The sequence below is a fragment of the Neomonachus schauinslandi genome, chromosome 7 (genome assembly GCF_002201575.2).
Source record: "Neomonachus schauinslandi chromosome 7, ASM220157v2, whole genome shotgun sequence".
Taxonomy (NCBI): Eukaryota; Metazoa; Chordata; class Mammalia; order Carnivora; family Phocidae; genus Neomonachus; species Neomonachus schauinslandi.
This window is the reverse complement of record NC_058409.1, coordinates 29330200-29401555: the sequence shown is the minus strand read 5'-3', so window position 1 is coordinate 29401555 and position 71356 is coordinate 29330200. Positions and strand designations below refer to the sequence as shown.

The 71356-nt window shown below is 42.5% G+C and overlaps 3 protein-coding genes across 3 annotated transcripts in view; 1 reads left to right on the top strand and 2 right to left on the bottom strand.

Annotated features, from left to right (window-relative positions):
* The window catches only part of KDM3B (lysine demethylase 3B), a 67195-nt gene extending 45576 nt beyond the window's left edge, over positions 1 to 21619 (bottom strand). The window contains exons 1-3 of the mRNA XM_021701761.2: positions 21309 to 21619; positions 6543 to 6710; positions 1789 to 1902 (exon numbers count right to left, since the gene is read on the bottom strand). Coding sequence (XP_021557436.1) covers positions 1789 to 1902; positions 6543 to 6710; positions 21309 to 21506 — 480 coding nt within the window. The 5' untranslated portion in view covers positions 21507 to 21619. The remainder of the gene's footprint in view (positions 1 to 1788; positions 1903 to 6542; positions 6711 to 21308) is intronic.
* A 3009-nt stretch (positions 21620 to 24628) lies between these two features.
* On the bottom strand, positions 24629 to 34540 carry FAM53C (family with sequence similarity 53 member C). The gene is made up of 5 exons (XM_021701855.1): positions 34499 to 34540; positions 31371 to 31600; positions 30705 to 30762; positions 28751 to 29535; positions 24629 to 27683 (listed from the first exon to the last, which is right to left on the bottom strand). Exons 2-5 carry the CDS (start codon positions 31446 to 31448, stop codon positions 27426 to 27428), a joined length of 1179 nt encoding a protein of 392 aa, XP_021557530.1. The 5' UTR covers positions 31449 to 31600; positions 34499 to 34540; the 3' UTR covers positions 24629 to 27425.
* On the top strand, positions 34017 to 69169 carry CDC25C (cell division cycle 25C). Its single transcript, XM_021702097.1, has 17 exons — positions 34017 to 34024; positions 34722 to 34850; positions 38346 to 38348; positions 40111 to 40129; positions 40573 to 40778; positions 42136 to 42233; positions 42899 to 42944; positions 44525 to 44558; positions 44674 to 44763; positions 48359 to 48519; positions 63248 to 63383; positions 64288 to 64389; positions 65796 to 65858; positions 67569 to 67667; positions 68205 to 68338; positions 68709 to 68820; positions 69020 to 69169. The coding sequence occupies exons 1-17, from the start codon at positions 34017 to 34019 to the stop codon at positions 69167 to 69169; spliced, it is 1590 nt and encodes a 529-aa protein (XP_021557772.1).
* The last annotated feature ends 2187 nt before the right edge of the window (positions 69170 to 71356 follow it).

The window sequence follows — 71356 nt, the reverse complement described above, 5'->3', positions numbered from 1 at the left end:
GGAGAAAGAGAGAGCACGAGAGAGGGTAGGGTCAGAGGGAGAAGCAGACTACCCGATGAGCAGGGAGCCCGATGTGGGACTCGACCCCGGGACTCCAGGGAGTCGCTTAACCAACTGAGCCACCCAGGCGCCCTAAGCTCTTCAATAGTTAATGCTGCTTGGAATCAGCCCAAACTTCCAGCTTCTCTGCCACTGACCTCAGTATATAGGCACCCTTTAGTTATACAAGGAGCCACCTCTGGGAAGCCACCTTCTGAGAAGACCCTTAGAATTGTGATCTTAAGTCTTTTTTTTAAAAAGATTTTATTTATTTATTTGACAGGGGTACCTGGGTGGCTCAGTCGTTAGGCGTCTGCCTTAGGCTCAGGTCATGATCCCAGAGTCCTGGGACTGAGCCCCACATCCAGCTCCCTACTCTGTGGGAAGCCTGCTTCTCCCTCTCCCACTCCCTCTGCTTGTGTTCCCTCTCTCGCTGTGTCTCTGTCAAATAAATAAATAAAATCTTTTTTAAAAAAATGCCTTTTTATTTATTTGATAGAGAGAGAGCACAAGCAGGGGGAGTAGCAGAGGGAGAGGGGGAAGCAGGCTCTCCACCAAGGAGGGAGCCTCACATGGGGCTCGATCCCAGGACCCCGAGATCATGACAGGAGCTGAAGGCAGGCGCCCCTGTGCTCCTAGGTCTTAAGTGGTTTCAGGGTAGGGTGGGGTGTGCAGGAGAGGAAACAAGCCTCAGCTAGTGAATAAACTTCCAAGGTAGCAGAGAAACTTTTTTTTTTTTTAAAGATTTTATTTATTTATTTGAGAGAGAGAGAATGAGAGAGCACATGAGAGGGGGGAGGGTCAGAGGGAGAAGCAGGCTCCCCGCCGAGCAGGGAGCCCGATGCGGGACTCGATCCCGGGACTCCAGGATCATGACCTGAGCCGAAGGCAGTCGCTTAACCAACTGAGCCACCCAGGCGCCCGTAGCAGAGAAACTTTAAAAGGCACAGGGAGGGATGCCTGGGTGGCTCAGTCGGTTAAGCGTCTGCCTTTGGCTTAGGTCATGATCTCAGGGTTCTGGGATTGAGCCCCACATCATGCTCCCTGCTCAGCGGGGAGTCTGCTTCTCCCTCTGGCTGATGCTCCCCCTGCCTGTGCTCTCTCTCTCCCTCAATATATAAATAAATAGGGCGCCTGGGTGGCTCAGTTGGTTGAGCGACTGCCTTCGGCTCAGGTCATGATCCTGGAGTCCCGGGATCGAGTCCCGCATCGGGCTCCCTGCTCGGCGGGGGGTCTGCTTCTCCCTCTGCCCTCTTCCCTCTCGTGCTCTCTGTCTCTCATTCTCTCTCTCAAATAAATAAATAAAATCTTTAAAAAAAAAAAAAAAAAAAATATATATATATATAAATAAATAACATCTTTAAAAAAAATTATAATAAAAGGCACAGGGAATTATTGGGAGGAAGTACTTCTTTCAATGCTAAAAGGGGGAACATATTTATATTCAACAAAAAACTAGCAAGGAGAAAAATAAGTTTAGAACTAGAACAAGTTTTGGGGCGCCTGCGTGGCTCAGTTGTTAAGCGTCTGCCTTCGGCTCAGGTCACGATCCCAGGGTCCTGGGATCGAGCCCCACATCGGGCTCCCTGCCCCGCGGGAAGCCTGCTTCTCCCTCTCCCACTTCCTGCTTGTGTTCCCTCTCTCCCTGTGTCTCTCTGTCAGATGAATAAACAGAATCTTTAAAAAATAAATAAATTAAATTAAATTTAATTTAATTTAAAAAAAAGAAGTAGAACAAGTGTTAAGTACCTGAAACAGATGTAATCCATTAGCATCTGACAGGAAACGCAGCTCTCGATCCAGAAGATATTCAACTGGAACCACAGAACCCAAACCAAGTTTATCTACCAGGGGAGTGAAAGTCTGTGAAAGAGAAAGGACAAATTGATTGGAACTTGGAAAAGAAAATAGATAACAATTCAACCACATCTCTAACTTTAGAGAAAATATCCATTATTAATATATTTCACTCCAGTAAATACAGATAAGCTAAAGTGTAAGTTCTTAAAAACATTCCCAACCCAGCATCTACCCCACAAATAATACTAGGAAGCAAACTAGACCAGAAAGTCAGCTCAATAGTCTTATTTACAGCTAAAAAGGACACAAAGAATGAGAAATTCCTCAATCCCTCTAGGGATCTGACAAATCTTGTCAGGCTTCAAGAGGGCTAAATTACAGTAAATTCCCAGAATAAAGACTTATACCATTATTGTCTTTAGAACTCCTGAAATCTTTGTTAGATTTGTAAAATAATCACTGGTATAAATGTTCATGGGTAAATTCATATTGCTGTTTGATAAACAGCCTACAAAAGTCACCCAGGGGCCCATGTCCATTTGAGCTTCTTCTAAAAGTTCAATTGGAAGTGGCCTTAAAAACAAACAAAAAGGGGCGCCTGGATGGCTCAGTCTTTAAGCGTCTGCCTTCAGCTCAGGTCATGATCCCAGCGTCCTGGGATTGAGCCCTGCATTGCCCGCACATCAGGCTCCCTGCTCAGAGCCTGCTTCTCCTCTCTCTCTGTGTGCTTGTGTTCCCTCTCTTGTTCTCTCTGTCAAATAAATAAATAAAAATTTAAAAAACAAACAAAGAAAAAGACAGTCCAGTAAATGATGCTGTGTATAATCAATAGGTAAAAAATATTTGGTTTGAGTATTATTTATTTACTCTGGTTAGCCACAGGAGAATTAGATTTTTTTTTAAAAAGTAGACATTTATGCTTTACTTTGCTAACAGGATATAAACAATGGATACTCTCAAAATTAAACTTATACCACTATTCTGTCAGACTTCAGAAAACAAAACTTACTAAAAAAAAAACTAAGCACAAACAACAAAAGCAAAAATAAACAAACTAAATAGCTTACGCATAGCAAAAGAAATGACCAACAAAATGAAAAGGCAATATAAGGAATGGGAGAAATCATATATTAGGTAAAGGGTTAATATCTAAAATATATAAGGACCTCATACAATTCAAAAGCAAAAACAATCTAATTTAAAAACTGGGCAAATCACCCAAACAGACATTTATCCAAAGAAAATACACAAATGGCCCATAGGTACATAAAAAGGGGCTGAACAGGGGCGCCTGAGTGGCTCAGTCAGTTAAGTGTCTGACTCTTGATTTTGGCTCAAGTCATGATCTCAGGGTTGTTGAGATCAAGCACTGCACTGGGCTCTGTGCTGAGCCCGGAGTGGTGTGTGCTTGAGATTCTCTCTCCCTCTCCCCCCTCTGCACTTCCATGTGCACTCTCTCTCTAAAAAAGTGGGGAGGGGGACTGAACATCACTAATCATTAGGGAAATGCAAATAAATACCACAAGGAGACATCACTTCACACCTGTTACAAGAGCTATCATCAAAGACAAAAAATAAAAAGGGCTGGCAAGGAGGCAGAGAAAAGGGAACCCTTGTGCACAGTTGAGGGTAAACTGGTGCAGTCACTACGGAAAACAGCATGGAGGATCCTCAAAAAATTAAAAATAGAACTACCATATGATGCTGCAATACCAATTCTGGGAATATATCTGAAGAAAATGAAATCACCATCTCAAAAGAAAATCTGCACCCCATTCACGGCATCATTATTCACAACAGCCAAGATATGGAAATGACCTAAGCATCCAGTGACGGATGACGGATAAGGAAAATGATGTGGTATGTGCACACACAGGAATACCATTCAGCCATAAAAAAGGAAGAAAGCCCACCACTTACAACAACACAGATGAAACTTAAGAGCATTTTACCAAGTGAAATCAGTCAGACAGAGAACAACAAATAAGATATAATCTCGGGGCGCCTGGGTGGCTCAGCTGGTTAAGTGTCTGCCTTCGGCTCAGGTCATGATCCCAGGGTCCTGGGATCGAGCCCCGCATCGGGCTCCCTGCTCAGTGGGGAGTCTGCTTCTCCCTCTGCCTCTGCCTGCTGCTACCCCTGCTTGTGCTCGCTCGCTCTCTGACAAAAAAAAAAAAAAAAGATAGAATCTCATTTACAAATGGAAGCTACAAAAAAAAAAAAAAGAACTGAGAGATACAGTGGAGACTGGTGATTCCCATGGGTCAGAGGGAATGTGAAATGGGTAAAGGTGGTCAAAGGGTACAAACTTCAGTTATAAGTTGTGAGGGGCCTAATGTAAAGCATAGTGACTGAAGTTAACAATAATGTATATTTGAAAGTTGCTAAGAAAGTAAATCTTAAAAGTTCTGATCACACATACACCAAATATTAACTATGTGAACCAGTGGATATATTACCTAACCTTACTGTGTGGCAATCATTTCACAGTATATACGGTGTGGCAATCATTTCACAGTATATACGTATATCAAATTATCATGTTGTTCACAAACTTGCACAAGGTTGTATGTCAATTTTATCTAGCTGGGGGGGGAAAATAATGAGTTCTTCTGGAAAGAAAAGACTTTAAGGATTACACTGTTTCATAACCTTACTATGAGAAGACACTAAAGGTGAAAAATTCTTTAGAAACAAAAGTATCAAATATTACCTAATATAAAAAGTTTCAGTACTGGCACAAAATTAGACACAAAGATCAACTGAACTGAATAAAGAGTCCAGAAATAAACCCATGCTTGTAGCTTATATGGTCAATTAATCTATGACAAAGGACACAAGAATATACAATGAGGAAAAGATAGTTTCTTCAACAAATATTGTTGGGAAAACTGTACAGCTACATGCAAAAGAATAAAACTAGATCATTCTCTTACACCCATATAAAAATAAACTCAAAATGGATTAAACACCTAGGGTGCCTGGGTGGCTCAGTTGGTTGAGCAACTGCCTTCGGCTCAGGTCATGATCCTGGAGTCCCTGGATCGAGTCCCACATCGGGCTGCCTGCTGGGCAGGGAGTCAGCTTTGCCCTCTGACCCTCCCCCATCTCATATGCTCTCTCTCATTCTCTCTCTCTCAAATAAATAAATAAAATCTTAAAAAAAAAAATGGATTAAACACCTAAATGTTAAAACCTGAAACCATAAAATAAAACATAGGCAGTAATTTCGTTGACTGGCCATAAAAACATTTTTCTTGATATGTCTCCTCAGGCAAGGAAAAACAAAAGCAAAAATAAACTATCAGGACTATGCCAAAATAAAAAGCCTTTGCACAGCAAAGGAAACTATCAGCAAAATGACACGGCAATGTACTCCATGGGAAAAGGTATTTGGAGAATGATACATCCCATAAGGGGTTAATATAAAAAACACATAACACCATAAAAATGCCCAAATAATCCAATTAAAAATGGGTAGAGGACCTGAACAGACCTTCTTCCAAAGAAGACATAGAGATGGCCAACAGATACATGAGAAGATGCTCAACAGCACTCCTCATCAGGGAAATGCACAAAACCACAATCAGATACCACCTCACACCCGTCAGAATGGATAGTATCAGTAAGACTAGAAATAACAAGTGTTGGTGAGGATGTGGAGAAAAAGGAATCCTCCTGCCCTGTTGGTGGGAATGTAAATTGGTGCAGCTACTGTGGGAAATGGAAACGTCCTCAAAAAATTAAAAATACAATTACCAGATGATTCATTAATTCTACTACTAGGTATTTACCCAGAAACCATAAACACTAATTTGAAAAGATACATGCACTCCTGTTTCTTGCAGGGTCATGTACAATAGGCAAGATATAGAAGCAATAAGTGTCCATTCACAGATAAATGGATAAAGAAAACACACACACACACACACACACACAATGGAGTATTATTCATCCATAAAAAAGAATGAGATCTTGCCATTTTCAACCGCATGAATGGACTCAGTGGGTATAATGCTAAGTGAAATAAGTCAAACAAAGGAAAACAAATACCGTATGATTTCACACATATGTGGAATTTAAGAAACAAAATGAACAAAGAAAAAAGAGACAAAAAAACCCTTTATAAATTTTTTTTTTTAAGATTTTATTTATTTATTTGACAGAGAGAAACACAGCGAGAAAGGGTACACAGCAGGAGGAGTGGGAGAGGGAGAGGCAGGCTTCCCGCGGAGCAGGGTCCATGATCCCAGGACCCAGGGATCATGACCTGAGCCAAAGGCAGACGCTTAACGACTGAGCCACCCAGGCACCCCTAAAAAACCCTTTAATACAGAGAACAAACTGGTGGTCGCCAGAGGGGAGGTAGGTGGGGGCAGGGATGAAATAAAGACGATTGAGAGTATACTTATCACGATGGGCACTGAGTAATATATAGGATTGTTGAATCATTATATTGTACAGCTAAAACTAATATAAACACTGTATGTTAATTATACTTCAATAAAACAAAGTAAGTTTCAGAAGACACAGGAGAAAAGATCTCCCAATTTTTGCTTTAGTAACTTCAGAACAAAGGTATATTAGGGATAAGCGCGGAGTTTTGGGAGTTCTAAAGAGTTCAGCTATTGGGTAAATACCATAGTTACAGTTATAATATAGGAGTAAAGCCCAAATATGTTCCTAGCCAATAAATCACTCACCAGGGCTGGCCACTGTGTGATCGAGACTCGAGTGCCCTGGACAAGGACTGGGTCCTTCCGGGGTGCCCATACCAGAGACCCTTCCAGCAGAAGCACAATAACTTCTTCAGCATGAACTTTAACCCAGGAGTGTTGCTTCCAGTTACAGCCATCAAATTCTACAAAGATCTGCAAAAAGAGATGAAAAGGAGTTTGGAGGTCACATCTGGAAAAATCCACACTGTAATAATTGAACAAACATAATCCGTGACTAGGAAAAATTCTACTTTTCTTTTAAGTTCTTTTAATGAATTTCAATAAAAATCAGTCTTACTTCAGAGCAAGGGAGCTGTGCTCAGCTTCACTCTGAAAAGGGTAGCAGAGTTAAGGGGGCACATCCACAGTCAAGAATTTTTAGCTGTGATCTTATTGAAATTTGTAACTCTTGGTTTCCAATTTACATCTATGCACACCAGCTGGGGACTTACTATGTATAAAGAACTGGACTAGGTTCAGAAATAACAGAGAGAAATCTAGCACATTTCCTGGTCTCAAAGAGCTCATAGTCTATTAGGCTGGAGAGAAATTTTTTACAATTCTACTGAAAAGGACTATGAACTTCTTTGATAAATTTTTTTGAATAGGTGATATACGCACATGGCACAAAATTCAAAAGGATAAACACTGAAAAAAGAAGTTGCCCTCCCAGTCCTGCGTGTGGATTTTATTTAATTTAAAAATTTATTTAATTAAAAAAAAATTACCCCTGCCAGGAGTGATCTCAAATCTGTTAGGAGAGGCATGCTATCATCATCAACAAGGCTTTGCTTCCTCCCACAAGAGACATTCTACTTTTTGAGACATGGTTTAGTAGACAGTGTAAGAAGTTTTTGAAAGTGATTCCTATTAAATGAAACTACATTTTTCTAATAGTATGCTTAGGTTTGGCTTTTCCATATAAATTCTGACTTCTGAGCATGTTTCACATGCAGCATAAAGAGTAAGACATATGCAAATAGGTATCAGTACTTAGAATAGATAGACCCAGGACCTAAAATAAAGCTGGTCATAGAAGGGCTAGAGTGTTTATTCATTTTCACAGAATTTTAGTTTGCTTTTGGGAAACACATGCAATAAAATGATAAAATATAAATGAAAAAAAATCAAGACCAAGCAAACTACAACACTAAGTCACTATCGAAGTATAAGATGGAAAACTTAAGCTGGCCCTAAGGATGTATACAGCTATATGACTGACTGATGTTTTTGGCTCTAAGCTTATTAAAGGCCAATTTGAAAATGGGAAGTCAGCTGCATAGGTCCCACCATCTACATCTTTTTTTTTTTTTTTAATTAAACTCTACCCCCAACGTGGGGGCTCAAACCCACGACCTGGAGATCAAGAGTCACATGTTCTACCCATGAAACCAGCCAGGTGCCCCTTCCACTGTCTGAAAGGAAAACAAAGCCATTACGCAGGGAAGCAATGCTTTTCCAACCCGTTGGCAGTGTAGGAAATTTCTCACAAGAAACTTCCTAAGGCAACAATGAGTGATGTAGGACAAAGCCAGAATCCCTGAGTGACTCCCAACTAGGAACCATGGAGTTACCAAGATTTTTAAGTACTAGGGGCACCAAGCATTTCCTATAGAGTGAGTACTACACGTGTTGTATATGTATGTACTATTATTTTTAAAATATGTGTTGATGAGGGCAACTGGGTGGCTCAGTCGGTTAAGTGTCTGCCTTCAGCTCAGGTCATGATCTCAGGGTCCTGGGATCAAATCCCACACCAGGCTCTCACTCTCCCTCTGTGCTCTCCCTATCTATCTCAAATAATGAATAAATAAATAAATAAATAATAAATAAAATCTTCAAAAAATATGTTGATGATATAATGAATAAAATTTAAATCCATTAAAATTGTTACTGAATTCGCATCAGCTTTTGTTGGTATACATGTTCTCATCCAGTCAACATACAAAATTATAGGTACAATTGTATGAAATTTCAGGACACTTATACTTGAAAAGTGTGAAATCACTTCTCAGTAGTCTAGCATTAGGCTTAATCTCTTCACAGACAATATACACTTGTGGATGTGTAGTGCATTGCTGAAAAGTTATCCCAGAAATTAAATTCATTATATAAAGCTCCAGTTTTATTATAACAAGTAAGCTTCACTTCTACTTACACACACACAAACAAAGGGGAAACGAGGCTCAGAAAGCAGAAGCATGATTTTTTTATAGAGAAAGAGAACACTGAACTGCAATATATTTAATATATGAATGGGCTCACTCATATACATATATGTTCCAAGGGAATAAAACACAACTTCAAATAACTTGCAGACAACTGGGAAGAGATAATCAAACTTACACTTACATGCAGACTCAGGCACCAAGGAAGGTAGTAACAGCATAAATAAACAAAGGTTGGAGTTTATGTTCTAGGAGGCTTGGATTTGAGCATTAGCTCCACTCTATGAACTGCAACACTGGACAAGTCACTCTTCCCTCCTCAAGCATTGGCTTCCTCCCTTGTGATATGACACACCTGTCTTACTTCCCTCATACAGAGGTTGTAAAATTTAAATAAAGTAATGGATTCAAAAGCACTTTGGTCAATTGCAAAGCACTACTTAGGCAATAATATGCCACAAAACAAAGAGAAATAAAGTAAAATAAAGAGGCAGGAGAGATCACCTCAGGGGTCCAGAGGGACTTACATGGGCTGAGGCAAAAAAAAAAAAAAAAAAGTCCCAATCAAGTTCTAGGATGGCCAGGAGCTATATAAGCAGACTGTGGAGAAAGGAGGAGATGAGGCTAAAAAAACTAAGAGTCAAGATGGAAGACCTTGCATACTGGGATAAAAATTGGGGCTTCATCCAGCTGCCAATGGGAGGGGTGACTGTGCTTGTGTGTGCATGCATGTACACAAGTGCCATTAAAAGGTTTCTAGGGTGCCTGGGTGGCTCAGTCGGTTGAGCGACTGCCTTCAGCTCAGGTCATGATCCTGGAGTTCCGGGATCAAGTCCCGCATCGGGCTCCCTGCTCAGTGGGGAGTCTGCTTCTCCCTCTGACCCTCCTCCCTCTTATGCTCTCTGTCTCTCATTCTCTCTCTCACAAATAAATAAATAAAATCTTTAAAAAAAAAAAAAAAAAAAAAAAAAGGTTTCTAACTGAGGTCAAGCTATGAACAGAGCAGTTGGCTTTAAGGATATTCGCCTACCTACCAGTGGATATAGATGGACTGGAGTTGGGGAAGGTAACAGGGGGTGTTCTTCGATGACTTAGAGTGGGAGCAGTGAGACCAGGAAAAAAAATAACTTGTGTTTAGGAGAATCCATGAGTTCTATCACCAAGCTTGATGACTGGCTGGATAAAAGGGCAAAGGAAAATGCAACAATGGCTTGGATTTTGAACCAGAGTGGTACCATTACATAACTGATGTCAGGAGGAGGAGGTGGCTAAAAGACACACAAGACCTTACATGGCATGTAAAGAAGCATGAAGTATTTAATGCCCTGGCTGAGTCTGACCCTGAGTGACAGTCCTGTACTGGGCATCACTCAGAAAACCAGAGGTTGAGGCTCCATGGCAAACGACAGCCAGGTGCCATGCTGCAGTTCTAATCTGCCAACCACATTAAAAATCAACCCATGAGTCACAAAATTATAAGTTATAGTAACACACAAATACAAGAACAACACTAAAAGAAATAATTGTACTACAGCTGTAACAATTTTTACTCTTTGTACAAAAGAACTTCAACATTCAAAAAGTTAATATTCAGGAATCCTATTATCACGTATCTGAAAACATCAAGGAAAAGTTCAATTATTGGAAAGCCAGATCTTACTTAATTTAAGGGAAATTATCTCTCAACCCACCTGGGCAAAGGACATATATGGAATAAAGTGTTTACTTTGACAACAACAGTGCTGTATGTTCTGGGATCAAGCTATATACCTCAAGGCTGACAATATGAATTTGTTTTAAGAGCAATACGGAGGGGCGCCTGGGTGGCGCAGTCGGTTAAGCGTCCAACTCTTGGTTTCACCTCAGATCCTGATCTCAGAGTCCTGAGATTGAGCCCCCGGTGGTGAGATAGGGCTCTGTGGTCAGTGTGGAGTCTGTTTGGGATTCCCTCTCCCTCTGCCCCTCCCCACCACTCACTCGCTCACTTGCTCTCTCTCCAAAATAAGTAAGTCTTTATGGAATGTGGATATATGTAAACATATTCTCTGAACAGTGAGGCTTATTTCTGGCCCTAGCACTGTGCTTTACTTCCTAGCTAGAGTAATGGAAAAAGGTAGAACATATAAAGAATCATTTCAGACTCAAGTACCTAGAACATGAACTCTTAAAATGGTAGTGGCCAGGTCACAGAACAGGAGGAAGGGATATAAACTAACAAAAATCAATGATTGTGGTTGGACTGAGTCAGAGATGACCAAGGCAGGTTGAATATCTGAACAGAACAAGACTAAAACAGTTTTGAGTTGATTATTTAAAATCTTTTTAAATTTTCTATTATTAGAATAGAAGCAGCAAGTAGAACTACACATGCTACAGCTAAAATCCAAGGACTGGATGTAAAATATTTCGTTAGTTAAGTTAGTGGCAATACTCTTGCTTTTATTTCAAAATTCCTTTTACAGTATCTAAGTGATTTACATTTATTTTAGTGACATTAAAATCAAAGAAATTCTTTAATAAAATCAATTTCTCTTAAGTTTGATAACATCAGTAGTAATCTGAGTAATATAAGCTTTCATGTTTATTATTTTTATTTATTTATTTATTTTTTAAGATTTTATTTATTATTCATGAGAGACAGAGAGGCAGAGGGAGAAGCAGGCTCCCAAGGAGCAGGGAGCCTGACGCGGGACTCGATCCCAGGACCCTGGGATCATGACCTGAGCTGAAGGCAGACGCTTAACCATCTGAGCCACCCAGGCGCCCTCATGTTTATTGTTTAATCATCAGTTTGGATTCTGGTTCTCCCTAAGGCCATTCTTCCTACAATTAATAAAATTATTCATTTATTCACTCTCAACAAAAACAGAACACCTCTTATGTTAATGTATAGCATTTACTGGGGTCAAGAATATCAAGGTGAATAAAGCTAGCAATTGACAGCAGGGACTCACACCCCAGATAAGTCAACAGAGGTATAGGAATGATTACAGAGCTATGTAATAAGGGCAGTAACAAAGATGTGAACATGCTATATTAGGCCAGAAAAGGCATCTGCCGTGAGAAACTAGAACAGTTTCACAGAAGAGATAGTAGTACCCATGCTGGGTCTTAAAAGATAAGCATTCTGGTAGGGAAAGGAGAGAAGACTTTCTAGCAGGTACAAAGGAAGAGAAACATAAAAGCAGACTGAGTGTTCCAGGCAGCAGCCAGAGCTACCAGTCAGTAAGTAAGCTGTAAGGGCTCTGATTGGCATGTTAATGCATGATGAATTGAAATCTGGTGGCAAAGGTGTCTTGTTTGGCCAGCAGAATGTTTTGTTGTTGGTGGTGGTTTGTTTTTAATGTGCATCGAACATCTTTAGGCAGTGTCTGCAGTCTCCAGGTGCCAATCTCCACTATACCCTTTGGTCTTTCACCTAGCTATTTTCATAAGCCTGGTACCCTGGACCCATGTGGGTTTATGTTCCCTGATACAGGCATTGGGGGAGCCACTGATAGTTTTAAAGGGGGAGGGGGAAGACATCGTAAAATGTTTTTGTTTTTTTTTTTAAAGATTTTATTTATTTATTTGAGACAGAATGAGAGAGAGCATGAGAGGGAGGAGGGTCAGAGGGAGAAGCAGACTCCCTGCCGAGCAGGGAGCCCGATGCGGGACTTGATCCCGGGACTCCAGGATCATGACCTGAGCCGAAGGCAGTCGCTTAACCAACTGAGCCACCCAGGCGCCCCATCGTAAAATGTTTTATAAAGATAGTGCCATCTGGGGAAAAACTTCTCAATGCTCGGTTTAAAATAGAAATCAAAATAGAAATTACAAAGTATTTATAATTAGATGAATGTCTAAACACACTTTACTCATACCATGAAATAGTATTGAGAAGTTTTTAAAAAATGAGATACATCTAGGGGCACCTGGGTGGCTCAGTTGGTTAAGCGGCTGCCTTCGGCTCAGGTCATGGTTCCGGGGTCCTGGGATCGAGCCCCACATGGGGCTCCCTGCTTGGCAGGAAGCCTGCTTCTCCCTCTCCCACTCTTCCTGCTTGTGTTCCCTTTCTTGCTGTCTCTCTCTGTCAAATAAATAAACAAAATCTTCAAAAAAAAGAGATACATCTAAAACACTTAACAAGGAAAAATCTCCAAGGTGTATTATACGCAAAAAAGCTGGCTTCAGGGGCGTCTGGGTGTCTCAGTTGGTTGAGTGTCTGACTTCAGCGTGGGTAGTGGCCTTGGGGTCCTGGGATCAAGCCCTGCGTCAGGCTCCCCGCTCAGCAGGAGTCTGCTTGTCCCTCTGCCCCTCCCCCTGACTGTTCCCTCTCTCAAATAAATAATATCTTAAAAAAAAAAAAAAAAAAAGCTGGTTGCAGATTTTGGGGGGGCAGTGAGGGAATAGAAGGATTGAGACAATAGAGGTAATAGTATTTTAGCCTTAATCAGTAAATGTTCCTTCTTCTTCAAAAAAAAAAGTATTCATAAAAATGCTTAAATAATTAATACTTTTTAAAAACGAAAGTATTAACTTTGGGAACAGGGTGGAAGATTAATTACAGAGAGAAGAAACTGAAGGCAGGGAGACCTATTACAAAGCCATGATAATCCAGGAAAGAGATGAAAAAGGCCTAACCCCAAAGGCTGTATGAAGGGAAAAGTTTGAGAAACTACAGAGATAATAGTAACAGGATATGGTGATGACTGAGAGTAAGGGAAATGGAAGACTAACTCAACTCCCAAGGTCCCTAAATTTTCTTTTCCAATTTTCCTACCTACATTCTGTTCAAAAAGGACAACAGGTCCAAGATGGAGTCACTTGTGCTAAGCCCAAGTCATCAAATCACAAATCTCCCAGGAATGGAATCTTAAACCAGTAAATCTGGAATTACCTGGTCACTACTAGTGATGTAATCAGCCTGATAGACCCCTACTATCCCCCAAGGAAAGTGGCCTTGTCTGAAACAATCAGCTCTTTACTAGAATAATCTCTTTGTCCCACGTCCTTTTGCCTATAAATGTCTTTCATTTTGCACAGCTCTCTGGAGTTCCTTTCTATCAGCCACAAGGGTTTGGTGCCTGATTCAGGTATTGCTGAAAAAAGCCAATAAGATCTATAAAATCTACCAGCTGAATTTTGTTTTTTTTAATGATTCTAAACAAAATGTAAAGTCTATTTCAAATGATTTTACAAAACTGTGGGATATCTCGATAGCCAAGATGGGGAATGATGCATATCCAGAAGACAGCAGTTTTAAAACAAAAAACAATTTTCTCTATGTGGTTCCTCTGATCAAGAGATAGCTTTCTAACAATTAACCTTATTCACCACCTCACCGCCCCCCTTATAACATCCACAATAAGTTAAATGTTAAGTACTTGAGTACCATAGGGATAACCTGAATAAAAACTCAAGCATATACATATATAGCGCTTTTAGGGGCTGTGGAATCACAAAGATCTGGATTTGCATCCCAACTTCCTCATTTCTTAGCAGTGTAGCCCAGGGCAAGTCACTTTAGCCTCTTTGCGACTCACTTCCTTTGCCTATAAATAGGGACAGTAAGTATCTCAAAGGATTGTGAGGATTAAATGAAATAAAAGCATAAAAGGCCTAGCAGACTTTGGGCTCCTGATAAACTTGCATTCCTTAAGAAACTCACACTACTGGTCTGATTATAAATTGGTATGATATTTAAAAAAGAAAAAAAAATGTTATCTATCAAGAATCTTAAATATGTGCACACTCTGTGTCTCCATAATAACACTCCTGGCAATAATCCAGGATAGGCTTTATTCACAAAAATGCTCATCACGGCATAATTGATAAAGCCTAAAATCTGAAACAATTTCAATATTCAATGAAAGAGGAACAGTTAAATAAATTATCCAGCCAGTAAAAATTGTAAGATTTTTCTTAGAGAGCATTTTATTGTCTTCCTTTCAGTTATGAGAACAATACATGTTACCAGTGGAAAATAAAGAAAAGCACCAAGAAAATTAAAATAGCCCATACACAAAAGTTTTCAGTAACACAGGAAAATTGCTACATTAAGTAAAAAAGCAAAACACAAAACTGAAAATACAGTATGAATTCGACTTTTAACAATTCTAAAAAAGAGGTTAGATGAATATGTATCAAAACATAAAGAGCAGTTTCTAATCGGCTGTGATATACAGGGGCTACTTTTAAAATTATCATCAAAATAATTTCTTCATTCTGTATCACAGGCATGCATTACCTGAGAATCACAAAAATAAAACATCTAATGCTTCTAATCTAATAAGCCAGATGTAAGTCACAAAAACCAGTGGACAGTGGACTTCGGACTGGAGTCCCAAGTAAGATTCCATTAATCTCAAGACCAAAAAATTAGTACTGAGTCCATGTCAACAGAAATATGTAACAAAAAAATTCAAGATCAATTATAAACACCTTATAACAGGAGGCCACAGAGTAGAAATTCCATAATAAATCAGATGTGAAAGTTAACAATCTAATACCGGCTCTAAATATTCTTTTTAAGATATGGTAGTCAGAGAAGGCCTCTTAAAATAACAACAGAAAAAGGCATGTTCTGTTCTTGAGGGAACTTACAATTTAGTAGGGGAGATAAGCTATACATCTTGTTATATATCTATAAGAAGAAAAACTGTGATTAATATTCCAAAAGAGGCATATAACAAAGTACTAAAGTAGCAAAGAAAAAAAAAATAACATGCTGGGGATTCAGAAAGGCTTTACAGAGGTGGTAGAACCTGGAATGCACAGGCTTTCTCTTCTCTTTATAGGATTTCAATGGTTAACATTAAAAGCAAAGGGGTTAAGGGGAAACAAAGCAGAAGCCAGAAAGTATTAAGAAAGTGCAAGATCACTGAATCAGGGATACTTGCTATAAATACCCTTTTGGCAACACCCACTTTCCCTCATTCGATTCTTTGCACACCAAGGGTCCGTCTTATCTGTAATTTGGTCTTGAGTAGACCAGGAGGGGGCTCTGTGCAGATCTCTGGATAGGTATTATCTCCCACTGTAAATTAATAACCTTATATGACGACTTACAAATCAGTCTCCAGAGAGTTTGATTAGTGAGAATCAGTTCCCTAGAGCCTGATTACTCCTGAACACACACACACAAATGGAGTTTTTGCTCTTGCAAAACTGAGAGAGGTCATACTAGATGAGTCACTACTTAACAATCAGTCAGGTTTTACCCATCTGTAGAACAAGGGTAAAAGACACTCTGGCAGTTAGGGGAGACGGGTAGGGAGGGCTTAAAAACCACCAACCTGTCAAAGGCAGTGGAAAATTGAGAAGCAGCAACAGGTGTTGTGTCCCCCAGGCCTGTGGAAGCAAAGCCTACAGGAATCAACTCCAGCTGTTGAGAAAATCACTAACAACAGAAAAGGCCATGATACTTACCCACCATTTAGGGGAAGGGAAGTGGGGAACTGAATCAACCATAACAAGTTGGAAATGAGAACTCGGCAAGTGAGCACTGAAGGAGGGAATGAGCCCTTGGCAGGTGGGGAATTAGTGAAGGAACTCTTAGAAACAAATGGGTAATTAAGAGGAAAGATCTGATTGTGTAGTAAAGTAGGAGAGGATGCTGGATGGACAAAATGACCAGTGTATGTGATCACTGGTGGATATACTACACAGCTCTAAAATAAATAATGCAAACACAAAGAGGCAACTATTAACAATTATACACATACATACAAGACAAACTTAAAAAAAAAAAGAATATGAAGCACCTGAGTGCCTGAAAAACTCAAGGATGGCTCACTGTCTCAAAAACAGACCTCCTGCTCTAAGAGAATTAAAATGAAAAGTGCGGTTAGAGGGGCTCACACTTAAACATTACATATTTGTACAATCTCACTTTTATTTAAAGTTCTCTAAACCTTACATCGATCCACAAAACCATATTCTATTTACTTTAATAAACCGTGTATCATGTATCATGCAGATTTTTATTGAACTTCTGGAATTATAAGAGAAGGACACTTAAGGATAGTCATTAAAATCCATAAACTCCCATTTCGATTAGGACTGAAGTTCTAGGTTTGTGTGAACACAGGTTGAGATTGTGGACTGGAAATATGGTACTGTCCTGGACCTGATTATAATCATTACATTACCTACAAACAAAGTAGGGAGGTATTTTAAAGTCCACCTAACCTGAGACAAGGAGGAAAGGTGGGAGGAGGACGTAAAAAAAATAAGGCAGATACAGATATGCTTTCATTCCTCTTGGAAGACTCCCAGATAGAAGAAACATGGTACTAGCCTGGACACTGCTACAATTATTACATTATCTGGAATCAAAGGAAAGGAGCACTTTAGAGTCCACCTTTCCGCCAGATAAAGATGAAAGATCAAGGGATAAAAAAAATAAGGCAGATATGCTTTCACTCCTCTTCCAAGTTCTGGATAGCTGTGATAGCTACGATACACATTCAAAACAAATCAATGCTACTAAAGGCATCATTTAATTATAAGAAACAGCAAGAAAAGGGCAGTTTACTTAATAAAATTGGTGCTGCCACCATTGATCACTCAGTAGGAAGCAAGTTAGATCCCCCACCTCACATGCCATTTGCAAAAATATTCCAGGTGGATCAAAGATCTCAAGGTAAAAATAAAGAAAAACTGAACAACATTTATATAGGCTCAAGACAGGGGAGCTATCCCCAAGCAACCCAGAAGCCATGAGGAAAAGTCCAAGAGATCTGATGATATAAACATTTTTGTTTTTCTGTATGGCAAAACAACTCATCAAGTCAAAAGACAAGAGAAAATAACTGCAACACACTTGTGAAGTAAAAGGGTTTATACCCTGAAAATGCACAGAACTTGTACAGAGCGATAAGACAACTCCTTTTTTCAAATGGGCAAAAAATAGGCATAAAACTCATTAAAAAAATACAAAGAGCCAATAAACATAGAAAAAAAGCCAGCAGTCATGAAAATGCTATATTATTTTTCACCCATTGGATTGCCAAAAATGACAAAGACCAATGACACCATGATGGCAAAGGTAAAAAGGGAAAGCACCGCATGCACGCACTGCTGGTGGGAGTATGAAATGCTATCACCTCACTGGAAAACAACCTGGCATTACCTAATAAAATAAAAGATGCATATACTCCTGTAGCTCCTAACCCACTCCTGAATGTCTAAACTACAGAAATAAAACCATGATTACACAAGATATATGCCCAGGTTTATTAACCACAGCATTATTTGTAGTACCAAAATTTTTTTTCAATAACTTTAACAGCATAAGGAGGAATGATTGAACAAATGATGGTACATCCATTCTATGAAATACAATGTAGTTACCTAAAAGGATGAGTAAGATCTATAGGTATCGATGCCTATGGTATAATGTTGAATGGAAATAAAGAGAGGGGCAGCTGGCTGGCTCAGTGGGTAGAGCCTGCAACTCTTGATCTCGGGGTTCTAAGTTTGAGCCCCAGGTTGGGTATAGAGATTACTTAAAAATAAAATCTTAAAAAAACAGAGTCCTTACTTAATAAGGGGGGGGAGCAGGCTGCAGATATTGTGCAGTGTGATACATGTGATTAAGAAAAAGGCAACCCTTTGTATATAGATGAATGTTTTTACATTTTTTGTACTAGTATTAAGAAAGATGAGCAAAGCCTTCTTTTGCAAGTGGAGGCCTGTGAAAGATTGTTGGCTTTTCCTGTGTACTTTTGGTTATTTGACATTTCACAAAACAGAAGTCTTGCTTTTTAGCAATAAAAAAAAAAACAAAAACAAAAAAAGGGAAGGAAAACCCATGTTTTTTTTGGTCTGTGTGTCTTACCTACTGTCCCTACATATATGAAGGTCCCAAGGTCTCTGCAACTCATATGAACCAATAATGATTTAGAACACAAAGAGGACAGACTTAAGAGTCAGAAAGAAATGCATAAAAATCCATTAAAGTAATCTTTCAACAAGACTTTTTTTTTAAACAAGCCTATTTAGAAATACAAATAAAGCTACTATTCCATGGGGGGCGGGGAGGTTTTTTCCCTATTACATCTAAAAATCTCAGTAGTTATTTGTTAGCATAGCTTTGATGAAGATGCCCACTATCAAACCCTTATCAACAAAACTCCCAATCAACAGGATCCTGACTTTTCTTTTTTCATATTTCATTTAAGGTAGTACATGGCTTTGGTATTGTTTTCCAGAAAAGGGTTCATTAAATGGAGCAGGGCTACATTTTGAAACATTCAGGATTAAAAAGTATTTAGAAAGAGGGTATTAATGGAGCCTAAAACTGAGAAGTGTTTTCAATCACTTCAAAAACTCATTCATCCAACCCTCAATTACTCATCCTTAACAGGGGGCGCCCTGCTATGCATTACTCAAAACCAAGCATGCCTGAAAACATCTTAAACCAACTGAATGAAAATCTGCCCAATCACAGGCCAGCTGCTTGAAAACTCCACCCTTGAATACAGGAAGAACACTTTTGATTGGAAGACGGTTGTGTTTACTACGGTGTGTGGTGCAAATTGGTAAGGCCCACATGTCTAGGGTCCAAAGGAAATCTCTTTAATGAAAAAGAAAAACAAACGGCCAGTTCTCATCCTAGACTAGTCATTGTCATTAATAGAACCTCAACACAGCAACTGCAATTCTTGAGCAATTTTGCAAACTGGTGAAAAATTCTAAAGGCTCTGAGTTTTGTTGTGGTTGTTTCTCATCTATGTCCCTTGATAAACACACAGGACAAGCTTGTTTATTCTCAAAACCCTAATCCGCCTTTGCTTTTTATGTATACAGCTCCATGCAAGACCTCAACACAGTTCTAATGTACGCTTGGCTTTAATTTCCAAGAATCACTGCAACTTTTTACTTGGTCTGAGAAACCAATTCAATGAGCCCAGTGGTAAAATTATTCAGTATTTAGCTTAGTAGGTGTCCAGCATTTCAGTGAGCTTCAAAAACCTCTGCCCTTAGGGAGCCCAGCAAACAACAAAGTGAATGGGTAGCCATTTCAGGTGCAGAGTTCATTAGCAATTCATCTGATGGAGGAAACAACTAGAATATAAAATTCCGACTGAAAAGCTAGGGCAGGCTAGGCCTTAGGTCAAAGTATGCATATAATGATGGATCTTCATTATGTTTTGCATTTCGGGGGTAAATTATGGGCTCTGAGAGAGACACCTCTCCCCCACCCCAACCTAGAAAGCAGTCTTTTGAAGAAAGCACAGAAGAATTTAAATCCAAATCCCCTCCTTAATCATCATCCTCGTCCCCTTGTATTCCTGGTATCTTTTTACAAATTCGCCCCACTGAAGCCTCATAAATGCCCAAGCAGCCTTTTCTTATTTAGCATGGAGAAAGATCAAAGAATGTGAACTCAAATAGCAGAAGCAAAGGCTAAGCCAACCGCAAGCCAAACAACCCATAAAGCTTGATAAGGGGGAGGGGGGAAAAGCTTACACCACCAATCAATAGATAGAAAAATGAGTATCAGAAACCTACAATATCAAATCCGAAAAAATCATTCCAATTTATAGCAAATAAAATACCTGCAGGAGCAAGTTCATCACGAAAATTTGCCTTCTGCCTGCTGATGTATTACATTCCGAATCTCCCTATTTTCATAGTATCTTAACAGAGAAGCTAGGGCCGCTATCAGAATGAGGAACTAAAGAGGCTTGCAAAGCTCAAAGACAGTATTTTGCCGCCACATTAACAAAAATAACACAACATGATCCCAAATAGTAGTTAAGTTCTATTTTACCGAACAACTTTAATCACAAAATATACCAAGGCAAGTATTCCAAAAGCGCCCAAGCTCCAACACAAAGTTTCAAAACAAAACCTCTCCCAGGGTTGAGGGAGTAGCCGAGCTGGGAGCAAAAAAGCACCACCTAGCAGCAGCCCCATTAGCCCGCAAAGACACATCTCAAACTTAGCAAAAACAGCCACAACTGCAGCTCCTGTCACCCAGAAGCTCAAAGAGAAAGGAGCCCGAAGAGAGTCCCGAGAGCTGGCCTTTCTGGAGACCGCCAGGCCGAGCCGGGCTCAGACAAGGAGGAAGTAACTGCCAGATAAAAAAGCCCCGAGCAGCTCCAACTGCAGCCTCTGTGCCTCCCACAATTGCCCACATTCCCGCCCCACTCGGGGCTCCGGGAGGAAGGGAGCAGGGCGCAGGTTTCCAGGGAGGCTGGGAACTACAGGTCCGCGTCTTTCAGGAGGCAGCGACAGCACCAGCCGAACTCTGAGGGGCCCAGGAACCCAGGGTTCGGGAGCCTGCTCCCAAGGCGTGTTGGGGGGGGGACGCTGAGAAAGGGGTCTCTCAGGAGGCGGGGCCTCCAGGGTGGAAGCGGCAGCTCCTGGCGCCCTGGCTGCCCCCCGGGGGAAACCGGGGCGCGCACCCCGACGCGGAAGCCATGCCGGCCAGAGCTCGGGGTGCTGAGGAGCCAGTGGGGGGCGCTAAGGAGATCTGGGGGCGCGGAACGGGGTCACCCCCACCCCACCGCCCCCTCACAAAGGCCCCCGGGGAGGCCGCCCGCAGGCCCCGCAGCCCCGGCCTCAAGTGCCCGCCTCGGCCGCCACTCACCGCTAGGTCCTGGGGCACCGCCCCGCTCATGGCCCGCACCGTGCCGGCCCGCCAGGCCCGAGTGCGCAGCGCAGGCCCCGGATCTCCGCCCGCCGCCGCCGCCGCCGCCGCGGGGACCGAGGACGAGGAGGAGGCCGCGGTATCCGCGAACAGAAGCAGCAGCCGCTTGCCCACCGGGGAGGCCGCCGCGTCCGCCATCGCCAGGGCCGGCCAGACCCGCGCTCCCGCCGGCCGCCTCCCACCACCTCTGCCGCTGAGCGCCCGATCCGCCCGCAAGGCCTCCCTCCGCACCACCCGCGGCCGCGGCTCCCCCCCACCCCCCCCAACAGCCACCACCAACCACCGGCGCCGCGCAGCGCCCCCCGTGGCCGGGAGCGGAGCCGCAGCCCGGGCCCCGCACAGCGCCCCCCGCGCTCTGGAGCGGGGCGACAGCTCCGGGCCCCTTGCAGCGCTCCGCCCCAACCTCCCCGGGGCCTGCAGTGCCCCCTGCGGCAGGGAGGGGAATTGCAGTTTCGGCTGGGGTGGGGAAGTGGGCGGGTCCTTCAGTCTTCACGGCACCATCCTGGTCCCAACCTTCCTTCTGGGGGGGTCCCATATGTGAGAAGGCTTTAGCTTACCTGCCTCAGACACCAAAGACTTTTACTGGGGTGGGCGGGGCTTGAGGGGCAAGGTACCTAGAGTTGGTGTTTTGAGCTAAGCAGTTAGCGCCCCAATATCTATTGATTTCCTGTCCTGAAAACATGCCCTTACCATTCCTGTCACTATCTTTTAGGAAACTCTCCCCATTGGCCCATGGGACACAATATCTTTCTTCTCACTGGCCCATTAACATAGTACCATCCTATTCTATACTACCAGTACGTCATAGGTTCCTTTCCAATTGACCAATGTGCTACATCCAGTGGATGTTACAATACCATTCTTTCCACTGGGTGAAGGCCCATGTGCTTCCAAAATCCTGGTATTTTGACTTAAACCCATGGAACTTCTTCCCTTTCCAAGTCTGCCAATGTTTTAAGTACAGGTGTTTCTCAGTTAAACTTTGAGGGGAATTGGGATGAGACCAGCAATAAAGAGATTCTCTTCTCTGGTTCAATAGCACCTCATCTTACCATGGAAGTAGTGCGAGTGGGGGCAAAGAAAACCCCACCACTCTTATCTCAATTCATTTAATATAGGTGTGAGAGATTGATAACTCCTGATGGAAAAGGGACCGTAGAGAAGGGGAGATACTGAAATTTTGGCCTAGATGGTCTTGCACACCAGGCACTGGGAAACCTCAATCATTAACATCGATAGTATCAGATTAGCACAGGTTGCATGGTCTTACGGATGCAGAATGAGTATATATAGAAGTAGACACAAACCACATAGACAAAGGGTCTAGAAATAATCCCTGATTGTTATCCTAAAAGTGAGCATTTCTTTCAATGATCTGCCCTATAGACAGAGCAGTAGCCGGTTCTTTCTCTAAGACTTATGTGTCTACCCAGTTAACTCCTGTCCATACCTTTTCTTTACCCTTGACATACTTTTCTTGCAGCAAACGTCTAAGGCTCCAAGGGGGAGCAGGCAGCAACTACTGACTTTAGACAAAGTATGAAACCTTTGGGAAGTCATTCTAGAACTAACCTTGTGGAGCACCAAAGAAACATTTCCTTGAACTTTTTCTCTCTTTATTCCTTGGAACTTCCATCTCACATAAGCCAACCTGAGGCCTGAATAAGAATGCTTTCCTGGGCCAAGAGACATCTCTTAAAGCACACGGCCCACAAACTGTCAGTTGTTAAGAGGAGAACAAGGGTGAATTCCTAAAACCTGGCTGGCTGCCTTGCAGGTTTTCTACCAAAATTCACTGTTGGGATTTTCTCCTGAATGGAGCTCTAATTATTGCCCTAGTGTTCCAAAGCTGGCTTCTCAGCACCAGAGACAAATGTGCCTAAGTTCAGGGATGGGAAGGCAAAGATGAGAAATTCATTCAACAAATATGGCAGGCCCTTTCCATGTGCCAGTAACTTTTCAATGTGCTGGGGATGCAACACTGAACAAAACCCTTGTCCTCATGGAGTTTACATTCTTTCCTGTACTAGCACACTTCATGAACGGAAAATGAAATCTCACTTTGCCTCACAGAAAATAAACAGTACAAAAATCTAATAGCAACAACAGAATGAACATAAAGGAAAAAAAGGAAAGTCAATTTGGATGTTCAAACTTTACCCTTGCTCAAACAGTAGGTGAAATGAAACAGCAGCAGTTTTAAAGAAAGAAAAAACTTCTGATACTGAGCCTTCTTTAACCACATGCCAAAGCCCCACCCTCCTCAAAGCCCCTCCTTTGTTTGTGGGGCAGGTGACAACCCCCACTCTTTTTGGAGTATATTTCCATCCCCTCAAAGGTTCCTGCTCCAGGTTATCAAACCAATCCTGTCCTCCTACACACTTCATTGGTATTCAAAGATGAGTGCCACAAATTTGAAGCAGGAAACTGGGACGGAGGCTAAGCAACTTGACTCTTCTTGCGCCTGGCAAGTCAGCACCACAACTGGTAAAGAAAGGCTATGCCTTAGGGACAGAGGCTCCTTCCTGCCTGGATCTCTAAGCAACTACATTTCACCCACACAAACTGGAAGAATGCTAACATAGGGAAAAGGGTGGAATAGCAATGTCTAAAGAGAGTGAACCACAAAGCTTCCCTGAACACACGAACATCCCAAATTGAAGCATTATGGAAAACACCAACTTCTAGGGCAAAAGAGAAGCTCTGCTGTTAGGATAATTTTCCAAAAGCGGTATTTTTAGAATGGAGAAATTGCCTAGGTCTTTGGAATCTGAATTCTGATGACTAAATCTCCATCTCTCCAGGGTATAAAATGTGAAAACTCTTAAAAAAGGAAAAGATTCCCAGTCAAATCTCTCGGCCTGCTTTCTCCCCACTTCCTAAAGCCTACAAACCAATCTAGACAAGTTCCTGACTGGGTCATCAAACATTTCTCAGGGAGCTAGAATGTATAAATACTTGACTTCAACTTGCTGGAAGAGTGACTGTAGGAGGAGGACATAGGTACCAGGGCAACAAAGACCAAATCAGACTGCCAGAAATAACCAAGGCCTTAACACAAGCCTGGGCCACAGGATATGACTGCCATGGCTGTGAAGGGCCTAGGGACCAGATACCGCCCTCAAAGGGTGAAGGCCCAGCCATGCCCTAGAGGAAGGGGCTATTGGACATAGGTGGCCTTCTCCCTGCTTCTTCCTTGCCTTTCTTTGTGGAGAAGGGAAGAAGACACTAGAGTACACAAGATTGCTTGGGAAAAGGAATTATTCTAATAAAACTTTATTTTTTCAAACACAGCCACAGAGGCAGGACCTCATGTTTAACACACACAGACTTATGGATTTCTTTAATATAAAACAAAGTTTACGAAAAATTTTTTTTCCACTTTTTGTATTTGTAATCCCATTAGCACAGGGACTTTGGCAGCAGGTGGGAGTGAAGGGCAGCTGGAGCTGCCACTGGGCAGTCACCGGGCACAGGAGGAGAGCACCAGCCTGGGAGTGGCTTCACTCACACACGCAGGAATACTCACCTACTGGTCAGCCACACCACACACACAACACAGATGCAGATGTCTACCCAGCGTCAACCACAGCCCTGTAAAGGTGTGCTCCACTCTGGGTAAGCCCAATATGTGAAAATCCGAATAGTCAAAACAGCTAAAGTAGAGGGAGGTTGCTTGCTTTACAAAAGAAGCAATCACACAGGCTGCTTTTAAATGGTCAGCAGTCCAAATGCATCGCAAAATAGCATTTGGCTTACACAGAACTGTTGGAACAGATCTACTGTGTAAAGCAAAATGAACCATTTCTTGAAAAGGCTTGTCCCAGGGTCATGGGTGCTTAGATTGGGAAGCAAGATGACAGTTTCAACTAGTTTAACTTTCCAGATCTTAAAGTAATAGAATTCAAATATGGTATCGGTAGACCCTCTCCCCTAAGGATCGCACCCCCAGGGGCTTTGGGGAAGCCACGGCAGAGGCAGGATTACTGCCCTCACTTCTTCAGCTTAGGGCTTGCAGAGACCCCACTGGCCTTGCCAGTGGCCTACTGGAAGCTGGCACAGCCAATATGCAGCAGAGAGCCCAGGGATAAGGATGCCCCAGGGGAAAAAAAAGCTGGCACCAGGGAAATTATGGCCTAAAGAAAGATTAGAGCCAAGGGAGGGATGAAACCAAGGATGGGCAACTGCTGGGCTCACAGTTTCCCTGGATTCTCCAGAGAGCCTCTTTCAGACCCCTACAGACCTGGTAGCTCACTGATAATACCTGGTAACTAGCAGGAGAAGGGGAAGAGCCTCGGAAAGGTAGAACCTTTAGAGCCAGAGGCTCAAGTATAAATGGCCACCTCCTCAGGAGTGGAGGGGAGGAGACTGCAGCCTCGGTGACACTCCTATCCAACATGTGGGAAGCCAAGAAAATAACAGGTTCAATTCCATGAGGAAGAAAACGTGTGGGCTTTGGTCTTCTTCCCTAACATGAGGAATTGGATCCTAAGACACCCTGGAAATTGAAGAGAATGCCCTTCCTCCAATAAACCAGAATGGCAGGTCCAATTCAGTTGTGCAGGGTCAACCAAAGCTGGATAAAGCCTCACAAGCTATTTGGCAGCTGCTTCAGTATGTATCTCCATTGGTGCCAGGCCTAAGGGTCCGGCAGCCGTTAAACCCACCACTGCAGCCACTGGGACCTGCTGCCCTGGCTCAAGTTATGGGTGAGAAACAAACAAACAAACAAAAAAAACAGGGAAATTCAATCCAACAACAACAAACTCCCAGCTGCTTCTCATAGCCTTTGCTTTACACATCCTCAGCCAACCCCTCAGTGAGCCCCAACCTCCCTGAGGTCTCTCAGGTCCAATTAGAGGCAAATAAACATTTCCTGGCAGGAATGGAAGACAAGCAAACTGGTAAATGCTGACATCCCTTTCCACTTTCTCAAGCAGGTCAGAAAAGAGGTTAGGACTGGATCTTTTAACAACAGGTTTCCCTATAGTCTGCTTCCAAAGGGCAGCGCTGGGATGAGCTTACCCATGCTTACTGGGCACCGAATGCCACTTCTGCAGCAGGTGGGCCTCAGATAATGGGGACCAATACACGGCCTTCCCTCCATGTTCTTGACCCTTGAAGCTCAGAGAGTGTGTGTGTGGGGGGAAGTCCCATCAGTAGAGAGGGAAAGAGAAAGATGGACCCCCTCCAACTCTGCCTCAGTTGCCCACATGCGCTTATATCTACTTAGAGACAAAGGCAAGTTGTATACAGCCTAGGCAATCTAATGAGGAAAAAAGGCCAGCTCAGAATCAATGTAAAGAGCCCTCTCCAGTCCCAATATTAGATCTACCTAGGGGAGGGGATGGGCCTAAGAAAAAGACCATTAGCTGGGGTCACAGCACTTAAAAGACCCTGCCATGCCCCAAAGAGAATCCTCTGGAGAACCAGAGGGGCTTATGGATTATAAGCCTGGTTCCAGAGCTACTTAGAAAAAAGAAAAACTTGATGCCCACCTCTTGACTCTTTGAATAAGCCTGCGATCCCATGAAAATTCAAGATCCTGGGGGTATCATGATGCTCTGCTGTTAAGGAGCAACTGCCTTCCTTCCCTAAGGCTACACAAACACACCTTTCCCCAAGTACACTCCCACACACGCACACACTCACACAATTTCTCCGAGGAGGCTGAATGAACCCCCCACCCTGGCCAAATTCTAAGACACAAGTGCCCTTTGAAGCAAAGGGGCTAGTGAAATTCCCCGAGCTGGGGTCAGCAGACCCCTTCCTTCCCTGCCCATTGCTTTCTCGGTGGCAGGGATACTCACACTCAGGGCCGCCATGGGAAGGGTCTGCTCTGGGGCTGTCCCTCCCGCCACCAGCTCCGTTTATCTTGTCCCGGCCAGTCTCTTGGCATGGTCGAGCTTCCTGGAGCGAGAAGATTTCCGGCTGCCCTGAGTCGGAGCCCTCCACTCACCCCCATTCCCAGGCTGGGCCCCCGGCCTTGGGGCCTCGACACTTGTTAGTAGCCATAGAGAGTCAGTCTGTGTGGCCCCAGGAAGTAGCCTCTCAGTTTTAGTTCTCCTCAATCAGATTCAAGTCCAGGTCCCCAAAGTCCTGCTGGCACAGTGTCCGCTTGCTCAGTGCCTGCCGCCCCCACCGCACGGCCCCCTCCTCCTCCTCTTCGCTTTCACTCAGCACCTGGGAGGAACCCCCAATGGGGCTGCAGGAAGCAGAGAGGGGTGGGGGGCTACAGGCCATGAACCACGGTGGAGAGATGCTGCTGCCTTCCCGGGCTGCTTCTTGGAGACAGAGACCTCCTGAGTATGGTTTCTGTCAAACAAACAACAAAGTTAAGACTGCAAAAAAAGATACCAACTTCCACAAAACCCTGAGCCCAAGTGTCCCTCTTGGTTACTCTTGCAGGCAGGCATCCTAGGCTTTAGGGTAAGATATGTGAACTCCCTAACATTTGGAAAATTTATAATTTCTCCAAATTCTCTAACAAAAGAGTCCATAGTTTCTATCAGATTCAAGATTAGGAGCTCATTTATAAGCTTCATGTGGGCAGGAATATTGTCGGTATGTTTCACAATATTTCAAGTGCCTAGTCACAGCCTGGTACAGAGCAGGTATTCAGTAACATTTGCTGACTCGTTGCAGGAATGACTATGAATAAGCACGTAGATTCTCAAAGAGGTTTGTGACCCAGTGGACTAGAAGGAAGAGTATGAAAAAAGTGGGCAAGGGCATACAACAGCTGTACTCACACTGGGAAGTCAAACCACATTTGCTGAACGTGAATGATGCAGCAACCCGTTTTTGCTTAAGCCCTCACAGACCCAGGGGAAGCAATGAAGGACAAGTGGCAAAACGAGCCCTGAGGTCAAGAAGGGGCAGGACACTGCTGATGGGACTTTTATGGCTTATGCATCCTCAGAGTGGAGAGAAAGTGCCTTTAGCAGAACAATCAGGAATCCCTGTTGGGAGATTTAATATGGGTCTCACCTCAGTTTCTCTAGAACCTCCCCCAGGCCCAAGGAGTGACACAGGACATGAACTTTGAGTGCTAAAATGGGTACAGTCCTGGGCAACCAGGATAGTAAATCATCCTAGCGAAAGCTCAGACAGGAAAGAATGTGCCAGGGGCACCTGGGTGGCTAAGTCGGTTAAGTGTCCGACTCTTGATCTCGCCTCAGGTCTTGATCTCAGGGTCCTGAGTTCAAGCCCCGTGTTGGGCTCCTTGCTGGGTGTGGAGCCTACTTAAAAATTAAAAAAAAATTTTTTTAAATAAAACAGAAAGGCACCTGCCAGGAGTGCATGGAACTAGAGGACAGCTCTCAGGGAAAATGGAAGTCTCCCCCTTCCCAACCAAGCTTCCCTAATCCTACTGGTCCCACCTGATTCATCTTGTCAAAGTCCAAAGAAGGCCGCAGCCGCCGGGGGTCCTCCTCGTGGCGCCGCTTGACTCCAGCTTTGCGGGCATCCAGATCACAGGGTTGTGAGCGGCTTCGGGGAAGATTGCGGAGGCCTCGAGGTCGCCAGGGCAGCTCTGGGGAGGATGCAGGGGAGCTCCGGGCAGAGGGCAAGAAGCGGCTTGCCTGCGGGCCCAGGCTGGGTGACAGGGAGAAGCGGCGCTGGGGTGGGCAAGGTGACAGGGACTCAGCATCACTCTCCCAGGAGCCACTTTGTGGGGAGGTGGCACAGGGTCGAGAGGAATCTTGGGCCAGGGCCAGGCTGAAGAAAGGGGGACTGTAGGGTCTGTGGGCCGGGGCACATTGAGAAGAGGCACTGGGAGCTTGGAGGAACCTGAGGCTGGAGACCCGCTTTGGGGGGCTCTGGTGAGGCACCTGCGGCCCACCCCCTCCACCACTGCCCCGGTGCTTGATGGGAGTCCACAGCTTGGAGGGGGCGGGCCGCCACACCGGCTGCCAGCGAGACAGGTCCACGGGCACTGAGAGTGAGCGGCAGTGCCTCTTGGATGGAGGGGCAGGGGGCACAGGAAGCTTCTCTGGGTCTGGGGGCTCAGGGCTTAGGACTTGGGAGAGGGGCTGCTCCTGTGGGGAACTTCCCGGGCTGGGTGGTCTAAGGTGCAGGCTCAAGCCTGAGGGGTGGTAGCTGAGGTTGAGGCTGTCCTGGAACTCAGCACAGGAACAGTGGGGCAGGCCCCTCCAGGAAGCACCTTCTGGAAAGCATTCATAATAAAAATAGTATTAATGAGGGCTAACGTATTTTTAAGGGCTCACTATTTGCCACACAATGTAATGAGCACTTTAGGTGAGGTTTCCCCAAAACCTCATTATCCCCATTTCACTCAAAGATGACAGAAGTCCAATAACTTGTCCGAAGTCATGTAGGAATGAAAGCCAAAGGAGGAGTCAAACCCAGGTCTGTCTGATGCTAAGGCTAGGTCTCAACCACTCTATGATACTGCCTCCATTATGAGGAAGCACGGGAAACTGAAAATAGTCTCATATACTGCCTGCCACTCCCTCTCAAAGGCAGACCAATTCAAGAGAAGTAAATGCACGCGTGCCCTGCTCATCCCTCACTCCACCTAACACTACTCTGCTCCCTTACCCACCAGCCCCAAGTTGTGAAAAGCAGGTCCATGCTCTTCTTCCTTAGTTCTTCCCCTTCCTATGTGTCACCAGCACCAAGACAGGAGTTAGGGCTGCCAAGGAATAAGAGGTAATCAAGCAGGATCATTTTTATTACTAGAGAGTGCAAACAGGGTAGGGAAGGCCTTTGACGGTGGAACCTGTGCTTCGGAAACCCTAAGACTATTCATGTTCCTTTGTGTCTGGCCATCCACAAAGAAATACTCAAATTAACACACCGATATGGAAAGATCTTCTAGCTATATTATAGTTAAGTTTAAAAAAAAAGTAAAATAATATATATAGTATGCAACCTTTTGCAAGAATAAAAAATACATACTTATAGATAAACTCTAGATGGATAGACAGAGTAATAACCAGAGCTGCTTTTAGGGAGGTGGTGGGAGATGGAGAAAGGAGATTTTTCTCACTGTAAACTTTTTACTATTTTAAAATTTTTGAACTACATGAACATACTACCTATTAAAAAAAATCACATTGGGGGGGGCAAAAAAATAAAAACAAACAAACAAAACCAGATTATCAAAGTCCCATCAAGGTTGGAGGGAGAGCCAACTAAACAAATAACTTCCACACTGGGGCAGTAAAATGGAGATGAGCGTCAATCTCAACAGGTGACCCTGGCAAGAAAGTTGTGGAGGTAGACTAGCTAGCCGGGGTCATTGGAAACCAGTGCAAGAAAGGTGTGGATGGAAGCATGGGCAGACACACAGACACACACACAATGCCTTACCAGACACAAGCTGGAAAGGGTTCCCACAGTCGGAGATGTCTGCATGATCAGGCAGAGGCTAAAAGAGAGAGAATATCCATCATGATTCAGGTTCAGGACACGGATTTCCAGGAAGCCCTCTTCAGCTCACCCCTGGAATTCATGGGCTATAGGGATGTGAGGGACTCCTAAATGTTCTCTTGTCTTCCCAAAGTTAGTGAGTAAAATAATCCACATCTTCCAACATCTACAAACCCTTCTTTTTTTTTTTTTTTTTTTTTTTTAAAGATTTTATTTATTTATTTGACAGAGACAGAGATAGTGAGAGCAGGAACACAAGCAGCGGGAGTGGGAGAGGGAGAAGCAGGCTTCCTGCCGAGCAGGGAGCCCGATGTGGGACTCGATCCCAGGACCCTGGGATCATGACCTGAGCCGAAGGCAGACGCTTAACGACTGAGCCACCCAGGCGCCCTACAAACCCTTCTCCACCCAAGTTTTGGTGTCCCTTCTCTATCAATGGAAAAATACCTGCCCCCTTCCTTTTGGGCTGGGTTTTGAGCCTTTGAGCTCTTCCAGTACAAGTACCATGACTCATACGGCACAGGACATGGGTAAAGTAGTAGCAACAAACAGCCTCAGAAAAAAGGGGGAGGGGGTCGTAGAGAAGCAGGAAGACTGGTCTTTTACCAGACTGATGCTGAAGCGTGTGCATTTCAGCTCATCCAGAGTCTGCTTCTGTAGCTGCTCAGTGATCAGGGTTATCATGATTCTCCCCAGGATCTGACTTGCACACTTTGGAGCAAATGATGGATGTCTTCCCTGTCGTTCTTCCAGACCTCACTTGTGAGCCGTCTTCTGCCACTGCAGCACCATTCTAGCACCACTGGGACTTCCCTCTCCAGTCATGCCTGCTGAGTCTGCCAATTACAGAGGGACCAGCCCCAAGTGATATTAGAAATGTACCTGGCCCAAAGGTGGAAAATGCATGGCACACATACCACAGCATCCCTATGCCAGGCCTCTGGCAGACATCATTAATTGATCGCAGCTCTTTCCTGCTAAGCCTAAACACAGCCTCAGAAACATCCTGAACTTGGCACTCCAGTTAACCAGTAAAATGAACTGGAGTTAGCAAGCATGTTGAAACCTATTTGCCACTCCGAACCTGGTTCATGCTGTGCTTTGTCTACCCAGCGTACCAGCACCAGTTAAAAAACAGCTCAAGTGAGAGAGGGATGCCCAAATGGTTACTTCCATCCTGATTACCCCAATATTTTATCTTCCAAACAGAAACAGAGAGGTACCCTTTTCCTAAACTACAGAAATAGTAACAGGGAACAGGGAGGAGCACTGGCTGTAGGAATCCTTTTTGCTTCAGACCAATCAAAGTAAACAAAGTTTTATGTTCTCTCCTAGCTTGAATGTTTGATATATTGTTTTCCAACAGATACTGTATATATTCTCTTATAAGATGGTAAGAAGATAGAGAAGTGGTACCAGAATTTTTCCAATTACATTTTAACTCTATACATGTTAAAAACAACAACTGTATGACTTCATTCAACTAAGTTTTTAGCCTGATCTTACTCAAAGACCATGGATTCAATTAATCAAGACTCCTTCTCATGGTCAATTTCAGCATAAGCAAACTAATTCTATCAGAGAACAGGCTTCAAGCCCACACAATTGCCTGAGGGGCCTTACTCAATGGAGGAGGGGAGGATAACCTAGTGTTTCCATATGGTTCTGCCTATTCCCAGAAATGACCAGCAGGCAGACAGCTCATCAGAGGGTATACGTAGCATTCTCTAATAGATACAGCAAGCATTCAAGAAATCTAAGTCTTGCTCCAATTTGCTATGACAGTTCTGGGAAATAACTTGACCTTTCTTGGCCTTAGTTAACGTACATGTAAAATGGGCAGAATAAATCTCTTATTAATCTGTCATGGGGACACTATAACACGAAATATCAAAATGCAAAAAGCCTACCATCCAGCCTGTACAAATCAGAGGAGTCCACATAGACTGCTGTTTCTCAAACCCTCCTGTTTGTTGTTCTACACAGCCTAAGAATGCCACAAGTGATAATATCATTAAGATAAATAAGGCAATTGGGTGTATCTATTTGGCTGGATGCCAACCTCCCTCACCTGAACACCTAGGGAAGCCCAAAACGGCTCTCCTGTGACCTCGGAGGCAGATCACTTTCTACTTTTGCAGAAAGAATCATCTCTACCCCATTCCCACCTCAGAGAGAGGTAGGTAAGGAAGAGCAAAGAACTACATGTAGACGTATCTGCAGTTTTTTGGACGCTGTAGGAGAAGTCCATCATCATTACAGTTAACTATTATTTTCATGCATAATTATTATTACCACCCTGAACAAAGTTCCAGCTTCCTGAGAGCTCCCTTCAGCAGCTTCCCCTATGTTCTTGTGGGAAAAGCTAAAGCTTATATCACTTCTGCTCTTGGTTTCTTAACTCTGCCCCAAAAGATCAACTAGAGACGGAACCTAACTGCAGGCTTTTCACCCCAGAGATCCCAGGCCTCAGGCTGACCAGCCATGAAGAGCAGGGAGTGAAGCAAACTCTTTCAAGCTTTTCATGAGGCATGTGGCCAAACAGCAAACTCCCAGCCCTCTCTGGGATCAAGTGAAGAGAGTGATTTTGTGTTTTTCTGCATTTTAATTGTTGGGATGTGGCCACACACGGCGGTAATTGGAACAATGCAACTACCACCACGCAACTGATACTCTCAGCCTGAGTTTCCTAAAACAGGCCAGGCTGAGAGGGGGAACAGAACGGAAGCCATAAGGAATCAAACCAGGACACAAAAGAAGGCAAACCAGCTCCGCGAGGGGCCTCCTCTTTCTCAGGCAGGCATAGAAAAAAGTGTAAGCAACCCTCTCTTGCCGCCTTCCTTCCCCTTCCATTTTGTATATCTGAGGGGCAGAGACAGCCCTGAACGTTCACTAAACAAGTTAAAACTTCTCAGCTTAACAACTGGCACAGGACTCAGCCCTTCACAGAGCAGCAGGCCGTTAGGCCCTCCCCACGGCCCCACCAGGCCCAATTCTCTATCCAGGCTTTCCCTCCACCATCAGCCCCCTAAAATAAAGACTGGACCCCCACCCCATCTCCTATTGGATGGCAGGAGCCCCTGACATTCGCGTTTCAGGGATGCTGAGGTTGTGCTGAAACCTGGAGAACCTAGGATCAAGTCAGACCAAGGGGGAGGAGAGTCACAAATCCCCTGGGGACCTTCCCCCCACGTCCCAGCCCCACACCTCTCGGGGACACTAAAGAAAAACATGTGGGAGGCAGGGAGGTGCATGAACAGGTAAGTGGGGACCTGACTGCTCTTCCTCCATATGGCTCTGGCGGGGATAGGGGTGACAAGTGGGGAGCACCCCTCCCCCCACCCCGATGAAGAAGCGAAAGGCTAGGCCCCCCTCCAGTCTTCAACCTCTCCCTCGGTTGCCCTGCCTGTCCCTGCGGGGTGGGGCATGGGGCGTCCGCTAGCCCCTAGGGGGGCACCAGGGCTCGCTCAAGGGGGCTGTCTTTCGCCTCTTCCCAATCAGCTTCCATCATCTGGCCGCGGGAAGCGAACTCAGGACGCAGGGGATGGAGAGGGTCTGGGACTTAGCACTCCGCCAACCCCTCCCCCACCGGGTCCCGTGCTCTCCCTGCGGAGGCGTCCAGAGAGGCCGTGCCGCGCGCGCGGCCGGGCTGGGGGAAGGGAAAGAGGGAAGGAGGGAGGGACGGTCGAGGTGCCCGCCCCGAGGCCCCAGCGCCACCTGCCCTCGCCACCTACCGCGGCTCCTCCAGCTCCCAGGGCCGCGGCCGGAGCAGCTCTGAGCGCTCCGTTCGCCCCACGGTGCCCTTAAAAGGCGCCGGCGCGAACCAACGGGCCCCTAAGGAGAGTGGGGGCATCGCTCTGGTTCGCAGAATCGCCCTGAACCGCCCGCGGAGGCTCGAACCCCGCGTCGTTTCTCTCTCAAAGTCTTTTTTGAAAAGTGCTGTCGGGAAGGAGCCAGGCTGTTTGATTTAGGGATGAACGTGGTTTCTTCACTATCGAGTCACCCCCTCCAAAATATTGCAGAAGGTGGACGGGCCCAGTTGGCGGCACATCTCCAAATCCGCGGGGGAGACCGTGTCGGACGAAGGTAAACAAAGCCATTCCCCTCGCCCTCGGTTCCAACATTGGCCCAAGTACGGCCCCCCACTCGATTCGGGCCGCGTAACAGAAATAGCCAAAGTTCCTCTTACCTGTTCTCCTGTCCCGCCCTCTACGGCCGCCTCTCAGAAGGAATCCCCCTTCCGCCAGCAGAGGACCCGTCCAAGGCGTGAAGGCTTCTGGGAAATGTAGTCCAAGAGCAGATTAGGGCCTGCTCTGAGTCTCAGGAGCCCCTCTTCTAGCTGCCGGATCGCCTCGAACCTTATAAACCCAGGACTTGTAACGGTTGCGGGGCCGTTCCCAATTGGTTCTGTAATTAGCCCTCACTCAAAACACTTTGTAAAGCTGAGGAGGGCCCAGGACTGTTCACGCCTCCTCCTTCCTCTACGCACCCCCACCCCCCAGCAGGATGAGGTAATGGGGTTGTGATTATGACATCATAGGCGGTTCAGTTGCTTGCGGGGGTGGGGGGGGAGGGGGAGTATGGTGGTTACAGCTGGACCACTTTCCTTAAGACAGAAAGGGAGGGAGGAAGGAAACAGTCAGCTAGGTAAAAGATGTTGATAAGCTATGTATTTCCTCTTCAGGAAGAGGATGCCACCGTTTATTAAATTTCCACCACTACCACCACCTCCCACCTCAGCCAAAGTTTAAGTCTTTTTTGAAAAGACTGAACGTAGACGTTAGTAGGGAAGAGGTTGGGGAACAGCTAAATGGTTACTGGCTCTTACATAAATTTGAGTCTCAGCTATCAAAGAAGGTTTAGGAAAGCAGGCAAAAATGGGGAAAGAAGTTTTAAACAATGCCTTCCTGTTGTGATCTCTTTAAAGGGCAGTTTTAGATTTTTTTTTTTTAATCGATTGGGAAGTAGCAGTAAATGCAAGTAATCTTCACCGTTACACTTAGCAACACGTCCCTTGAAAGACGTCTGTTTTCTCTAAATATTTTGTGCCCCACTCAAATCTGGGACAGATATATAACTGTGATCAGCTAGAAAGTAGAACCAGTGGTGGGGATCTTCCTCACAGAGCCAGGGAAGGGAGTAGGCAGGAGCCCCAAGTCTGCAAACTGAAAAAGAAGAGTAGAGGCAAAGTGAGCTGTTTATCAAGAAAATGGTAGTGGAGGGAAGACGCACTGCACATTTCCTTGCACATTTCAAATCCCTTGGCAAAAGAGGCGGCAGGGGCCATGGAAGTATAGGAGACTTGGTTTCCAATAATTGCTGTTGTGGAGCACTTATTATGTGCCAGGCACTGTGCTACATACTTTAAATATGTATTCTCATTTTTTGCTTAGAATCATCAAATGAGACAAATCTCCCTATTTGACAGATGAAATGGTCAGAGAGATTAAGTGACTGCCCATGTGGTGGGCCAAGGTAATATTACAAAGCAGTCCTTGAGGCTCTAAAGCCCGTGGTCTTCACCACTTGGTGATACTCATTTTATTATTAACCATAGTTAATAAAGTTCAGTGATTGAGAATAGTAAGTTAGCACTGGCTCATTTGCAAAACATTGAAATAAATAGACTTAAAAAAAAAACCCAAAACCCTTCATGTTAGGTTTCGAGGCCTCATTTCCAAAGAAGATTATACCCCTTTCATCAAGTATAAAATAACCTCCAATGCAGCCCAACTTTCCCACCATTACCAACTACAATTAAATCTCCTTATGCCACCTTCAGTTCTCAGATTTTTTTATTCATGTCCTATTTTTTCCTGCTGCCCCATTTTTCTTCTTTTTTTCTTCAACTGCTACCTTGAACCCCATCCTAATTTTTTCCTCATGGGTCAGACCCCATCTCTAACCCTGCTCCAGTGGGTTTTAGAAGAAGATACTACCTGGGCTCCCTTCTGGTCTCCATCCAGATTCACTGAGGGTTCCAGGACCTGGAACACGTCATCCAGGAGGTCATCCAAATGGGTGGAACCCATTGGCTCTAAGAGATGCTCCATTCCCTGCCTAGGAAGGCAGCAGAGTCAGAGGAACATGCATCTCATTCAGACTCTCCCTTTTCAGCCAGTAAAAGCTAAATCTCTACAAAGTGAGGAGAGGTGGGGCTCAGTCCACCATTCAAACAAGGAACCAAAAATAATGCACATACCCCTCAGAACCCTGCCCTGCAGGGGCTGGCTGGGGGGGGGTCCCAAGAATGTAGGGCTCTTCTCCACTGCCTGATCTGGGCATCCCAGGAGCGACGGCTGTACCTCCTCTTCTTGTTTGGTGTTTGAGGGTGAAGTCCTGGCTGTCGCTTTGCCCTGGCAATGACAAATATGTGTAAGACTCAGGTCAAGATAAATGGGCACAGCTCATTGTTTATCACAGTGAATTCGGAGGCTCAGGGATTTCCTGAGAGTCAGGTAGGACCAATGCCCTCAATTCAATAGGAAAAAATAAATCTTCAGGGGCGCCTGGGTAGCTCAGTCATTAAGCGTCTGCCTTCAGCTCGGGTCATGATCCCAGGGTCCTGGGATCGAGCCCCACATCGGGCTCCCTGCTCTGCGGGAAGCCTGCTTCTCCCTCTCCCACTCCTCCTGCTTGTGTTCCCTCTCTCGCTGTGTCTCTCTGTCAAATAAATAAAATCTTAAAAAAAAAGAAAAAAGAAAAAAATCTTCGGATGGGATTAGCACTAAACTTCCTAAATTCCTAATATTCTTCTGGGAAAGGTAATTTAGATATTCCAACTCTCTTAGAAGTCAAGATAGATATAAAGACAGTATCTGACATCCCTTTAAGATACATACTACCTTTTTATACATTTAGGTTGCATGTATGCATGGAAACATGTAATTAGGCAAGTATGTTCTAATTAGCGAAGTCAGCTGGACGTATGAGGTAAAAATGGTTAGAAAGAAAAAACTTCAAAGCAAACTGAATAGAACTTTAAAAACTCTCATGGGCCAAGTATGATTTGTTCCATTTGAAAAAAAAATCTTGAAAATTTATTTTTGGGGCTACATTGCAGGAGAATTAGTTGTAGTAATGATGCAAATTCGTGAGAGCACTCAGATTCTAGTATCTTTCCATCACCCTACATTAAACCAAAGCCACTTGGATGACACTGTTGTTGTGACCACCCACAGCTGCACTCACTTGGGGACCTGCTGTAGAAAACACTGGTAACCAGGTGTGCGCTTGCCATAATCTATCTGTTTTTGCCGCCGCTGTAGAACAATTTCATCTGTCTCTACCTCCCACCTGCAGGGGAAGTATACAGTGGCCCCATGAAGTGTGATTATGGTTATCAAAGCAGAAACCAACTCATCCCACACACATTCCCTTAACCCCCAGTCTGGTTTTCAAACTCACCTGGCATGGCAGGGCTCTGTGCTGACTCCCACACTCACCGTCTCAATCCCAGAGTACAAAGGTTCTTCACACACTTCCTTTCTGGGGAAGCAGATTCTACAGATGAAAGGGGTTTTAGGATAAAACCTAGCTGACTACACTGTACCACCACCAAGATGTGGACACCAGATAAAGATTGTATTTCTGACTTAACTGTTTCTCAAAGATAAAGGTTGCATTTCTGATTTGTTTCCCAGAGTGGTCTGCAAGACATCAGCATGAGTAGCCCTGGGAGCCTTGATAATTCCTAGGTCCCACTCTCAACTTAATGAATCATCATTTTGAGGGCCTGCATTTTAAAGAGCTTCCAGGTTATTTTGAAGTTTTTTTTATTATTATGGAAAAATACAGAGAAGAACACAGCATAATGTTTTGCTACTCAAAGTATGGTCCTAGGACCAGCCACATCAGCATCAGTTGCAAGCTTGTTAGAAGTGCAGAATCTTGGGCCCCAACCCAGACTTACTGAATCAGAACCTGCATTTTAACAAGATCTCCAGATGATTAGAATGCATGTTAAACTTTGAGAGCAGTGATATCATGGATCCCCAGTTACCCATCAGCTAATACTCATGGCAAATCTTGTTTCATCTATGCCCACTACTACCTCCACATGACTATTAAAATCTTCAACATTAAAATAAAAGAATAAATTCTTGGGGCTCCTGACTGGCTAAGTCAGAAGACCATGGGACTCTTGATCTTGGGATCCTGAGTTTGAACCCCACATTGGGTGTAGAGATTACAAAAATAAATAAATAAACTTTAGGGGGAAAAATAATTTTAAATATCACTTCATCAGTGTCCAAATTTCCATAAACGACCGAAGATTGTAATCCTTTGGACTGTGATAAGGATTATGCCAAGAGATGATTCAATTCCCCCGCTTTCCCTCAAAAGAAATTTCCTTTATCCTACATAACCTAGCGTCTAAGAGATGCTGCGCTGTAAAAGGAACACCGAACAAGGAACGCTCTTAGAAGGGGCCAGAGCTGCTCAGCATAAGTACACACACCTGTCTCGTCTCAACATCTGCCATACCAGTGGAGAAGGCTCCATTTCCAACTGAAGTCAAGTAAAACGAAGAGGAAAAGACCCACGCAACGACACAAGAAAGAAGCAAGGAAAGAGAAACGTTTAAAACACCCTGCATCCAAACAAATCTCCCCAGATATTATCCTAAAGGGTGATAATCGCTCACGAATTGCAGTTTAAATCTCCCGGGGTTGGAGGGGCTGAGGGAATGGAGAGCCCGGGAAGGCTGTGACGATTGGTCAGAGGAAGAGCCAATGGTGTGCCAGGCACCCAGGAGGGCGGGGCTTACCTCGGGGCTCGCTGAACGCTGATGGGCCAATGGGCATCCTGCTCTGTCTGAGGGGCGGGGCAAATTGTGTTCCTGCCAAAGCAAGCTCACGCCTGGTGATGTAGAGCCAAACGATTGGCTATGGGGTGTGTGGGGGGGGGGGGCTCGGGGCGGGCGCGCGCAGATTGGCTGGCGCAGCTTTGAGGGGAATGGGATAGGTTTACTGGGAAGGCGGAAGGTTTGAATTGCCAGGACCTGTGACTGTTGATATTCTTGCACCGAGGCTATAACTTCGACCCTCTCCTGAGAGAAGCGCAAACCTGGACCCGAACCTATCCTGTCTAGAAGCAGAATTGTAGTCTGGTTAATTGACTCCTTTCCTCAGATTTCTTTTAATTTTGATTAAGTCTTTGCTTGTGACTGATTTCCCACTTCCGTTTCTCCTGAGGTAAGCGCAGGGCCTTCTCCACCGGAATCTGAGACCCCAGCGTCCCCTCATAGTCCGGTCGGGGTCTCACAAACAGAACTTCAGGGGACCTAAATAGTTATTGTCGCGAGTTAAGAGACCTGAATTCCTTCCTTGCCATGAATCACGAGCTGTGTAGCTCCCGAACAAGTGAAAGCCTCTTTTCATTCCTTTTTTAAAGTCTTGGGTTTGGGGCGCCTGGCTGGCTCAGTCGATGGAACGTGGGACTGTTGATTTGGGGGCCGTGAGTTCGAGCCCCACGTTGGGTTGTAGACCTGACCTGGGGGGGAAAAAAGTCTTACGTTTACCTCTAGTTAAGTCCAGGCTCCGAGGAAAAGGCCAAGCCCCTTGGGGCACGTGCAATTTCATCTTCAGGCCGACCTGGGATTCATCGGTTGGAATTGGGATGCCCCTCCTCCAATATGAGCCGCTGGGCCACTGCTGGGAAGGGTGGAGGAGCTTATGAAAACTGGGCAGCCTGTGAGGTGCTTATGTAGATGATGTTCACCACTTAGCTAGGTTTTTTTTCTTTCTTTCTTCCTTCCCTTTCCTTTCCTTTCCTTTTCTCTTCTTTTCTTTCCTTCCTTCCTTAGGTTTCGGAGGCCATGTCTGCAGAATCCATTTCATCCGCAGGAGAGGAGGGACGCCTCAGCTCAGGACCCAGTTTTAGATCCAGTCGGAGGAAGATATTAAACCTGCTTCTGGAGAGAGACACTTCCTTTACCACCTGTCCAGATCTCCCTAGAACTCCAGTGAACAAACTCTTTGCTGATTCTGCAAACCTAAGCGTTTTGTCTGGGTAAATTCACTTTTCACACCTTATCTCCTTTGCTTTTATGAATAGTCTTTGGGTTTTTTTTTTGTTTTGTTTTGTTTTAAGATTTTATTTATTTGACAGAGCACAAGCAGGGGGAGCAGCAGGGAGATGGAGAAGCAGGCTCCCCGCTGAGCAGGGAGGCTGAGGCGGGGCTCATCCCAGGATCCTGGGATCATGACCTGAGCCGAAGGCAGATGCTTAACCAACTGAACCACACAGGCGCCCCAGTCTTTTTTTTTTTTTTAGTCTTTGGTTTTTTTTGAAAATTATCCTGACTCAAAGATCAGGGGTGAAATTTTAAACCCTGCCCTTCATTAACCATATGACCCTTGAGTCTCAGGTTTTTTTTTTTTTTTAAGATTTTATTTATTTATTTGAGAGAGAGAGAATGAGAGAGAGAGCATGAGAGGGGGGAGGGTCAGAGGGAGAAGCAGACTCCCTGCCGAGCGGGGAGCCCGATGCGGGACTCGATCCCGGGACTCCAAGATCATGACCTGAGCCGAAGGCAGTCGCTTAACCGACTGAGCCACCCAGGCGCCCCTCAGGTTTCTTTTTTGTGACAAAGAAATAATAATCTCTTCCTATCTTACTACGATCTTGTGGGAATCAAATGATGTGATGTCTGGGAGAAGTCTTCGAGAACTCTATTGGGTTATATGAGTTGGTTGTTTTATTAGTATTAATATTAGTGTTACTGTTATTCTTTAAATTCTGGTCATGCCATGCTCTGATACCTCAGCTAGCAAACAAAGTTGGAGAGTTATAGACCTCAGAAGTACTAGAGACTCCAAGGAGAAATCAAATCTGTGTGCTCACAGTGCAGGGGAGAAGATGTGGGGTCAAGACTGATTTCAGGGGCGCCTGGGTGGCTCAGTTGGTTAAGCGACTGCCTTTGGCTCAGGTCATGATCCTGCAGTCCCTGGATCGAGTCCCGCATCGGGCTCCCTGCTCAGCAGGGAGTCTGCTTCTCCCTCTGACCCTCCCCCCTCTTATGTGCTCTCTCTCATTCTCTCTCAAATAAATAAATAAAATCTTTAAAAAAAAAAAAAAGACTGATTTCAGCCAATAATCTTTGGTCCTCAATTTAAAAAAAATTACTTGTCTTACTATGTTGGTGAGGAGGAAATGACATGCAAATTATTGGAGTAGAGAAAAGTGGGAGATTTTTCTCAGCCTACTCTGAAATATTGCCAAAAAGCAACTAGATTTATTTGGACACTGTTTAGATTGTGTGAATGACTGTTGAGGGGTGTTTCAGATGAAGAGGATAATGTGATCTTTGCCTTTTAAGGATATTACAACCTAATAGGAATCTTGATGTACTATTATGTCTCAATAGAGGAACCCCAAAATGTTGCCTTGATCTTTCGAATCTTAGCGGTGGTGGAGAGATGTCTGCCAATCAACTTACCACTTCTGCAGACATTGATGAAATTGGTAAGGAGAAGGGAGGTAAAGGCCTCAAAGGAAAGAACAGCTTTCAAGGGAGAGGACAGGGTAGTTGGATAGATATGGAAGGTGGTGGTAAAAGTAGGGAGAAATCCTTGAAGTTGGAATTCTGTGAGTACCTAGTGGATTTTTGAGAATGATAAGCCAAGAAGAGAAATGTAATATCATTAATAGGGGTCACTTTGCATTTGAAAAGTTTAGACAGGAAGGAATATTTTGTTGACTAACTGATGGTAGGAATGAAAGCCATAGTTAAAATGAGACGTTTTATGCCCTACTCTAATCTCAATAAAGGCAAAGAAACAAACATAAATATTTGCTAACTAATTCTTGTGTTTTTGTAGGGTCTGAGTCCAAAAGGAGTAACTAGTCAACCATTTTAGTATTTGTTCTACTTTCGGATTTCCTGAATGATAAACATTATTTTCTACTCATGAAAAAAAATCTCTGTTGTTTAGGCTAGGGCACTGTTTCCCAGCATTTTTTCTTTGTAAATTCTTAAGTTTTCATGAACTTGTACCTCGTACCATAAACTTAGTACCTATCAAGAGCCTTTGTGTTCAAAACATCAGCTTTTGAAATTAAGAAATGAAGAAAACCAGAAGGAAAGACAGGATGCATGAATAAGAATAACTCTTCATATCTGATTACAGGTCATTTGGATTCTAAAGGACCTCAGGAAATACATTTAACTGGGATGTAAGTTCTTTTGCTAAATGAACCCCACGTTAAAGCCTTTTCAGCACTGGCACAGAGATTTTTATCCTATGCAGACTCTGTAGAATATTGAACCTTTTGCTTTGGGTTAAGTGAACTTGAAAGCCTAGATCCTTCCTTTGAAAGGTTTTTTTAAGTTTCCCAGATCTAAATAGTTCATTTTAACCATTACATACAATCCATATTATATTTTAAAAATGAAAGAAAATGGCATATTACATTTAGGCATCGGCTGTTACCTGCATGTGAGTAGGGCTATGTTAGAGTATCTAGATTCTATTGGCTTACTGTTTGCCCAGCTGTGACTCTGAAGAAGTTTCTTAACTTCAGTGGACCTCAGTTGCTTCACTTGTAATAAATAACAATGGAAATAATACTAATACTTCTCATAACTGCTCTCGTAAGGATGAAATTTAGCACATGCCAAGCATTTTATAATGTTTAGTATTACTATACATGGGGATTCTTTGTTGGAGATCTAAAATGTTCAACTGGGGAATCCTCAAGGAATGAAAAGTAATTTGTGTGTGTGTGTGTGTGAACGAAGCAAAAGAAGTTTATTAAGTGAAGATACAAAAAAGCTCTCAAGAGTGAGAGGTGTCCCAACAGGGTTGCCCCGAAAAGTAATTTTAATTCAACTTCTTAACTTCTTAGGCTTATTGTAAGGTTTCCATTTGACTGTTTTAATCTTCTCAGAACTTTGTTCTTCGATATTTAGGTGAATTAGGTGCCACTACGGTGCACTAGTGAAAGCATTCCGTGACTTTTTAAATTTTTATTTAATTATTTATTTTTTAAAAGATTTTATATTTATTTTTTATTTTTTTAAAGATTTTATTTATTTGACAGAGAGAGATAGTGAGAGCAGGAACACAAGCAGGGGGAGTGGGAGAGGGAGAAGCAGGCTTCCTGCCAAGCAGGGAGCTGATGCGGGGCTTGATCCCAGGACCCTGGGATCATGACCTGAGCCGAAGGCAGACGCTTAACGACTGAGCCACCCAGGCGCCCCAAAATTTTATTTTTAAGTCATCTCTACACCCAACCTGGGGCTTGAACTCACAACCTGGAGATCAAGAGTCACATGCTCCAGTGACTGAACCAGCCAGGTGCCCCTCCATGATTGTTTTTAATAATACATGTGAAAATTTCACTTTGGATTGCTTTAGTTTCTTTGACTTGCTTAAAATGTCCTAACCCATGTAGACTGGATAAAATCCTGGCAGGAAGGATAGTGATTCATAAAAAATAAATATAAGCTCCTAATAGCCAAAGCTGGAAAATTAGTCAATTGTGTCTACATAAGATGTAGGACAAACTCATCATCTTTGATGTATATCTGTATATATGGTTATGCACAAGAAATGAGGGCCTTATCTCCAGGATGTCACTCAACATCTTCATATTTACCAGAGAGCACCCTACATATTGTTACTGAAAGAGACACATCAACTAGGTATAGGGCTCCTTGCATGGAAGAAAGGAAAAGTTGGGATGCCCCAAGCCACTGACAAATAACCAAACAGTATTTGGGTTAACTGACTGGCAGTTTTTTTGATCTGCAGGAATCATCAACAGCACCTTACAAAATGCAGCCCAGTGAGTAGCATCTCTTTCTTGGGTTTGGGTTTGTTTCTCAGGTGGAAGACAGAGGCTTTCCAGCTCACCTGTGGCTCAAGGATGCTGGATTTTCTCAGAAAATGTTCTCTTGTAGGCACAGCTGCGTTGTAGCACTCCAAATGCTTTGGACCATGGCAACAGGAAGAAAGATGCAATATGTAGCTCATCCACAAATAAAGAAAATGTGAGTGGTAAACAGAAACCTAGATACATTAGCACTTTTCTTCCTGTGAGGGCAACTCATCAGTATCATTATGAGACCTAGAACCCTTATGCCTCAGTGTGCAGACAAGCAAACTGCATCACTATAGGCAAAAATTCTTTTTTTTAAGATTTTATTTATTTATTTGAGAGAGAGAGAGAGAATGAACAGGGGGGAAGGACAGAGGGGGAGGGAGAAGCAGACTCCCCACTGAGCAGGGAGCCCTATGACCTGAGCTGAAGGCAGAGGCTTAACCAACTGAGCCACACAGGCGCCCCTAGGCAAAAAATTCTTTATGGTTTGTTTTTTTTCTTTAAGGTTTGACCCTAGAACAGAAACCTAGCTCCAAGTCTTCCACTGCAGGTCGTCATTATTACCCATGTTCAGTTGATTCGTTTAAGGACAAAAAATTTGTTACTGTAGTTTGGGAATTTAGAACTATTTTTTTTTTAAAACAGATAAAGGTAATGTACATAAGTTGTTAACATACTCTTTGCATGGCTTCATATGGGTCTACTTTATTTCTTATTTCTCCCTTAGTCCAGCTTCTTAGAATTCTGAGAAAGCCATGGGCCTTTTTCTCTGAGCCTCAGGCCCTCCATCAGTTTTTTGTTTTTTGTTTTTTTTTGTTTTTTTTAAAAATATTTTAGAGAGAGAAAGAGAAAGGGTGGGGAAGGGGCAGAGGGAAAGGGAGAGAATCCCCAAGCAGACTCCCTGCTGAGTGCAGAGCCTGAGGCAGGGCTCAGTCCCACGACCTTGAGATCCTCCTGACCTGAGCCGAAACCAAGAGTCATATGCTTATGGACTGAGCCACCCAGGCGCCCCCCTCCATCAGTTCTAAGTTGAACTGGGCTCCTTAGAGCCACCTAATCACTAAGATAATTATCTAAATAATCCCTTCAACTAATTCTCTTTTCTAGCCATCTTTTTCTATTTCCTGCCTCCCTTCCTTTCCCCCAGGTCAGTATTTATAAAAGATAGCTCCTGTTCTTTTCTCACACTAAGTTATACCCATGTTTTTGGCTGTTCTAATCAGCTTTCTTGATTTGATACTGTCCTTCTGATAACTTTTTTTTTTCCTTCTGATAACTTTTTAAAAACCTCACCATCCCCTCCCCACTCAGGCTCCCCTCTTCCTCCCTTCCTTTACTTGTGATTGTAAAATTAGTATCCTCCAAAGCAAATCTACATATCATACGTCAAATTCAAACCATAATTTGTATCATCAGGATATAGGATCAACCCTGATTACACTTAATGTGTTTTGTGAGGGTTATTCATGGCTTCATCTGATGAAATGTGTTTGGCAGGGCTTGCTGATGCTTGTCTTCCTCCAGCCAATATAGTTTCTCTTATGCAGGAGAACAACACTTTGAAGTCCTTGGAGTGGTGGGTACCCAGGACCCTGAAGTTTCGAAAGAGACCAGGGGGGCCTTACATGTCTCCCCTTTCTCTACTGGTGAGTCACCAAACATCCTCATCAAGGGTCTGCTGAGGCGTGGATTATCGGGTGGCAGATCTGCATTTACAACCCTTTGAATTTTTCTAAGCAGGCTTGGGTGAGAAAAGGGGTTGGAGAAGTAACTCCAGAAAAGGGAGGAGACACGTCCCCTGATCTTTTTATTTGTTTAAATTTAAGGAGGAAAAAAAATCTTAGGCATTTAAAATTTTTCTGTTTTAATCTTTATTCTTTCTGTGTCTCCTCCCAATTTTTAAAAGTACTATGTGCCCATTGTGAAAATGGTTTTAAAATATAGGAATATAGGAATATAAAAAAGGAGATAGCTACCTCATAGAGGGAAAACTGCTATTAACATTTTACCTCATTTCTTTACAATCTACTTCCCTATTTTTGGACACTTAGTGGCACCCAGATTTTGCTTTTACAAATAATGCTATTATGTAATTCTTGAGCATCAATCTTTACCTATATTTCAAAATATTTTCTTTAGGATTAGTACCAAGAATTATAATTACGAGGTTAAAGTGTATATTTTTAAGATTTTTGTTACATATAATGAGATTCCTTTCCAAAAATGTAGGAATTTACATATTCATGATCAATCTATAGGTCTTTGGATAAATGTTACTATTTTTTTAACTGCTAATTAGATTGGTAAATGTTTTATTTTATGTTAAAAACAATTAGTAGTGATTTCATGTGAATATTAGCCATATATATTTTACCTAGTAAATGACTGTGTCTTTTGTCCATTTAGCTACTGGAGTCTTAAGTTACCCAGGCACTCACTTGCTTTTAATAGACAGTGGATTCAAGATAACTCTAGGGATTTAGGGTCTAATCTCAATCCTAGGGAAAAGTCATTTCTATCTCAATCCCAGGGAAAAGTCATTTTAACATAGCCCATCATAAGTAGATTAGGTTGACCATGTTTCAGATTTTTGATTTCTTGGAGAAAAGGAAGACTTGGAGCATGGTAAATTACTGAAAGGTTTCCTGTGTGTATGTGTGTGTGTGTGTCTTTTAATGTGGTAAAGTATACATAACATAAAATTTGCCATTTTAACCATTTTTAAGTGTACAACCCAGAGGCATTAAATACATTCACAATGTTGTGCAACCATCACCACTATTCATTTCCTTTTTTTTTTTTCATCATTTAGAAGAGAAGCTCTCTACCCATTAAAAAATAACTCCCCCATTCCTCCCTCCCTCCAGCTCCTGGTAACATCTAGTCTATTTTCTGTCTCTATGAATTTGACTTTTGGACACTTAGTGGTATAACGTTCTGTTTATCCATTAATTTGTTGATGGACATTTGGATTGTTTCCACCTCTTTCCATTGCGAATAATGTTACCATGAATATTGGTATACAAATATCTGTTCGAATCCTTGCTTTCAATTCTTTGGAGTATATACCCAGAAATGGAATTGGTGGATTATAAGATAATGCTATATTTAATTTGAGGGGGAACCACTATACTGTTATCCATATCAGCTGCACCATTTTTATTTTTATTTTTTTAAAGATTATTTATTTACTTATTTGTCAGAAACAGAGAGAGAGAGCACAAGTAGGGGTGGCGTCAGGCAGAGGGAGAAGCAAGCTCCCTGCTGAGCAAGGAGCCCAATGCAGGACTTGATCCCAGGACCCTGGGATCATGACCTGAGCTGAAGGCAGACGCTTAACTGACTGAGCCACCCAGACTTCCCTCTGCTGCACCATTTTTAAATCTTTCGTTTTTTTGGTGTTACACTGTATGAGTGTTTTATGTATTCTGGGTATTAATCCCTCATCAGGTATATGACTTGCCAATATTTTCTCCCATTTTGTACATTGTCTTTTTACTTTCTTGGTGGTATTTTTTGGTGCACAGTTTTTAATTTTGGTAAGTCCAATTTGTCCATTTTTTTCTTCTGTTGCCCATGCTTTTGTGTATTATTAATGAGATCATTGCCAAATCCAATATTATGAACTTTTTCCACTGTTCTCTTCTAAGAGTTTTACAGGTTTAGCTTTTATGTTTAGGTCTTTGATTCATTTTGAATTAATTTTTGTATATGGAAGGTAAGGGGTCCTGAATAGTTATTAATATTGTCCATATAATTGACAGGACAATGGAAACTTTTTGGAAAGTGAAATGAAATATCTGGGCAGCCCCATTACTACACTTCCAAAATTGGATAAAAATCCAGAACTAGAAGATCAAACAGAGGAGATTTCCAATGAATTGATGGAGTTTTCGCTGGAAGATCAGGAAGAGCCCAAGGTAAGGTACTGTCTGATATCTTTGCATTTCCCATATTCCTTCATTCTTGAATAAACAATATTGTGCATCTCCTGGGTTTTAGCCACTGGGCTAAGTGGTAGGTCTACAGAGATCAAGAAGACATGGTCTCTATACTCCAAGGGCTACCTGACTGATAGGGTATCTGGTAACCATGGGATTTTTACTACTGCTGGGTGAGAAGGTTCCAGTTAGTAGTTTGAGGACATCACTATCAATGTAATTCAGTATAAGTTATGCCCCCAGAGTAATAGTAATGGATGGAACGTACCTAGCGTGATTTTTCAGCTATTTTACATTATATCCTCCCTGTGTCCCTGGGAGGCATACCTGAAGCCTGTGGCTTATTAGCCATGTACTGATATGCCAAAGAGAGATTCTGAGGTTTTTGGCATTTCCGAATCAACTTCATTTCTTTGAAACAAATATGTGTAGGAGTGTGTTTTTTAAATTTATTGATTAAACAGGCAAATGTGATATAGTTGAGTCCTTGGATTCTAGTCCTTATTCTCTTATTTAGTGTTATGAGCATGAGAAAGACACTTAACCAGTATAAAACTCATTTCTCATTTATAAAACAGAGCATAATAATGAGAAATACTTCCTCAGTAGGATTTTTGTGAATATGATTAAGTATTAAATGCAGTTTATAGTATTCCGCATACTTTATTATTGTTAATAAAAACAAATGTAAGCTGTAACAACATTTGGTAAATATTTGTTGAGACTGATATGCGCCAGGTGCTATACCAGAACTGAGGACAGAGTTGTGATTAAGATGGACAAGATTCCTAACTTTCATGGAGCTCGTATTTATATTTTTTCTAGTCTAGAAGATAGACCATGTAAGTAAGCAAACCAATACCCAAGATAATGACAGATTGTCAAAAGTGCTATGGATGACAGAGTGGTATGAAAAACGACCTAGAAGTTTAGTAGGGTGCTGCTTTTAACTTTAACTTGAGTAACTGGAGCAGTGCTGACATTACAATGAATTTCAAAAGGAGTAATTCAAAGGGAGTAAGTTTTCTTTTGGATATTTGAGTTAGAGGCGTTAACAGGAAATTTAAGTAGAAATCCTGAATGAGGAGTGGAGCCATCAGGACTGGAAATGTACATTTTGGGACCATCTGCGTAGAAGAGAAAATGAAGGCTCCAAGTTTAAAGGCAGAGAGTAAGAGCTTGTAGAGAAGGAGTGATAGCCCGTGAGGAGACTGATAATGAAGTAGATAGACTCGGAATGACATCATTCAGGAATCAGAAAGGAGAGAGCTAGGGCATGAACAGAGGGGTCAGTTTTATATATTTATTAATTTTATAAGTTTAATATATTTATTAATTTTATATACTTATTAATTTATAAATAAATTTATTAATTTGTAAATTTTATATATTTATTAATTTATATAATAAATTTATTAATTTTATAATTATATTTTATAAATTTATTGATTTTATATATAAATTAATTTATTCTTTATTGTGGTAAAATACAATATACATAAAATTTACCATTTTAACCATTTTTAAAAGTGTATGGTTCAGTGGCATCAAATCAAGATCATGTTGTTATGATTGTGCTTATCCATCTCTAGAACTTTTTCGTCACCCCAAACAAACTCTTTGAAGAGTTTTATAGTTTTAGCTCTTAAATTTGGGTTTTGAGTTAACTTTGAGTTAATTTTTCTGTGTGGTTTTAGGTAAGGGTCCAGTTTCATTCTTTTGCATGTGAATATTCATTTATCCCAGCACCATTTGTTCAAAAGACTGTCTTTTCCTCATTGACTGGTCTTGGCATCCTTATCAAAAATCATTCGACCACCTGGGTAGTTCAGTTGGTTAAGTGTTGGACTCTTGATCGCAGCTCAGGTCTTGATCTTAGGGTCGTGAGTTCAAGCCCCATGTTGGACTCTGTGCAGGGCGTGGAGCCTACTTAAAAAAAAAAAAAATCACTTGACCATGTACATGAGAATTTATTTCTGGGCTCTATTCTATTCCATGGGTCTGTATGTCTGTCTTTATATCAGTACTATAGTTTTGATTACTATACCTTTGTAGTAAGTCATTTTATACATTTTTTTTCACAAATCATACTTGAATATATTTTCCTTGAAAAAATATTAAATCGTAACAGCTAAGGCTAACCCTGTCTGATCACCATTCCTAGCCCCTATTGAAGGGTGACTTTGAGATTATGTGGGATTACATGGAAAAGTCAAGAGCATGGGAGTCCATGGAACATATTGGTCTAGAAAGCAACAGATGGATCCAGAATTCTGTAACTTGGCTCTTTAACGGTATGGGTAAAGTCCTATGATTTCCCTATGCTTCACTTTCTTTCTTTCTTTTTATTTTTTTTAAGATTTTATTTATTTATTTGTCAGAGAGAGTGAGAGAGCGCACAAGCAGGGGGAGTGGCAGGCAGAGGGAGAAGCAGGCTCCCTGCTGAGCAAGGAGCCCAGTGCCTTACTCAATCCCAGGACCCTGGGATCATGACCTGAGAGGAAGGCAGATGCTTAACTGACTGAGCCACCCAGGCGTCCCACATGCTTCACTTTGTTAATCTACAAAAAAGAAAAGGTTTTGATAACTATTTCATAAGGTTGTTGTGATGATTAAATGAGTTAATTGTACATAAGCATTTAGAACAATACTTGCCAATTACTAATGCTTTATTATTATAATGTAGTGTAGTATAAGTTCTTAATTACTGTAGTATAAGGACCAAAATGTGTGGCGTTACAAAGACTGGTAGAGAAGGGATGCTTGATGGCCTTGATGTCCTTAGCAAAGTGGAAGTTGCAGTAATCTGATGACTCAGAGGAGAGTGTTAGGTGACAGTCTTGAAGAGTTTGGAGAAGGTTATAATCAACTTTTGGAAACCACAGAGGAAATTATTAAAAGGCTAATAAAATGACATTCGTAAGGTTTTATGTGATAGATCTGCATGGCATAGTGTGCTATTGTCTAGAAGCAAGATTGGAAACTTTGGAACTCCAGGGATAATTAAGTGAGGGTTGGAGGTTGCCACTGGCAGATGAAAAAGTTGTATGGGGTTGAGTTAGCATAGGTGATGGTGAGAGTAGCAGAGAGTGGGACGCCTGGGTGGCTCAGTCGATTAAGCGGCTGCCTTCGGCTCAGGACGTGATCTCAGGGTCCTGGAATCGAGTCCCGCATTGGGCTCCTTGTTCAGCAGAGAGCCTGCTTCTCCCTCTCCCTCTGCTGCTCCCCCTGCTTGTGCTCTCTCTCTCTGACAAATAAATAAACAAAATCTTAAAAAAAAAGAAAGTAGCCGAAAAGTAGATGATGATGAATCAAAGCCTGGATAAGGAGCCCAATGTCTCACTGGGTAGACTCGGTAAAGTGAGAACAGCAATATGGTTGAAAGTTGCCGAGGAGGAAGTATCTGGTTTAGAAATTTTGGAGAGCTAGGGGTAATTTTAGTTTGAGGATGTGCCAAGTTTGAATTCTTGGTGGTAGAGTAATAGAGGAGGGTTGCAGATTTTTTTTTTTTTTTAAGATTTTATTTATTTGACAGAGAGACACAGTGAGAGAGGGAACACAAGCAGGGGGAGTGGGAGAGGGAAAGCAGGCTTCCTGTGGAGCAGGGAGCCCGATGCAGGGCTCAATCCCAGGACCCTGGGATCATGACCTGAGCCGAAGGCAGACGCTTAACGACTGAGCCACCCAGGCGCCCAGATTTTTTATTTTTTCTTTCTTTCTTTTGTCCCTGCTTATTGAGAGGCTAATGTGGAGTGCAAGAGAAGCTTAGTGCAAGTATTTGAGAAGTTATGAAGTCCCTCTCTGAAGGGTTTTCAGTTTTCAGAACATGGTATGAGTGTGGGGAAGAAGTAGTCTGGGTTTTAGTGTTTTGAGTAGTGTCTTGGGAGACAAGAGTGGAAAAGAAAAATGAGAGGCAGGTAATAATCAGTTCCGCTTATTGACTACTTGTACTGGGCACTGTGTGCTGAGCTATTTATATCCATCATCGCATTTAATTTTTATGTCAATCCTGAAATAGGAGTATGATGCCCTTTTATTTTCTTTCTTCTCTCCCCTTTTTTTCTTTAGTATTATCCCCTTTTAGGAGGAGAACATCAGACCATGGGTTAAAGGCTCTTACTCAAGGTCACAAAGTTAGCCATTGGCAGAGTCAGTATTTAAGCTGAGATCTGCCTGACTCCTGAGCTGGTGTTTTTAGCAGTATCATGGTGTCTTTTTTTTTTTTTTTTTAAGATTTTATGTATTTATTTGACAGAGAGACAGTGAGAGAGGGAACACAAGTAGGGGGAGTGGGAGAGAGAGAAGCAGGCTTCTGAGCAAGGAGCCTGATGCGGGGCTCGATCCCAGGACTCTGGGATCATGACTTGAGCCGAAGGCAGCGGCTTAACCAACTGAACCACCCAGGCGCCCCATTATCATGGTGTCTTTTGCTGAATATGCTTGGGAGGTAAAAATTGTCCCAGGAACATGTAATAATGACATTTGCTTTTTTTTTTTTAAATATTTTATTTATTTATTAGAGAGAGAGAAAGAGGGAGCAAGCAGGGGGAGGGGCAGAGGGAGAGGGAGAGAGAATCCCAAGCAGACTCTGCACCGAGCTTAGAGCCTGACAAGGGCTCAGTCCCAGAACCCCAAGATCATGACCTGAGCCAAAATCAAGAGTTGGATACTTAACTGACTGAGCCACCCAGGCGTCCCAACATTTGCTTTTTGTGTAGGTTTGGTAAGGTTGAATACCCAGAGTTTGAATGGATTGAAGTGTTAGGAAGGATGGTAAATATGTGATCTAGAACACGGCTATTATGTAAAACTTTCTGAGATGATGGAAATGCTTTATATCTGTCCAATACATCTGTCCAATGGCTTTTGAGCACTTAACATGTGGCTAGTGCCACTGAGAAGCTGAAGTTTTAATTTTTTTGAGTTTTAACTAGTGCAGATAACCATGTGTCATTGGTTTTACTATAATGGGTAGTCAGATCTAGAACCCTCTATAAAGTATGGTCCCTGGAGCAGCACCATCATTATCAGGTAGGAATTTCTCAGCAGTGCAAATTTCTGGGCCGCATCCCAGACCTTCTGAATCAGAACTGTGAGGGCGGGACCCACCAGTCTGTTTTAACAACCCCTCCAAGTGATTTTGATGCACCCTGCTATATAATGCAATATTAAATCCTATTTTAATGTCATTGGTTTGTGGGAAAAAAGAGAACCAAGATATAATCTGAAAGAGACAAGACGGGTATTGGGAGAATTGACAGTGACCTTCCTGAGACAAACATTTTTGAGGACTCGCTGATAATGGAGGGTAGATCTGTGGAAAAACAGCAAGTTTAGGGATAGTTAGCATCGGGAAAGGTTGCTAGGCCTTCTGCAGGAAAAAAAAAAAGCAATGTAAAGTGAACATTCAGCGGTGCTCTTAAATATATGTTAGTCTTCATATTTCTAAAATGTAGCTGATACAGTTAAGTCTCAACTAGTATTAACTAGTAATTAAATTTAATGTTGATTAAAAAGAAAGATTTTTGTTTTCAATTTTATTGAGAATTTATCTAATATGTTTAATATCTTTTATGAAACAATAAGTACAGTACAGAGGACCTGATTGAATCTTTCCTTAGTGAAGGTCTTTCATCATCTTAGAAACATCATTCTGAGTTGCATGATATAGACAGTATAGAAGAGTAGGTTTAAAATAGACTGACCCCAGGAAATAATCTGGAAATTTTGTTTGTTCTGGCTGTGAGGTTTTTTTTTTTGAGGTATTTTTTTGGTGTTTAAAAAATATTAAGTCCCCTTATGTGCTCATTTTAATGCATTGTGACTCTTATAGCATTATTTTCAGTTGAGGGCACACTGTATAAGACTATGCAGAGCAGTAGATTTTAGAATAGAAAAGGAGTAGGGATTTTTGTTATTGGGTTTATCTCTTTGATACTAAATGGAAATAGATACCTGATAAAGCAAGGAGATTTGTATAACCTTAGTGATTTCTGATGCATTCATTTAAAAAATATTTATCGAGTACCTGTTAAATGTCAGGCCCTGTGTTAGGCAGTGGTAATACAATGGTGAACAATACAGACTAGGTTTATGACCTCTCGGAGTTCATATTCTGGAGACATCGACAACAACAATAAACTCAGGTTTGTCAGATTAATAGATGTTCTAGTTAGAGTTCTTGGTTGCAAATAAAAGAAACCAATTTCTAGTTACCTCAGGCAGAAAAGGGATTTTTCTGGAGGGTATTGAGGAATTCAGAATTACCAGGAAGCCTGGAAAACAAGGTAAGGCCTGGCCAAATGCTGCTGTGGGGTCATTGTGCTTGGGATGTCACCACCTACTGGCTGGATTCTCAGTGTCACCATTACTGGCCCCCTACCCCAGAAGGTAATCCAACCTGCTGCTGGACTGTATTGCTCAGGACCATTTGCTACCACCTACTATATTCTCTACTGTGATGCTGCAACCATAAAAAAGACTCAGCCAACCCTGTGCTTTGTGTTATTCTTCGATTTTCAAAGTCCAGTCAGGAATATCTGGTTGATTATAAGAGAATGGAAAAGGGAATATCTGTCCCCCTTTGGCCTCCTTATTAGGAGGCAGGGCTGCCTCCCCCTGAATTTGAGATTTTACTAAATCTCCAATTTTAGCCAAATTGCAAATGACTGCCATAAGAGACAAGATAATTTAATTATTGCAAATTGTCTAAGTCTAATGAAGGAAACAAAAAGGGGACTGAGATAAATACTAATAGAAGGGGACCTTTAAATGGGAATAAATAGGGACGCCTGGGTGGCTCCGTCAGTTAAGTGTCTGCCTTCGGCCTAGGTCATGATCCCAGGGTCCTGGGATTGAATAATGCATCGGGCTCCCTGCTCAGTGGGGAGCCTGCTTCTCCTTCTGCCTGCTCTGCCTGCCACTCCCCCTGCTTGTGCTCTCTCTCTTTCTCTCTGACAAATAAAATCCTTAAAAATAAATAAATAAATGGGAATAAATAGGAAAGGCCTCCTTGAGCAAGAGATATTTAGTTGACAGGTTGATAAACTGTCCCAGTTTGCCTGCCATTGAGGAGGCACCTATGACCTGGAACTTTCAGTGCTAAAACTGGGAAAGTCCCAGAAAAACTTGGATGAGTTGGTCATACATGACATGACTAGAGACAAGAGCATTCCATGAGGAGGGAATATTGTAGGTGCAAAGGTCCCAAGGTTGAGTAGATCCTGGTGTGTACAAGGAACTGAGAAGCCATTGTGAGGGAGGGGGAGAGTTGCCTGAGGTGGGACGGAAGAGGCAAGCAGGAGACAGATCATGCAGGGCCTTAGGGCTATGGTGAGTGTGTGGATTTTATTCTAAGTGCATTGGGAAGCCGTTAGAAGATATTCAGCAGGGGAATAATAGGACCTCATTTGTTTTATGAAGACCATGCTTGTTGCTGGATAAAGAAAGGATTAGAGAGGATTAAGAGTTCGAAGGTGGGGGTACGTTGGAAGCAGGTTGGAGTGGGATAGGAAGCTCTTGCGTAGTCTCAGGGAGGGTTGGTCATAGCCTGGACTAAGGTGGCTACAGAGACAGAAATGGATGAATTCAGAAGGTATTTTGGATACAGAAGAGACAGGTTGTAAAGGAAGGATAGGATCAAGGATGACTTAGACATGTTGAATTTGAAGTGTTTTTATTTCAAAGGGAAAACAGAAGCAGTCAGAAGAAAACTACCTTCTTCTCTCACCAAATAGAGCATCGTATCTGCTCTCATACCCTTATAACTGCCATTTCTCTTGTTATACTGCATAAGTGTCCCTCCTCCTATCTGAAGCTCCCTCCCCCTCTGCACTTCCTCCTGTTCATTCATTCCTTCATTCAGTAATGCTGGAAATACAGTACTGAACACAACAACGCAGTAAAGTCCGTTCTCTTGTAGAGCTTACATTCTAGTCAGGAGGAAACAGATAAAGAAACAAATACATTTAAATATGACAGTTGGTAAAATACTATGGTAAAAAAGCAGGGTAAAGAGAATAGGGAGTACCTGGATTGGGCTGGTGTAGAGTGGGAATTGATATTTTGGATAGGTTGTATAGATTAGAGAACACCTTGCAGCTGTTTGAACAGACATCTGAAGCAGTGAGGGAACCAAACAGTTATCAGAAGGGATGAATTTTTCTAGGCAGAAGAAAGATCAAATGCAGTGCTTCTGAAGTGGGGTGTGCATGGCATGTTCATGGAACAGCAAAAAGGCCAGTGTGGCTGGAGCAGAGTGAGCAGGTGCACAGTGGTAGATGAGGCCAGAGAGTAGGTAGCAGAAGGACAGGTCATGTAGGGCCTTGTAGGTCATTGTAAAGGTTTTGCAAAACCCCCGAGTCACATGGAAGCATCTCCTCTTGTCTGCTCCTGGGGTAATCTGCTTTCTTTTTCTCCTTCTGCTCTCAGTTTTCCCCTTTCTCCTAGATTAATACTTCTCCAATTCTTTGGTATCGGGACTCCTTTGCAATCTTAACAATTATTGAGAACACTTTGCCTTGTACCTGATCTTTTGGGAAAAGCATCCAGTTTTTCTCCATTGAGTATGATGTTAGTTATGAGGTTTTTTTTTTTTTTTAAGATTTTATTTATTTATTTGAGAGAGAGAAAGAAAGTGAAAGAGTGCAAGTAGGGGGGAGGAGCAGAGAAGGGAGAGAGAAAGAATCTCAAGGAGATGGAATGCCTGGGTGGCTTAGTCGGTTAGGTGTCTGCCTTTAGCTCAGGTCATGATCCCAGGATTCTGGGACTGAGTCCCACATCGCGCTCCTTGCTCAGCAGGAGAGCCTGCTTCTCCCTCTGCCTGCCACTTCCCCTGCTTGTGCTCTCTTTCTCTGACAAATAAATAAAAATCATTAAAAAAAAAGAAGAAGAAGAAGAAGAAGAATCTCAAGCAGACTCCATGCTAAGCAGGGAGCCCCACACAATCCTGAGATCATGACCTGAGCTGAAACCAAGAGTCAGATGCTCAACTAACTGAGCCACCCAGGTGCCCCCTCTTTTTTTTTTTTTCCTCTCCAAAGTAGGCTCCACACCCAGCATGGAGCCCAACGCGGGGCTCAAACTCATAACCCTGAGATCAAAACCTGAGCTGAGATCGAGTCAGCTGCTTAACCAACTGAGCCACCCAGGCACCTCTAGTGATGGCTTCCTTGAGATGCTCTTTGTCAGGCTGAAGAAGTTCCCTTCTAGTCTCAGTTTGCTAAGAGATTTTAGCAGGAACAGATAATAGATTTTGTCAAATGCTTTTTCTGCATCTATTGAGATTATCATGTGAGTTTTCTTTTTTTTAACCTATTAATATGGTCATTTACATTGATCTTAGAATGTTAAAACACCCTTGCATTCCTATGATAACATTAGTTGGTTATGATGTATTTTCCTTTTTATATGTTGTTGGATTTGATTTACTGAAATTTTATTGAGGATTTTTGTATTTCTGTTCATGAGAGATATTGATCTTTAGTGTTTTGTTTTCCTTGTAATGTCTTTCATCATTTGGAAAGAATTCTCTCTTTTTAAATTTTCTGGAAGAATTTGTGTAGAATTGGTGTGGTTTTTTTGTTTTTTGTTTTTGTTCCTTTAATGTTAGGCCAAATTCACCAGTAAAGCCATCAGGACCTGGGCTTTTCTTTGTGGGAAGTTTTTAAATTACTAATTCAGTCTCTACTTTTTATAGGTCTGGTCAGATTTTCTGTTCCCTCTTGAGTCAGTTTCAGTGGTTTTTGTCTTTTCAGGAATTTGCCCATTTAATCTGAGTTTTCTTATTCATTGGTATATAGTTGTTCATAGTATCCCCCATGATCCTTTTTATTTCTGAAAAATTGCTAGTAATGTTCCCTCTTTTATTCCTAATTTTAGTAATTTGAGTCTTGTCTCTTTTTTTCTTGGTTAGTCTAGCTAAAAGTTTATCAATTTTGTTGATCTTTTCAAAGAATCAGGTTTGGTTCTGTTGTTTTCTCTTTTGTTTTTCTGTTCTTTACTTCATTGAGTTTTTGCTGTAATCTTTATTTCCTTGATTCTGCTTGCTTTGGATTTAGTTTCTTTTTTGATGGAATGTTAGGTCATTGTCTTGAGATCGTTCTTTTTTCTGTTATGGCCCTTTACAGCTGTAAATTTTTTTTTCTTTTCTTTTTTTTCAAGATTTTATTTATTTGACAGAGAGAGACACAGTGAAAGAGGGAACACAAGCAGGGGGAGTGGGAGAGGGAGAAGCAGGCTTCCCGCCGAGCAGGGAGCCCGATGTGGGGCTCCATCCCAGGACCCTGGGACCACGACCTGAGTCAAAGGCAGACGCTTAACGACTGAGCCACCCAGGCGCCCCTACAGCTGTAAATTTTCACTTAAACACTACTCTAGCTTTATCCTTACATGAATTTTGCTGTGCCGTGTCTTCATTTGTATTCATCCAAAAGTATTTTCCAATTTCCCTTAAGATCTTTGTTGACCCAATGGTTATTTTGGATTGTGTTGTTTAATTTCCACCTAACCGAATTTTCCAGATTTTTTTTCTGTTATTAACTTCTGATGAATCCATTGTGGTCAGAGAACATACTTTGTGTGATTTCAGTCCTTTAAAATTTATTGAGGCTTGTTTTATGACCTAGTGTGTATGATCTATCCTGGAGAATATTTCATGTGTATTTGAGAAGAATGTACATTCTATTGTTGGGTACAGTGTTCTTTTGATGTCTGTTAGGTCTAGTTGGTTTGTGGTATTGCTTCAGTTAGTTTTTGAGCTTTCTAAAAATGGTACCATACCAAATGTGGCCGTTACTGGCCTTGCTATTCTCACTAGGGCCTTTGCATTTGTTGTTCCTTCAGCCTGGAACATTCTTCCCCTAGGCAAAACAGGATTTTTTCCCTCAATTTAGTCTCATTTCTCCACATATGTCATCTTATCAGAACGGCCTTTCCTGACAAGCTTTCCACCCAAATATGTTTCCTATCTTTTCATTCTCCTCTATTTTTTACCTATGGAACATGCCACTACATAAAAGCTCATAGTACATATATTTGTTTCTTCCACTCCCTTATTCACTGCTCTGTCACCTAGTAGGTACTCAGAAATTGTCAGTCAAGTATGTGGATATGGAAATCTGGAAATAAGAGCAGAAGTTTTGGTTGGAAATAAATATTTGAGAGTCATCTGTATAGAGGGAAAATCTGAATTCACAGGTAGAAAAAATCATGTAAGGCAAAAGTGAGGGGATAAAAAAGGGCCAGGACCTAACCCTGATGAATCCAACATCTATTAGAGGTTTGGTAGGTGAGGAGGCCCAACAAAGAAGACTGAGAAGGAGCAACAGAGAGGTAGAATCATCATGGTTCTTTTAGTTAAGGGCTTGCCTGTACTCGCACTAAACTAAACTAGGAGGTGCCATTGAAGCCAAGTAAGAAGGCAGTAGCCAAGTCAGTGGAAGCCACTATGAAGTTCAGAAAAATAGATGTCTAAAGAAGCAACTCAGATACGGTGACATGAAGATTGTTGAGAACCTTGACAAGAGCGGTAGAGTGGTACAAACAGATGCAAGTCTACGTGTGTTGAAGAGTGTGTAGGCCATGAGGAAATGGTGATGTCTCCTCAGTTTACAAAACAATGATTATTCATTTAAACCTTTTTATAAAATCTGCAGGTAGAACTGAGCTTAGCAAGTTTCCTTTTCTTCTTCCTGGCCTTTTCAATGCTTAAAACTCCCAGATATTGAAAGTGTTGATTGATTCCTTAAAGAAGGAAAGTCTCTAATGGGTAGATGTTGAATGCGATCTAAGCCAGCTGGTCCTGGGTTCCCCCCACCCCAGCTTCTGAGAACTGCGAAACTTGTGACTAGACAAAGCTACAGTATCCTCACTATCATCATCCCTTCATGACCAAACACGTATGCTCTTTGCAGTAAGTTGCCATTTGTTTTTGTATAAATGTTTTGGAAAGAATCTGTCAGGACAGTAGTGGCTGTTTCTGTTTGTTAAAGTAGTTTTCTCCTATCATTTATTTCTGGATTCTTGCCTTTAGACCATATGAAACCCATAAAGATGTTTATCGGCTTCATTATCACCATGATAATAGCTACCAGAAGCCTAAAGCATTGATGCAAGAGAACAGAGATTTGAGAAATAGACTCATTCGTATATGGTCAGTTGATAATTAGACCAAGATACAAAGCAATTAAATGGAGAAAACAGTCTTTTCAACAAATTGTGCCGGAGCAATTGAAAATCTATATGAAAAACAAAAACCTCAATCCATACCTTATACCTTATATAGAAATTAATACAAATTGGATATAATAGACCTGAATATGAATTTTAAAACTATAAAACATCTGAAGAACAAAACATAGGAGAAAATTTCTGTGACTGTGGGTTAGGTAAAGATTTCTTAGATATAATACTAAAAAATGGAAATGTTTTCCTTAGTAGCTAATTCATTCCAGACTCTTTACAGTGAGCCCTTAGAGGTGCCTGGATGGCTCAGTCAGTTGAGTGTCTGACTCTTGATTTTGGCTCAGGTCATGATCTCAGGGTCATGAGGTCCAGCCCGGGATTGAGCCCTGCATCCGGCTCCTAACTCAGCAGGGAGTCTGCTTGTGATTCTCTCTCTCCCTTTCCCTTTGACCCTCCCCCCAGCTAAAATAATAAATAAATCTTTTAAAAAATAATAAAATAAAATAGAATGAGCCCTTAGCTTAGTAATTTGGTAAGTTCTAGAGCAGCTCTTTTGGTTAAGAGAAACAAAGTTTGCACTAAGGCCATCAAATTTGAAATTCTGATCTGGCTTCTTCCTGCCTTCTTCTTAGGGCAAAATTGAAGTTATATGAAGGGAAGTCTGTCAAGAAGTCTGGCTAGCCTGTTCCTCAATCTTTCACCGCATCTCTTCTGCCACTATAACTTTGGTTCATCCATGCATTCATCACTGGCGTCATGGCCTTGACCGTATCTTTTAGCTTTTCCTTTTAAGTTTTGTCTTCTGTTGCTGCCTAATTATTTTGTCATTTTCTAAGTTAGATTCCCAGGAGAGAGAACTTAATTGGCCCAGATTATTTTTAAATGTTCTAGTCTACTAAATGGATATGTCGAAACAGCACTCTGGGCCAGTCAGTGGCTCTGGGTAGGGTTGTGAGGACATAGGGAGTTGACTGGCAGGGATCCAAGGGGACAGGTAGGTGTAAAATACTGGTATGTAAAATGTGAACTGTACCGGGGCGCCTGGGTGGCTCAGTTGTTAAGCATCTGCCTTCGGCTCAGGTCATGATCCCAGGGTCCTGGGATCGAGCCCTGCATCGGGCTCCCTGCTTGGCGGGAAGCCTGCTTCTCCCTCTTCCACTCGCCCTGCTTGTGGTCTCTCTCTCTGTCAAATAAATAAATAAAATCTTAAAAAAAAAAAAAATGTGAACTGTACCTTCAGCTGGTACCAGGAATAGTGGAATTTCCCTTAGATGGGACCACAGATGTGACAAACACTGTAATAAATATAGTTATTATAAAGTAAAATATTGATGTTTTTATTTTATTCTCCCAGAAACCATTGACCATCTACTTGTTTTCTAGTTAGGCTCTCTTATTATCTAGCCCCCCTTCTAAATCAATCCATAGTAGTTAGCGAGGTGAGTGTATAAAGTAGGAACATCTGCCTTTCGTGTAGGGCAGAGGTAGAAGGTATCTGGGAATAGAGGATAAGAATCTTGGATTAGGTGAAGGGTCTCTGACTGGCTCAGTCAATAGAGCATGGGACTCTTGATCTTGGGGTCATGAGTTCAAGCTCCACGTTGGATATAGAGATAACTAAAATTAAAATTAAAAAAAGAATCTTAGATTAGTTGAAAGTTGTTATCAGAGGTCGTTTACTATATCTCCCTGCCTCTGTTTATAACACTCAAATCATGGCTTTCAGGGAGACAGTAGTCCATCTTCTTGCACTTTAGTCTGAGTTAGTAACTTCCAAGGCCAGTTCTTCATGGTATTTAATCCATTTTTTCCTGATGCGCTTCATAATATCAATCCTATAATGGTCATCCTGATACTAGATTCTGGTGTTCCCTTTCCCCTTGCATGATGCTTATTTTGCTATTTTTCTTTCCCATTAACAACCCGCTTTATAAGAAAGCTGAGTTACTTTTTTTCTTTCTTCCTCAAAGAAACTACTACCCCAAAAAAGTGACACATACTCTTGCTGCTTAGTATTTTTTTACGTAGGCTGACCTTTTTGGTTTGTCATCTTCAATTTTGCTGGGATCCTTAAATCTTGATTGTCAGAGTCTTAGGATCCCATAGAGAAACTGTGGGATTAGGTTTGTTTGGTTTTCACTTGACTGAAGGAACTGAGCTTGCATTTGCTTTCTCCTACAAGAATTGGTACATATAAGATGGTCAGGCGGTGAATTTGGTTTGGCTAGATTTAATACATCTTGGGGAGATGGAACAGCATGCACTCTGAGGAGAAAGATGTTAATGAGGAGGGGAAGAGTGGTTGCTTACCTAGGGTTTTGCCTTTCAAACTTGATTGTTGCTAGAAATCACTGGTGCAGCTTGCTAAAATGCAGATTTTAAATCAATAGGTCTGGGGTGAGGCTCAACATCTAGGATTCTTCATTTCCAACAAGTTTGCAGGAGATGTTCGTGCTGCTGGCCTGCAGACACACTTAGAGGAATAAGAACATATGGGGTTCATATTCCCATACAGGCATCTCTGAATAGAAGCTCCTTGTATCGCTCTCCTTCATTGCCAGAGAATTTGAACAGGCCAAGACTGAAGCAGGTGGTAAAATTCAAGGACAACCTAGTACCAGATAAAGAAAAAAAGTATTGTTCTAGCCACAAAGAGCTCAGGAAGGTAAGAACTTTTTAAGATGAGAGTCTTTTTAATCCTCTATCTCATTGTGTTCTCTGCTTTTTTGGTATGAGGATTGCTTTAGGATATCTTGTCTTCTTTCTCATTACTTTTACTTTTATCTCCTTGTTCTTTATGTCTTTCTTGTCTTTTTTACATCTGTACCCATATATAAAATATTTAACAATAAATATCTGTTTTATTACACTTTTGGAAATGATGTTGGCATACTGTCTTCCCAACCTTCTTTTATAAGATTTGAGAGGACACAAGGAAACTGGGAATGGTAAGGATATTTACAGCTGTTTTACCTGCATTCTGACAGAAACAGCATCATGGAGCACACTGGTTTGGTGGGAGGCAACTTTTGAAAAATTTAGCTGTCATTCCCTACCCCTCCTTTAAAAAAAAATCTGAATACTCTTTTATAAAATCAGCATATGATAGTATAGAATTTATACATAAACAAAAGAAGCTATTGTGAAATGCCCATAATCCCATAGGTCAGAGATAATTATTGTCAACACTTGGTATATGTTTTTCTAGACTCTTTGATGCAGGCTTTTTTCTTTTATTAAAGTGATATTACAAAGTATGAGTTTTCTCACTTTCTTAAGGATATCATGAACTTATCTTCATGTCAATGAAATTAATCTACAACCTAACTTTTTATTGCATAATAGTAATCTATAATGTGAAATATGATTTGTTTAACCAAGACTGTTATTTATTAGTAATCTTTCTCTACTATAAACTTGCTGGGATATTCATTTTTACAGCCAAATCTTTGTGCATTTTTTTTCCCCAAAGGGTGTGCGTATTTTTAATAAGTCTCCACTCCTTCCTCTCCTGGTTTTTAAACCTTTAACGTGAAAATTGGCGGTGGGGGGCATCTTGTCATCCTTAGGGCTTAGGTCTAAAGAAGACAGTCTCTCTCTGTGACATTAATATCACTCAGATGCTGGAGGAAGATTCTAACCAGGGCTCTCTGGTTGGTGATTTCTCCAAGGTGAGTTTGGTTATATTCATCTTATATTCCATTGAGTCATTTTGGATCTGAGTCTTTTTTTCTTTGCTTGAAGAGGACACTAGGTATAATTATGCATCCTCACCAAGGACTATTTGATAAACTGAAGATGCTATGGTGGTGGATTTAGACCCTAAGCCTTTCCAGTGAGAAAGTATTTCTTATTCATTCTGGGAAAATGCAGAGCACTGGGGAAGGTATGAGGCTTTTTACTTTTTTCTTTTTAAATTAAAATTATGTAAATAATACTTGGTCATTACAGAAAAAGTAGAAAATGAAATATACCTCAAGTCTTTTAAAAATATTATTGCTTTTAACATCTTGGTACATATTCCTCCAGACTTTTTTCTATGTATTTTCACAAACACACATGCACATACCCAAATACATTTTTTTGTTCTTTCACAAAAAATGGTTTATACTGTTTTGTGATCCACTGTTTTTTCCCCCCATCATTTAATGTATCAGGAACATCTTGTTTTTTGTTTTTGTTTTTAAAGATTTTATTTATTTATTTACTTGAGAGAGAGAGAGAGAAACAGCATGAGAGCGGAGAGGGTCAGAGGGAGAAGCAGGCTCCCTGCTGAGCCGGGAGCCCGATGTGGGACTCGATCCCAGGACTCTGGGATCATGACCTGAGCCGAAGGCAGTCGCTTAACCAACTGAGCCACCCGGGCACCCTGTATCAGGAACATCTTTTCATGTCAATAAACAGTTCTGCTTCACCATTTCATAATTTTTAATAGTACAGTGTTTCATTTTTTTGGCTGCCCATAATTTTTTTTTTAATTTTTTACATTTTTAAAATAATCTCCACACCCATTCTGGGGCTTGAACTCACAACCCCACAATCAGGAGTTGCATGCTGTACCGACTGAGCCAGCCAGGCACCCCTGCTCATAATTTCTTGTAGGATATTTACGTTTACAATTTTTCCTTATGAACAATACCAAGATGGGCATATTTGCAGCTAAATCTAAAACTTTGTGTGAGTCCTTAATTCATTCCTTAGAATCACTTCTTAGAAATGGAATTGCTGCATATGTGCATTATAGAGACCATTGATTCTTTTGAAGGCATCTGGGGTTTTATTTTTTATTTTTAATTTATTATTTTTTTTTGAGAGAGAGAGCAGGGGGCGGGGTGGAGGGAGAGGGAGAGAAAGAATCTTAAGCAGGCTCCACGCCCAGTGCGGAGCCCATCACGAGGCTCAATCTCACAACCCTGAGATCATGACCTGAGCTGAAATCAAGAGTCAAAAACTCAACCCAGGCACGCCCCACATGGGGTTTTAAAGGTCATTTGGAAAGAAGGACAACATATAGGTCTTTGATCTCAAATTGGGGTGTAGAAAACTTGCTGTTATTTCAGTTCTTGGGTATTTCTAGGTATGTGTGCTGCCAACCGTGTCAGGGAGACACCAGGATCTGAAGTACGTCAACCCAGAAACAGTAAGCAGATTTCTGGAGATGGTACCTGGTTACATAAGCTACCATCTGTTCTGTTCTGTCCCTAAAATCCCTACTTCCATTGTATTTCACTGTGTCCACTCACATAGGCTCCTCATTCAACTGAAGCTGTGTTAAAGAACTCCCATTTATCCCATTCTTTTGCCTTTGTTTTTAATTAAACAAATGATAGATAATTGTTATGGAAGAAAGAAAGCAAGGAAAGAAGGGAGGGAAGGAAAAAAGTCAAAATCACTCAGTTTGGGCGATCTCACATCCTGATTTAGGTGTTACAATCCCATTGACACCTTTCAGCGCATGGTAATTATTAATAGTATTCTCTTTCACTCTCAAAAGTGTCCTAGTTTGTGCAATAATTATTTGGTCCCCTACCCATAATCTCACCACCAGAGATAACCACTAGTAATATTTTCCTTATGGCCTTCCAGATTTTATTCTGGAATATATTTGATAAAAATAGGATTGTAATGACCATGTAGTGTTGAAGTTAGCAAGACATTGTAAACATCTTTCTACCTCAGTGAAACAAATCTATATTATCCTTCTAATGACTATATAATATTCTATTATATTGGCATGTATAATTTAACCAAACCCCTATTTTTGAAAAAAGATTTTTTTTTTAAAGACTTTATTTATTTGACAGAGAGAGAGATAGCAAGAGCAGGAACACAAGCGGGGGGAGTGGGAGAGGGAGAAGCAGGCTTCCCGCGGAGCAAGGAGCCCGATGTGGGACTCGATCCCAGGACCGCGGGATCATGACCTGAGCCGAAGGCAGACGCTTAACGACTGAGCCACCCAGGCGTCCCTTCATCATCACTTTTTTTTTTTAAAGATTTTATTTATTTATTTGACAGAGAGAGACACAGTGAGAGAGGGAACACAAGCAGGGGGAGTGGGAGAGGGAGAAGCATGCTTTCCGCGGAGCAGGGAGCCCGATGTGGGACTCGATCCCAGGACCCTGGGATCATGACCTGAGCCCAAGGCAGACGCTTAACGACTGAGCCACCCAGGCGCCCCTTTATTTTTGAACATTTAAGTTATTTGTAACTTTTTAAATTATTGGATAACTTAAGCTAACTAATATTTAAGTTATTTGATAACCTAAAATAATGGCTAAGATGAATATTATTGTGCCACATCTTTGCATACTTTTCTGTTCACTAAAGATGTTGGGAAAGAAATTGCTGAGTCAAAGTCTAATTACATTTACATTACAAAGTTCGCCCCAGAAAGGTTGAATCAATGTATACTCCTACAAGTAGCTTAAGGATATCAACCCTTTCCTTCCATATCCTTTCCTGAAAGACTTGCTTTCTTCCTTTATGATGGGACCATTTCCCATTTCTTCTTGCAAAGTCGGAATCACTTGCTGCTACCTGTACTACTACAGAAGTCCTTGGGTGTCTTCTGAGAGGCTGATTGCAGCCATGCCTGCCTCCAGATGAGTGCCTTGAATATGCTTTTCCCTGGTGTCTTGGCAATACCAGCTATTTTGGTGCTCCAAAAAGACCATTTCATATTTTATCCTCTTGAATGAGCGGTAGGGATGAATCATTGCCCCATTTCAAATATAGGGGACCTTTGGAGACTGGGCATACAGTGGAATCCTGGGTGACTAAAGGGAGTGCAAATCAGGAATTGTGTGATTGACTCTTGTCTCCCAGAGTGATAGGGAACATTTCTGTGTAGGTGGCTGCCTTACTGTCAGGGAAGTTCCAGAGTCTGATTGAGAAGTTTTATATCATCGATTGCCGCTATCCATATGAGTACCTGGGAGGACACATCCAGGTGAGGTTACATTGGGGACATTAGTGGGGAGGGGCTGGAGATAGCTCTTTAATGAGAAGAGTGTGTGGACAAAAGTCCTATGAACTCCAGAACCAAGGCAGAGGTTCTACTTTTGGAGCACATCAAGGCTGCAAGTCCTCATTCCTGTTCTAATTCTGTATACCTTGGGCAATTTACTTTCCCTTTCCCTCCTAGACCAATCTCCCTTTATTCTGTTGGAGCCAAGGGCTCCTACTTGGAAATAAAATATTAATCCAAAGACTGAGAAGCACTTTGCAGACACTCATAGACATTCTTCACAATGATTCCTGCAGATTTAGGGGGGGTCAGATCTACAAACATTTATTGAGTACCTACTACATGCCAAGCTCATGGTAGACCTTGGGGATAGACACAGAGATATAATTAGATCTTATGCCCTGAAAGTGCTTACAGTCTAGACTTCCTGGCCCAAATATCCCAAGATGGTATCCCAGTTATTTCTAAGTGTTGGAACTATCCACAGCCCCTTAAGAAAATACTGAAATTTTTCTACAGGGAGCCTTAAACTTGTACAGTCAGGAAGAACTGTATGACTTCTTTCTGAAGAAGCCCATTATCCCTCTGGACACCCAGAAAAGAATAATCATCGTGTTCCACTGTGAATTCTCCTCAGAGAGGGGTCCCCGAATGTGAGTGTCTACATGGGTTTGGGTGGGTGTTAGAAATGGCCCTTGAATTGGGACTTAAAACCAGAGAACCTTCCCAGACCAGTTCAGACAGAGACTGGAATGAATGAATGCATTCTTTCCATTGTAGTTTAAAGGTTAGGGAGGTAGAAAGAAAGGTTTCTACAATTTAAAAGTTTGGAGCAGTGAAGGAAAAAGGATTGGGAATGAGGAGGAGAAAGAGTGACTGCTTGAATCTTGTTTTGCAAAGACAGATCTGGAGGACTTTTGGGTTACCCATAGTCTTTTTTCTTCCTTCCCCTCCCCAGTGAATGGCACATGGAATCCTGACTTTGCTTCTTTCCACCCACCCACCTCTGGGTTTTCTCTAAAGGTGCCGCTCTCTGAGAGAAGAGGACAGGGCTCTGAACCAGTATCCTGTATTGTACTACCCAGAACTATATATCCTCAAAGGGGGCTACAAAGACTTCTTTCCAGAATATACGGTAAAGGATGGGGCATATGGGGCAACAGGAGAGCTCAGGTTTGAGGGGATCCAACTTGAGCATGCAACTTCCATGGCCTGCAAAGCCCTCTGAGAGGAAACTACTGCTCCTTCTTAGCTACCACCAGCAGCATCTCTATTATACCTCGTAGGAAGTTCTGGAGACTAGAGTATCCCTTACTTTGTCCCCTACCTTTCAGGAGCTGTGCGAACCACAGAGCTACTGCCCTATGCATCATCAAGACCATAAGGCTGAGCTGCTGAGGTGTCGAAGCCAGAGCAAAGCATGGGAAGGAGAGCGGCAGCTGCAGGAGCAGATTGCCTTACTGGTGAAGGATGTGAGCCCATGATAGTGGGTCAGTGGTTGGCTGTCTAGGAGTCACCAAAAGACACTGTAGAAATGCTGAGCAGAAAGAGGCCATGTTGTATGTGGCTAAACCCAAGATTGTTAAAAGATGTCTGCAAACCAACAAGATGCCAAGCTAATGAAATTCCAGGCCTGGGTGTTGGTTTTAGCAGAGCTGCTGGCTGGTGACTGAGTCCTGGAGCTGGCTCTAGAAGGCTGTAGCCTTGAGTTATATGGAGATTTGTTGCTTTGGGAAGTGTTTGCATTCTCTTCCCATTTAGACTTGTCTTCTCACAAGCCAGCCAGCGCTTTCCCTGGTCTTCTGCCTGTGCAAAGAGTTGCCCATCTTCTTTCTCTGTACTTGCCTTCTTTGTTTCCTTCTCTCTCTTTTTCTTAAATGGGAAAATAAACACTACAGAATGAGAGATTTGATTGTGAGCCCAGTCTACTCCTAGAAGATCTTTATAAGAAAGAGATCACCAAATTAGTCTCCTTCAGACAAAGGTGTAACAATCTTGATTTATAGCTGAGGCCAAGGTGCTTTTCTCTAGACCAGTGGTTCTCAGATTTGGGCCCTGGACCATAGGGATCATCTGAACTTGTTTGAAATGTAAATTTTCAGGCCTCACAGCAGACCCACTAAATCAAAACCTCTGAGGGCTCAGAATTTGGGGTTTTAAAATTTTTCCCTTTCACGTGATTCTGATGCATGCTGAGGCTTGAAAACCACTGCTCTGGAATTAAGGAAAAGCTTTTTTTTCTTCTTTTTTTGAGCAAGGGGTGGGGTAGTGGGGAGAGGGAGAGAGAGAAAGAATCTCCCTGCCCAGCTCAGAGCCCGAGGCAGGGCTCACTTAACCAATTGAGCCACCCAGGCGCCCCTTAAGGAAAACCTTTCAAGTTGTATTCTTTAGCGGTATCTCAGCTTTCCTTTCCTGGACCATTCCAAGTATGCGATACCTTAAAAGTGTGCCCCACACTCAGCACTCTGTGATAACTAGGCGCAGAAAACCAAGGTGATTGGCATCTCTAAATCAGGTTATAGGTGAGTTGGGCTTTAAAAGATTCCTTATCTACAACCTCAATGGAATTTTGACTTTTCCCATTTCCCAACTCTTTCCTTGACTTCATTTTACATCTCACAGAGATGACTTGGGATATTTGGAAGTAGAGATATGTTCTGTCTGAAGGTAGGAATAAAAGGATAGAAAAGTAGCAAACGAGCTGTTAGACTTAAGGAAGACCTTTTATTTACTTGTTTTTTTTTAGGAAGACCTTTTAAAGTGCATTCTTCGGCACTATCCCAGGCTTTCCGTTCTTAGAGCTCTTTAGGCAAGTAGGTTTTCGTCTTCGTAGTGAGATACAGCCCTATGGCCTGGGGTGGCAGTGGAATTGACTAAACATTGTCACTCTCCCACATTAACCTAGTGGGAGTGCTAGCCCAGGACTAGAAAAGGACAAAGATCTCTGACGCCTGGATGAGACAGAATAGGAACAAAGGTGACCTCTTCCCGAGTTCTGGAGCAGGGACACCTTTTTTCAGTGAGTGGGAGGGAAGAAGGGCTGTTGCTGGACTGATGTTTGCAAGGTTGGCCAGGGCTCTTCTCCTGGAGTGCCGCGCGTGTGCCTCCCAGCAGAGGGCACTGCTGCATTCTTTAACACAGCTTCTGGGACCCGCAGCCTCCACTGTCTGCTCTTGCCTCTGTCCAGAGGGAAGCTACCTGGCCTTCTCCCCGAGCCCTTGAGCTCAGAGTGAAAGGAGCGAAAAGCTGTTTCCACAGTAGGTGCAGATGGCTGAGGGGGAGATGCTGCTCCTCTGTCCCACCCCCACATACTTACCTGCCAAACAGGTACTCCTGGTGACCTGAGGAGGAAAATGTTTGATGCACCTCCACCTCCAAGTATGAGGAGGGGGTCCCAGGACTCACTGCCTAACCTAGTGGGTCATTTTCTGATCATTTTCCCCAGAAAAGTAGAACCAACCCTCCCTCCCCCCAAGGAAGAGACTGGTACACATGTTCACATTTCAGTAATCTTAATTAAGTGGAAATTCTGAGTTGCAAAACAAAAACTAGGGCTTAATTAGTTTATCTACTTTGTGAAAAAAATTGTATTTGCCTAAAAGGCACCATTTGCCTATATAATTTCTTATAATATCCTCCCATTGCATAGGTGCCATGCGATTTGATTCATG

Bases quoted from the DNA above. Each gene is read 5' to 3' on its own strand.
- FAM53C (XM_021701855.1), bottom strand. From the start codon at position 31,448: ATGATAACCCTGATCACTGAGCAGCTACAGAAGCAGACTCTGGATGAG. The intron at 29,536-30,704 runs GTAAGGCATTGT...AATGCTTTCCAG, and splicing joins CCCTTTCCAGCTTGTGTCTG to AAGGTGCTTCCTGGAGGGGC. The intron at 27,684-28,750 runs GTGGGACCAGTA...TTTGTTTGACAG, and splicing joins ACTTTGACAAGATGAATCAG to AAACCATACTCAGGAGGTCT.
- CDC25C (XM_021702097.1), top strand. The intron at 42,945-44,524 runs GTAAGTTCTTTT...TTTGATCTGCAG, and splicing joins GAAATACATTTAACTGGGAT to GAATCATCAACAGCACCTTA. The intron at 65,859-67,568 runs GTAAGCAGATTT...ATTTCTGTGTAG, and splicing joins AGTACGTCAACCCAGAAACA to GTGGCTGCCTTACTGTCAGG.